This window comes from Otolemur garnettii, unplaced genomic scaffold (genome assembly GCF_000181295.1).
Source record: "Otolemur garnettii isolate 467f Iridium unplaced genomic scaffold, OtoGar3 scaffold00001, whole genome shotgun sequence".
NCBI lineage: Eukaryota > Metazoa > Chordata > Mammalia > Primates > Galagidae > Otolemur > Otolemur garnettii.
In genome coordinates, this window is record NW_003852396.1 from 73,314,428 (window position 1) to 73,386,516 (window position 72,089).

The 72,089-nt window shown below is 41.3% G+C and overlaps 5 protein-coding genes across 5 annotated transcripts; 3 read left to right on the forward strand and 2 right to left on the reverse strand.

The window, feature by feature from the left end:
* The first annotated feature begins 13,719 nt into the window (after positions 1–13,719).
* LOC100944124 (olfactory receptor 4X2-like) lies at positions 13,720–14,731 on the forward strand. The gene has a single exon (XM_003781311.3). The coding sequence runs from the start codon at positions 13,744–13,746 to the stop codon at positions 14,671–14,673; it is 930 nt and encodes a 309-aa protein (XP_003781359.1). The 5' UTR covers positions 13,720–13,743; the 3' UTR covers positions 14,674–14,731.
* Positions 14,732–26,136: 11,405 nt separating this feature from the next.
* LOC100944438 (olfactory receptor 4S1) lies at positions 26,137–27,066 on the forward strand. The gene has a single exon (XM_003781312.1). The coding sequence runs from the start codon at positions 26,137–26,139 to the stop codon at positions 27,064–27,066; it is 930 nt and encodes a 309-aa protein (XP_003781360.1).
* Positions 27,067–39,349: 12,283 nt separating this feature from the next.
* LOC100940761 (olfactory receptor 4C3) lies at positions 39,350–40,339 on the forward strand. The gene has a single exon (XM_012813232.1). It carries the CDS (start codon positions 39,398–39,400, stop codon positions 40,337–40,339), a length of 942 nt encoding a protein of 313 aa, XP_012668686.1. The 5' UTR covers positions 39,350–39,397.
* A 9,624-nt stretch (positions 40,340–49,963) lies between these two features.
* On the reverse strand, positions 49,964–50,884 carry LOC100944761 (olfactory receptor 4C45). The gene has a single exon (XM_003781313.2). It carries the CDS (start codon positions 50,882–50,884, stop codon positions 49,964–49,966), a length of 921 nt encoding a protein of 306 aa, XP_003781361.2.
* A 7,568-nt stretch (positions 50,885–58,452) lies between these two features.
* LOC100945082 (olfactory receptor 4C5-like) lies at positions 58,453–59,391 on the reverse strand. Its single transcript, XM_003781314.1, has one exon. The coding sequence runs from the start codon at positions 59,389–59,391 to the stop codon at positions 58,453–58,455; it is 939 nt and encodes a 312-aa protein (XP_003781362.1).
* Positions 59,392–72,089: the final 12,698 nt, after the last annotated feature.

The window sequence follows — 72,089 nt, forward strand, 5'->3', positions numbered from 1 at the left end:
TCAGCTGTGCCCTGGCAAAGCTAACCACCATCCTGGCTGCTAACCCCAAAGTTAGTTTTGTTTCTATTTTTGTCTTTGCTCCTTATCAGTCAACTTGATTGTGATCTATTTTTCAAGCTAATTTCTTACACTTGCTGCATCATGAACTTTTTTCTGTTAGGTTTTCATCTTGTTCTCCACTTTAATGGCGACATGACTTCCTGGAGTGTGGCTAGTGCTGGTATCTTGTAAACTGCTCCTTTATTGAAGGACATTAGATTACTTGAGGATGTGCATCTATTGCACTAGCCAGGTCTTTAATTAATTAATTAATTCACAATTAATTTCTTGGTAAGTTTTCTGCAGTTGAAGTTAGTGAATTAAAGTGTATATAAAAAGTTAGGGCTTTAGATGAAATTCTGCTAAAATTTTTCCCTCCATAGCAATTTTATGCTCATCATGGTATGTGAGAATGCCTTTCTCTTTACATCTTCATTAACAAGGAATATCAAACTCTCCCCTCCCATTTTTATGACTTTAACAGGCAAATTAAAAAGAAACAAAGTGAAAATCTCTGAAACATGGAGTTGGGGCCCAGCATCCTTATTTGAAAAATTAAGAGGGGCTCTGCCTTCTCCACCAAACACAGTGGTCAGCATTAAGTGAAAAGATAGTGCCTGGAATATAGTCAGTGATAAATAAATATTTGCTCCTGTTTTTAAAAAAAGATCCTAAGTAGCTCCATCGCAGCCTTTGGAACGCAGAATTGTAACTGTGGCTTCACCTTCCTCTGTGGGGTGTTCATACTAACAACCCGAGACCAGCACAGGGTCTGGCATGTGGTCGGTGCACAGTGTGTTTGCTGAATGAGAGAAAGCGTGAGTGGGTAGATGAAGCAGGTTTCTAACCTCTCCGTTATCACACGGTTAGAGGATGCCAGGAAGAGCCTCCCACCCACACACGGTTGCGTGGAATCTCATCCTTCCAGGAGGAGGCTGAGCTGACATCCTGGAGTGCCCACTGTGGTGGGGCCTGGCCCTGCCACACATTGGGCATTTTCTGTTAAATCTGGGGAGACAGGTGTGCTGAGGGGCCCAAAATGGGCACTGCAGCCCTGCTGGGCAAACACAGAGTAGCTGTCCTGGTTGTCTAGAGTCCATCTCACCTTGCTTTTGAAGAGACCACAGTGACACCATTTTGTAGATAAACTTTCTCCTGAGAAAAAGGGAACAAAGGACTGAGGAAGGGAAGGAGGGAGGGGGGTGGGGACCACAAGAAATTCCACAGCAGGCACAAGCCCAGAACCAGGTAAACAGCTCAAGTGACAACAACCAATCAGAGATTCACACATTACTCACCCCAGTGGAGACCCTGACCATGGAGGGACAGTCGACCTGTCAGAATCCCCAGGCCTCCCCAATGACCAATAGATGGTCACGTACAGACTTCTCCCCCAGCTACCTTCCCTAGCATTTTATTGCAACCCATAATACCTTGCAAAGAAATGTATAAAAACTTCCCTAGCCATTGTTTCCGGGCCACTCCCTTGCAACCACGCTGTTAGTGGGAGCGAACTGAGCATACGCCTGAAAAAACAAAAACACTCCTTGGTATTTCCATGTGTACATGGTGGTCTCTCAGCAGCGTTGCTTTAGGTTCCAACACTCTCAAGCTCATCGTGGTGGCAGAGGATCAAGGAGAGCACGAACTTGTCAGGTAGGCGTGATTCAGAATCTTCTGGTTCAAAGCAATTTCTTAGGTTACCTCGGCTTCTTTGGGTGAATGCTTTGCCTTGCCGGTTTTCTCCACTCTCCTCCTCCGTCTTCTTTCTGAGATGGAGACTGGTGTGTGTGTGGCCGTCCCTCCTCTTGGTGTGTGTTGGGTGGTGGTGGTGAAGGCGCTTCTGGTTGTCAGGCTGTCCTGTGGCCTCTGCTTCTTGTTGAAGTGTCCTGTCCTGCCCTCCTCCAGGCATCGCCTGTCGTCATGGCTGAATCCGACGGAGATGACGTTGGCGGGCGATGACATTGGTCCCCTTGGCTGTGGCACTTGCAGCTGGTGGCCGTGAACTCTGTCATTACCTTTGTCTGGGGGTCCACACGTTAGGCTGCCTCCTGTCCCACCCTCAGGTCTGGTGGTCTCTATGTCTCTTCTGCATGTTGTACCTCCAGGGATGGGGCATATGGAAAGTTCTGGATCTCCTGCACATCGCACGAATGTGGCTCTGCTGCTCCCATGCTGTGTTGGAAGTGGAGGTGACACCCCATCTGGATGTTCTCAGAATCTCTTCCTGCTGCATCTGGAGTCTCTACCTGACTTTTTATTGCCTTGAACCCCAGCCCTCTGCCCTTAGGTCTAGGGGTAAGAGGGCGGGATGCAGGGGTCCTCGGATGGTGTGTCCCTGGGGACTCTAGTCTTGTCCCCTCTGAATGTCTCTCTCCACTTCACCTTCAGCCACAGCCTGTTCACTTCCTCCCTGTGACGTATCCAGAGTTTTCTATCCCTGTGGTCATTGAACAACTGTGTGCTCAGATTCTGAGCTTTTCTCTCGATGAGTAAAGACAGCTTTTAGAATTCAAAGATCCCTGTTCTCCTTCCACAAAACTTGGCTTTACAGATTATTTTTACACAAGAGGATCAGGAAAGTCTATTATAACAGCCATAGCCAAACAAGAAATTTTTATAGCTAGAATCTGTCCTTCACATGAAATTGTAAAATCCATGGGTTTGGTGGGAGGGAAGCAGAAAGGGCCAAACATGGGTTGGTTTAGCAGCAAATTACCACAGTGATCCACCTCTCTCGGCCCCTGTGGGGTCCTCAACAGAACGGTGGAGATGAGTAGTGTCTTGCCAAAGCCACACAGCTAGTAAGGGGCAAGATGGGAAGTGAGTTCTTCTCTGGCCTGAAATTCAGGGCTCTGTCCTTGACTGCACCCCAGCTCTGCAGCAGAGAGTTGCTTCTTAGATACTGACGGTCTTGCCGGCTTAGTGTAAGTATCAGGTGCAGGAGATGCAGGGGCCATGGGAGTGAGGAGCTGGGATGTGGATAAAAGGATGCTGGGCCAGATGCTGTGGCTCATGCTTGTAACCCTAACACTTTGGGAACCCAAGGTGGGAGGATCACTTGAGCTCAGGCGTTCAAGACCAGCCTGAGCAAGAGCGAGATATCATCTCTTACAAAAAATTAAAAAATTGGTTAGGCACGGTGGTGCACACCTGTAGTACCAGCTACTCAGGAGGCTGAGGCAGGAGGATTGTTTGAGCCCAGGAGTTTGAGGTTACAGTGAGGTATGATAATGCCATTATACTCTAGCCTGGGTGACAAAAAGAGAGACCCTGTCTAAACAAACAAACAGACAAAGATGCTGGAAGGGGAAGAGGAAGGCTTTAGGAAAGGAGGGGGATGGGATGGGGAAGGGAAGTGCAAAAGCCACACGGTGGATTCCTGGGGCTGGAGGGGGTGGGGCGGTGATGGAGTCATGTGGACCTGGCTCACGGCTTGGCTGACCACCTGCTTGCAGGCTGTGATACTGGAGGCAAGTCAACCCACCTCTTTAAGCTTCTAGTTCTTCATCTGTAAGGAGTGCAAAATCCAAGGTGAATTGCTAGCTGCTTTGTATGGGCAGAGAGAACGTTTCCTTGGAGGAGATGACTTTGTTCTGAGACCCTAACTGAGTGCCCTGCTTAATGATGTGGATTCAGCGAGTATAGCTGCCCATTACATCTTTTCTGAGGCAGAGCAAAAAGTGCCTCTCCCCTGGTTTTTTGTTTTTTTTTTTTTTTGCACTTTTTGGCCAGGGCTGGGTTTGAACCCGCCACCTCTGGCATATCAGGCCGGCACCCTACTCCTTTGAGCCACAGGCACCACCCTGCCTCTCCCCTTGGCAAGCACAATCTTTATACAGAGCAAGGGGCTTTCAGGAAAGGAAGGGGATGAGACCCCTGACTCTTGGTCTTTGAGATTTGTAGCTAATGGAACCTATTTCTGGTGGTTCAGGGTGGTATTGAGTATGATGCACCCACAGAAAAGAATGTGAAAAGCCCCAAGAGGGTTCCCACCAAGAGGGAAAGGGGTACCTGGGGGGTAATGTACGTTCAGCACTGTGGTTTGTGTGGGAGGCTTGATTTGGGGGACCCTGTGCCTGGGCACACCATGCTGGGCCACTGTGTCTCATGCTGAGGGCATGAGAAGGAACAGAGAGAACAGTGACCTTAGAGCTCAAGTTGGAGGTCACCTCAGCACGGCAGGGGGCTGGGCCTGCTGCAGACACTTGCCCACCAGATGAGGTGGGGCCAGCTACACCGCCATGACCACAGAGTAATTTCCGCTCTTCTCACATTGCTTTGGAAGCAGGAGTGCTTCAGATTGAGTGTTCCTCAGAAGTTCTTTTACAATTTGGGGTGGAGATGATGTAAGGATCCCCCAGTTCCCCACTTCCTTCTGTGTCCGGACGAAAACTGGAGAGTGCCTGTGACCCAGCTGGGGCAGGTTTTTCCTGGAAGACTTGAACCCACAGCGTCAATACTCTCAGGCCCTGATACAAGCATCTAGGTAGTTGTGTGAAACCCTAAGAAACTAGCCCTGGTCCCAAGCGAAATTCCTTAAACCCTCACAGAAGCCCGGTATCCTGACCCCAGGTGGTGACATGCCCAGGTAGAACACACAGTTTCCCTTGCTGTCCCCACGAGGACTGCGGCAGCACCTGCAAGGAAGTTCCCCTAATAAATGCTTTGGGTGGGTCACTCTGGAATTGAGTGCTTCTTTCTCTGGATCCCAACCAGGTGCATCTTTGGATGGTTTGGAGCCCTGTCTTGGGGGATTCCCCTGCCATTGCTTTTGGGGTTATTCCAGTCTCAGGTTCAGCTGGACAGAACAGATGGGGTCAGGCATTACGTGAGAGATAATGGACTTCCTGCTAATAAGGCAGGTGAGGCCTTGAGCCATTAGTTGGGGAGATTTTAAAAAAGTGATTTAATTTGTATTTCCCAGATGGTGAAATAGATGGCATGATTTGGAGTATACCAACTGGTGTTGTAACAAACACCCATGATTTGATACCCTCCGGCACAGTTTCCTGTGGCTGGCAGCCATTCAAAATTCTAGATGGGTAGAATTTCTACAGCCTTTAACCGAGGCTCCACCAGGTCACCCAGCATGCTACCCAGCTGGTAGGTGAGGAAAAGGAAGCTGAAGGCAGCCTGTGGGAAGTTTTTATGGGTCAGATTTGGAAGTCACACACAACTGGCCCTTGACATTCCTGGGTTCTGCATCCATAGGTTCAATCAACCAGAGATCAAAAATGTCTGGGGAAAAATTAATAATGCATAACAATATATTAATGAAAAACAACAAGCCAAAAAACACAGTAAAACTATTTACATAACATTTATATTGTATTATGTAGTATAAGTAATCTAGATGATTTGAAGTATACAGGAGTCTAAAAGCTTATATGCAAATCTTATACAAGGGATTTGAGCATCTGTACATTTTTGTGTCCATGGGGGTCCTGGAAGCAATCCCCCCACGGATACTGAGGGACTCCACATTCCATCAGTAGCTGTATGCCCAGGAGGAAGAGAACTGTGGATGAGCGTTGACATTCTCTGCCACGTCAGTCGGGGCACTGCATACAGTGTTTAGCAGAGCACCAGGCACATCACGGGGACTCCACGAATGGCAGCATCCTCTGTTCCAGAGTGACCTGTCTGGGGAAGCAGTCGCTGGGAAAGACATAGTGTGGAACAGTAGGACAGCTGGGTCCTGCATGGCACGTGACCCAGCGGCTTCTAAAGGTTTATTGCGGACCTAACAGGAGTATCTGTAAGATGCTGTGCCTTGGTTTTAACCACAGTGTAGTTACAGGAGAAATCTGGACCCTTAAGTCCTAGTTCATCAGTGATTGCACATTTAGTGGGACTGTGCTCCCCTAGACTCCAATCATGCCTTTAATTATATACTTGAAGCTCCTGGGAATCTCAACAAGGTAAAAAAGTTTTCAGTCAGCTCTGAAGGACTCCCTCCCCCCAAGGGATGACATTAGTTTTCTTTGAAAACTTTTCATAACTAGCAGTTCCTTAGGGTGTAATTAGTTGCCAAAAGTTGTCATGATGCCATAAAGTCGGGTGCGGGCCCAGAAGGCAGAGGACTGCTTGATTGTTGAACTCACAGAGCACAGGACTAATTGGCCCTTTTCTCCCCCTTGGTGATCACGGTAGCGGGAGAGAACAGTTCCTACTTAATTCAAAGAGGCCAATATCTGAGTCACGAGGGTTGGTGGAAGTGATCGAACGTATATGGATTCGATCCACATGTATTTTATTTGCACACCTGTGGTTTTATACCACGCATACTGTTTTGCAACTTGCTTTTTCCCTTTTCTTGTTAACAATGTATTTTGGTGCTCTGTCACTGTATCTGTAGATGTGGCTATTCTTTTAACTCTTACACAGTATTTTATTTCATACAGGTCTCAAAATGTGTGTGTATCAAGATTGAGCTAATTATATTCTTCTAAATAGGCAATGTTCTATTGTGTTGAAGTGGAAATTTAGGGTGGGATACATTAAAAGCAATGCTACAATGTCTTTCTTTGTATGCGTCTCTCTTGCCCATTTGTGAGACTGCTTTAGGACGGGTAGCCGGAAAGATAATTGCTAGGTAACTGGGATGTACATATTATCTTTTAAAGAAGGCCAAATTGCCCTGCTAAAAAGTTAAACAATTAGTTCATTAATGTAGGTGAGGCCAATTCACAATTGCAAAGATGTGGAAACAACCCAAGTGCCCTTCACCCCATGAGTGGATTAATAAACTACAGTACATGTACATGTGTACCGTGGGATACTCTTCAGCCATAAAGAGATGGATCTTTTGTAACAACCTCGAAGGATTTGGGGAGTACTCTCCTAAGTATCACAAGAATGGAAAAACAAGCGTCACGTGTGCTCAACACCAAATTGAAACCAATAGATTAACAACCACATGCTCACCTGAGAGAAAAACTCAACTGAAGAAGGAAAGGAGAGGGTGACGGGGGAGAAGGGGAAGGGAGCTTCCCACTTCCCATACTGAGCATAAGTATGTGTACACGGCACACTCCTGGGTGAAGGTCACAGTTCCAACTTGGATTTTACATTACGAATGCAAATAATATAACCTAATTGTATGTACCCTCATTTTAATCCGAAATAAAAAATTTATGTAACTTTTCTGCAAGTCAGTTATTTATTTATTTATCTATTTGCAGTTTTTGGCTGGGGCTGGGTTTGAACCCGCCACCTCCGGCATATGGGGCCTGTGCCTTACTCCTTTGGGCCACAGGCGCTGCCCAAGTCAGTTATTTTTTACTATTTCAAAATAAAAAGTTAAAAAAAATGTTAGGGGAGGCCATTGTAGTGGATTGATTCCACTACACGGGCTTGACTCCTATCAGGTAACAGTTCTGGGTTGATGGCTGGCTCTTCCCTACACTGTCATTTGGGGACATCTACTAAAATCTCAGCATTACCTGCATCCGGGCAGTGGCAGAGGAAGGGCATGGAGCGTGTGCATGGGAGGCTTCTATGGTGAGACCTGAAGGTGGCTCACGTCACTTCTCACATTTTCTTGGAGAAACTTACCTGCAAACCTGACTGCATTAGTGGCCAGCAGTGTGGTGTAGCTGCTCACCTAAAGGAGGGAAGAGTGGGTCTTGGGGACAGTTAGTGGTTTCTGCCCAAGATACTCGGTTACTAACTTATATGCCCACCATGATACCAGGGTACCATTGTCCTATACTGTACCAACAATGGATATTCTTAACCTTTTACATTTTTTGTCAAACTGATAGTAAAAATTATTATTATTATTCTTTTTCCTTTTTTAAATTAAATCATCACTGTGTACATTAATGTAGTCATGGGGTACAATGTGCAGGTTTTATATACAATTTGAAATATTTTCATCAAACTGGTTAACATAGCCTTCATGGCATTTTCTTGTCTTTTTTTTAAATTAAATAGTAGCTGTGTACATTAATACTATCATGGGGTGCTGTTTCTACATACAATTTGAAATACTTTCATCCAACTGCTTAACATAGCCTTCATATCATTTTCTTAGTTATTGTGTTAAGACATTTATATTCTTATATAACATTTATATAACAGTGTGCTGTTTCTATATACAATTTGAAATACTTTTCATCCAACTGGTTAGCATAGCCTTCATATCATTTTCTTAGGTATTGTGTTAAGACATTTATATTCTACATTTAGTGAGTTTCACATGTACCCTTGTAAGATGCACCATAGGTGTGGTCCTACCAATTACCCTCCTTCCACCCATCCTCCCTTCTCCCCTCCCCTCCCTTTCCCCATATTCTTGGGCTATATTGGGCTATAGCTTTCATATGAAAGCTATAAATTAGTTTCATAGTAGGGCTGAGTACGTTGGATACTTTTTCTTCCATTCTTGAGATACTTTGCTAAGAAGAATATGTTCCAGCTCCATCCATGTAAACAAAGTCTCCATCTTTCTTTAAGGCTGCATAATATTCCATGGTGTACATAGACCACAATTTATTGATCCATTCGTGGGTCGATGGGCATTTGGGCTTCTTCCATGACTTAGCAATTATGAATTGGGCTGCATTCTGGTACAAATATCTTGGTTATAGTGTGATATTTGGTCTTCTGGTCTACTATATGCCTAGTAGAGGAATTATAGGATCGAAGAGACAAGGTTGTTGCTCAGGTAAAGTACAGTGGCATTATCATAGTTCACTGAAGCCTTGAACTCCTGGGCTCAAGCAATCCATTTTGCCTCAGCCTTGTGAGCAGCAATATCACCAGCTCTGGCTAATTAAACATTTTATTATTATTTTTTGTAGAGACAAGCCCAGGCCTGCCTCAGCCTCCCATCAGCCACTGTACCCAGCCAAAAATAGTATATTTTAAAGCAACTTATTTTCTCTTCCAGTGAGATGAGTGACAGATGGCAGGAATTCCATAGGTGCTGAGTGGGAAAGACATCAAAGTGATGTCAACATTATATATTTTTATCATTTGGGAAGGGTTTGAGCCGGAAGTGAGATTGCTTGGAGCAGCCAGGGAAAACATTTCTTTTAAATTACTTTTATATAAGATATAGCAGTGGTGTTAATATAGTATCTTGAAATGAAAAAAAAAACACCTTTACAAACTACATGGAAATACCTGAAAGCCATGTTTGAATTTATTATAGAGTAATTGATATACCGCATATCTGCATAATACTTATGCGGGTGTCAAAGCCCTGTCACATCCATTGCTTCACTAGAGTCTCAGGAATCCTGTGAAGTCAATGAAGTATGAATTAATTACTCCTACTGTACAGTTTTAGAGATTGAAACATCATTTAGATTAAGTCTTACCTACAGGGAACAGAATTTAAACCAAGGTAGAAGTCAGAAAGTTAATAGTTTGGGGTAGAAAGTTTCTCTTTCTATCATGTTTTTCAAGCCCTTAGAGCTTCTATTCCCAAGGTCACTGCATAGCCCAAAAGGGCTACTGGAGCTCCGGTCATAATAACGGCATTCCTGGCATCAGGAAGGAGGAAGGACAAAAATAAGTGCCTGTCCCTGTCCTTGAAGTTGCAAAAGAGTCTGGACAATGTAATTTTTATTAAGGCATGTTCTCCATGTACCTCAATAAAAATTCAGGGGTTCTAATACTATAGAAGGAAGAAGGAAAAAATAAATGCTGGGGTAACTGGCAATCTCGGCTCCAGAAGTCAAGTACAAAGCCTGGGCACAAGTTCAAGTTTTCTGACTCCACGATCCGATGCTTCACCCGCTGTTGTCCCCGATCCCAGTTGGGCTTTACTTTTTAAAAATAATTTTATTTTATTTTTGGGCGGTGCCTGTGGCTCAAAGGTGTAAGGCACCGACCCCATATGCCAGAGGTGGCGGGTTCAAACCCAGCCTCAGGCAAAGACTGCAAAAAAATTTTTTTTTATTTTATTTTTTAAGATTGACAGATAAAATTGTATTTTGCACACACAATGTATTTTGAAATATATACACGTTGTATATATGTAAATGGCTAAATCTAGCTAATTAACAAATGTACCACTTCACAAAGTGATCATTTTTGTGGTGAGAACATTACAATCTGGTTTCTCAGCAATTAGGGTACAATTTACATTCAGTGAAATGTACAGACAGTCCAGTCCAGTGAGTTTGGACAATTTTATGTCTGCACAGCCAACATCCCAACCGAGATGTAGACTGTTTCTATCACTCTAGAAGCTTCTCATGATTGCTTTCAGGCAACACCCACCCCCCCACAGGCGACCGCTCATCTAATTTCTAGTTTTGTCTGTTTGTAAACTCGTATAAATGGAATCATAAATCATGTAATCATTTGCATCTGGCTTCTTTCTCTCAACCTAATGTTTTTGAAATTCATCCACACTGTGAGTTGCGATAGTTGGCTCTTTTTATTTACTACGAATGTTCTACAGTTTAAACACACACAGTCTCTGGTTGCTGGCTGTTGGTTGATTTCAGTTTTTGGCTGTTATGAATAAAAGCTGCTGGAAATTTTGCAGATATGCCCCTTTACATGAGAGGAGCAGCTGCTCCCTGTGCTCGGAAGAGAAATGTGTAAATGTGACTGGAAGCTCGGCACGATTCCCTGAGGCTGCATCAGAAGAAGAGGGACAAGCGGTTTGAGGATTGGAAAGAGAAGTTTATTAGTTTTCTGGCAGACGATGGTCTCAAAAATCCAAATAGTAGATTTCACAGCATCCCTGCCCCTCCCCACTAGAGCCCAGGTTTCCAGCTATTGCCAGCTGTCCTCAGGATAGCAAAATTGCCGCTGGTGGAGAACTATGGATCTATACTACGTCCACAGCAGTGGCGAGGAGATGAGCCATTTCGGTTTCCCGACATTTGTGACACCTGTCCCTTGGACCCACCCTTTCGAACAGTGTCATTTTATGTGAAGCCACATGATGGAGTTCATGACAAGCAGGAGCATCTTTCATTGACCTCTGAAGAGCCCCATGAAGAGTAAGAGCTCTGAGGACATTGGGCGAGGTTAACTTGTGCCCATTTCCTACTGATTTCTGAGTTGTTTCCTACAAGAAAGTTTGAGCTTTTCCTACAGGTTCTGGTTGTTTTGCGCAAGCTGTTTCCTGGGAGGAGTTTGAGGTCCTGCTTCCCTCTAGGAAGTCTGCTTGATTAGGAAGCAGAAAGGGTATGGCCCTCGGGGGACCAAGCCTCTTCTGATCACCTGCCTTCTCCCTGGTGTCCCTTAAGTTAGGGGAACTCAAGACTGAGCTGCCAGGGTCCTTAGTTCTCTGTGGAGTATCTGGGAGGCAAGTCTACTTTACTCTTGTTTTAAATTCCCAAGCCTGAGGCTGCAGGAAGCAGATCCTCACCTGGGGACCCCTGCGAGGCAGGAGCTCTGTTTTGTAGCCGGCCATTGGTAATGTTTCTTGAGTGGCTAACTGGGAATCGCGCATGAGCCAGAGTAGGTCTCAGGGTGTTATTTCCATCTCCATGGTCAGAACAGAAAGGGTAACTGTGCTGAGAACAACAGAGCCACAGAGACACCTGGGTGAGTTTTGTTTTGTGACCGTGGACTTCTTTTCCATGTGATGACTGATTCTACTTAGAAAGAAAAGGAGAGGGTGGCAGGAGCACATGACACTTTACAAAGTGCTCTTGAGTTGTCTGACTTTGAGGCAAGCACAAGTGGGATTCAGGGATGGAGAAGACGTGGCCTCTGTCCTTGGGGACCTTTGTTCTTTCAATATTTACTGAACACCTACACTAACCAAACACTGTGCAGAGAAGGTTAGGGAAGACTTTCATCCGCGGATCATTCATTCTGTTTGTGGGCACTGCAGGCTCTTTCCTGGCAGGCCCTTCACTAAGCCCAGGAGACTGAGTGGGGAGCAAGCTCTAACCTCTGCCATCGGGGAGCTCACACTCCAGTGGGGGGCACATGGTCACGTAAAGTAATCACAATTTGGTGTGTCAAATGCTGTGATTCCAGAATGTTCTGAGATGACGGGGCCACTGGCCATGCAGAGCTGCAGACTGGGGAGATGGATTTCCAATCTCTGAGGGAAATCCAAGGCAGCCCATGGGCCTGGCACTTAACTGATCCTGGGCTGGGGCTGGGAGTGAATTCATGGCATCTGCCTGTGAGGTAGGTCTTACCTGCATGTTGATGGTTAAAAAGCTTTCTACATATTTCATGGATACTACCTGAAAAAACCTGAATGTGAACCTGGGAGTCCAGAATGCTAATAGTACTTTCATCTGTGAACAGCCTCTTGGTAGGATTCCCCAGCTGATCTGACAGTCTAGAGCTGGTCCCTGCCCTTTTAACAATTCCTGTAACTGTTTGTTCTATTGTGATTTCCTTCTGGCTCTGGGTGGTCTAATCCCCTGAGCCTGGTCCAGTCACTGGAAGCTTTGTGGTGTGAGTGGAAGTCATCTGGCTCCTCAGCTCGGCTGTCCTGCAGTCTGCCCGTATGAGGGGCCATGTTGACACACACAGACCTCAGCCACATGGATAAAGTCCAATATGGACTAGGGCGGGCTGCCAACCAGTCAATGAGCAGTCCTGGTGGTGCCCTGAGTGCTGGAAGCCTGAGCTGTGGAGACATAAGTGTCAGAACGTGAGTTGGGACTGGGAGGGGGCAGTGTGGACCTTTCTGATTACCAGGAGTCATAGGATTGGAGAAAATGAAGGTACCAGTAAAGGGGAGAATTGGGCATGGATTGAGCTGGACCTGTGGAAAGGAACAAGGTCACCGAGTGACCAAGAATAGAAAGAGAATTAGGAGAAACAGAAATAAAAGGGTGCTGAGTGTCAAGGGAGGTTCCCAGTGACTTCTCTTCTGAATATCGAAATGGGATGTGGAAAGGTTGATGACCCTGTTCTGCAAGGCAAGGATAGAAAAGGAACAAGGAGAAGTGGGACGAAGGATAATTAAACACATTGCAAGGCAAGCTCGGTGCCCGTAGCTCAGTGAGTAGGGCGCTGGCCACGTACACCAAGGCTGGCGGGTTCAAGCCCAGCCTGGGCCTGCTAAACAACAATGACAACTGCAACAACACCAACAACAAAAATAGCTGTGCATTGTGGCAGGTGCCTGTAGTCCCAGCTACTGGGGAGGCTGAGGCAACAGAGTCACTTAAGCCCAAGAGTTTGAGGTTGCTGTGAGCTGTGACATCACAGCACTCTACCGAGGGTGACATAGTAAAACTCTGTATCAACAAACAAACAAAAAAATTGCAAAGCAATAGCATGCGGAGACAGTAACCCTACTGTGGCTGTCCATACTGTCCAGTGAAGGGACTTACTAACTTCCTAACAGGTCCTCCCCTCTGGCCTGTTTCCACTAGTCCACCATCTACATACAAAGTGAGTTCATCTTCTTCTAGTTGATGAATGTTCTTCGTGATTGCCCATTGCCTGCAGGATCAACCCCAGAGTCCCTAACACTCCTTCACAAGCTGCTGCTAGTCTCTTTACAGCCTTCGTGTTTGCTCTTCTCCCCTTCCTTCCAGCCACACACCATGCATTTGGACCTGCTCTCTTTCTTCCTCGAAGGCTCTTCCCTTCTGCACACAACTAGCTCCTACTTGCCTTTCAATATCCAGCTCACAAGCTTCTCAGCTATGCAAGGGCTTTTATGTAATTCACCCACTTGAAAAAGAAGTCTTGTGCTCTGTATCATTTCAGATCACGTCACCCAAACTGCTGCCTCTTGGTGGAGACCTCATGGATCACATAAACAATGTGACCGAATTCATTTTTCTGGGCCTTTCTCCCCACCCGGGGGTGCAGAGAGTTTGTGTTGTGATATTTCTGCTCTTGTACATGGCAATTGTGCTGGGGAATCTTCTCATCGTGCTCACGGTCATGACCAGCAGAAGTCTTGGTTCCCCCATGTACTTCTTCCTCAGCTACTTGTCCTTTGTGGAAATCTGCTACTCCTCCACGACGGCCCCCAAACTCATCTCGGATCTGCTGGCTGAAAGAAAAACCATATCTCTGTGGGGCTGCATGACGCAGCTCTTTTTCATCCATTTCTTCGGTGGCACTGAGATTTTCCTGCTCACCGTAATGGCCTATGACCGCTATGTGGCCATCTGCAAGCCCCTCAACTATACCACCATCATGAACAGGCAGGTGTGTGCTGTTCTCGTGGGACTAGCGTGGGTGGGAGGCTTCGTGCACTCCTTTGCCCAAGTCCTTGTCATCCTCCACTTGCCATTCTGTGGCCCCAATGTGATTGACCACTACTTCTGTGACCTGCTTCCGCTTCTCAAACTTGTCTGTTCTGACACCTTCCTCTTTGGCCTGCTGATTGTTGCCAATGGTGGGACTCTGTCTGTGATCAGCTGTGTGGTCCTCTTAGGATCCTATGTGGTCATCTTGTTCCATCTCAGGATCCGGAGCTCGGAGGGGCGGCGTAAAGCCCTCTCCACCTGTGGGTCCCATGTCACTGTGGTTATTTTGTTCTTTGGGCCCTGCATCTTCATCTACCTGAGGCCTTCTGCCACTCTGGCTGTGGACAAGATGGTGGCCGTGTTCTACACAGTGGTAACCCTGCTCCTCAACCCTTTCATCTACTCCCTGAGGAATGCTGAAGTGAAGAAGGCCATGAAGAGGCTGTGGATCAGGACAATGAAACTAGATGAGAAATAGAGGTCAAGTCTTGGCTTTGATTCTTGGGTTTGGAATGATGCTGAGTCCAAACTGAAGGAACAGAATGGGTTGAAGAAACTTCACGGGACTTGTTAGTACTGGTGTTATTCTACCTGGTGTTCAACTTCAAAAATTTCATAGTAATCATCTGTAAAGTATTTTCTCTTTTGGACTTACTATTTTTTGACACCATAAATAATATTGTGGTAAATATTCTTGAATAAAAATCCTTAATTATAATTCTGATTTTCTTTTGGAATTACTTCCTATAGTGAATTTGCTGTGTTAGAGTATAAAAACCTTTGATGTTCAGGGTTAAACTGAAATCACCTACTTTGTAAAATTATTCTTAACGTAATTTAACGCTGTCATGAAAAAATTTTTGATAAGAAATAAGATTTCACATTGTCTCCAAGTATCTCCCCACAAGATACTAATTAATTGCAAAAGGGATAAAAATGCAACTTCACAGCTCCCCTTTAAACAATCGCCCAAAGTTAACATCCCCAGGATGAGACAAATTGATGCTGTGTGCTTTGTGTTATGGTGAACTAAAGAGACACAAGCTTTGCTGTGGTGTCAAAATACATAACCTGAGTCTAATCATGAAAAAACATAAGGGAAACCCAAATTCAAAAACATTCTGTAGGCTGGGCAGGATGGCTCACATGCCTGTAATCCTAGTACTCTGGAAGGCTGAGGCAGGTGGATTGCTTAAGCTCAGGAGTTTGAGACCAGCCTGAGCAAGAGCAAAACTCCACCTCTATCAAAAATAGAAAACATTATCCACTAGTATGGTGGGTCCTGTAGTCTTAGCTACACAGGAGGCTGAGGTAGGAGGATAGCTTGAGCCCAGGAGTTTGAGGTTGCTTCGAGGTACGATGACACCGTGGCATTCTATCCAGGGTGACAGACTGAGCCTCTGTCTCAAAAACCAAACCAAACCAAAATAAAACCAAAAAAACCATTCAGCAAAATTATTGTCCTTCACTCTTCAAAAGTATGAAGACAAGGAAAGATTAAAGAACTGTTTCAGATTACAGAGAGATGACAAGTAAGATGTGATCTTCGATTAGATCCTATGCTAGATAAAGGGCATTAGTGGGCAAAACTCTATAAATGAGATAACCAAATTATATGGGCATTATTTTCTTGAGTTTGATGATTGTGTTGTTTCTATCTCAGAGAAAGTCCTTAGATTTAGGAATTACTCTCCAAGATATCTAAAGTCAGAAAAATGATCATTTTTATCACACGCGTCTAAGGTGAACCACAAACTGTTTTGGTGTCACATACACTACACAGTGAAATGACGAGCACAGGCAGGCGAATGGACAGAACTTCCATATGGTTAGATTTTTCTTTGTGCTAAGAGTCCCTAAAATCTACTCTCTGAGCCAATTTCCAATCTGTTACACAATGTTATTAATTGTAGTTCTCATGCTGTACATCAGGTCTCTAGACTTAATCATCCTACGTAACTACAAGTTGGTATCTTTGGATCCACTTCTCCCTATTTCCATTGTGACAGCAAAAATTCTATCCATTTGTTTATGTATCTATTTATTTATTGAGAGAATGAAGGACAAAGAGAATGTGGCAAAAATCATGTGGGGAATCTGGATTAAGGGAAAACAGAAATTCTTTATACTATTATTGCAGCTTTCTTGTAAGTCGCATTATTTTACAATAAAAAGTAAAAAAGTTTTTCAAATTAGGTAGACATCTTATTGTTGTTTAGTTTACATTTTCTTGATATTTTGTGAGGATGGATGTTTTCATGTTTCATTGGCTTTGAGTCTTACTTGCAAAGTTTTCAGTGTTTAGAAGCTTTCTTTACATTTGTATATAGTAAAACTTATCAGTTTTTTAAAATTTTTATTCATTTATTTTTTATTTTTTTTGAGACAAAGTCTCACTATGTTGCCTCAGTAGAGTGATATGGCTTCATAGCTCACAGCAGCCTCTAACTCTTGGGCTTAAGCGATTCTCTTGCCTCAGCCTCCCAAGTAGCTGGGACTACAGGCACCCACCACAATGCCTGGCTATTTTTTTGTTGCGGTTGTTTAGCTGGCCAGGGCCGGTTCAAACCCACCACCGCTGGTGTATGTGGCTGGCACTGTAACCACTGTACTACAGGCGCTGAGCCTGGTTTTTATTTTTATTTATTTTATTTTTTTTGAGACAGAGCCTCAAGCTGTCACCCTGGGTAGAGTGCTGTGGCATCACAGCTCACAGCAACCTCCAACTCCAGGGCTCAAGCGATTCTCCTGCCTCCACCTCCCAAGTAGCTGGGACTACAGGCGCCCGCCACAACACCCGGCTGTTTTTTTTGGTTGCAGCTGTCATTGTTGTTTGGCAGGCCCAGGCTGGATCTGAACCTGCCAGCTCAGGTGTATGTGGCTGGCGCCTTAGTGGCTTGAGCCACAGGTGCTGAGCTGAGCCTGGTTTTTAAAATTTAATCTTTTTCCTTTTTACTTGACAGGTAATAATTGTACATCTTTGTGGAATACAGTGATATTTTGATATGTATATTTAATGGCTAATGATCAACTCAGGGTAATTAGTTTTCTTCTATTAATTTATTCATTGTTTTTGTGTTTATTTTATTTTTAGAGACAGAGTCTCACTTTATTGGCCTCAGTAGAGTGCTGTGGTGTCACAGCTCACAGCAATCTCTAGCTCTTGGGCTTAGGTGATTCTCTTGCTTCAGCCTCCTGAGTTGTTGGGACTACAGGTGCCTGCCACAACGCCCAGCTGTTTTTTTTTGTTGTTGTTGTTGCAGTTTGGCCAGGGTTGGGTTTGAACCCACCACCCTTGGTATAGGGGGCCGGTGCCCTACTCACTGAGCCACAGGTGGCACCCTGTTTTTGTGTTTAGATTATCTTATGCCACGAAATACATATTTTCTTTGAAAAACTATGTAAATTAAAAAAAAATAGCCAGGCTTCATTGTGGTGGGTGCCTGTAGTCCCAGACAATTGGGAGACTGAGACAAGAGAATCACTTAAGCCCAAGAGTTTGAGGGTGCTGTGAGCTGTGATGCCACAGCATTTGACCTAGGGCGACATAGTGAAATTCTGTCTCAAAAAAAGAAAAAAAGTACAGTCTTTTATTCGTAATGAGTTAATTTTTGTGAGTGATGAGAGATGTGGATCCTGTTTCAGTCTTCACATGTGGCTATCGGTGGGGTGTCTGGTGGACTCTGACCTGGAACAGTGGTCAGTCAACAAAGGAGTGGGTGCTGGGGAAATCATGAAACTTACACCAAACTTAGTGCATAAAACTGGAAGCCTGTAAGGGCACACACTGTTTCATGTGCCTGGTGGCAGCCTGAGAACAATGCAGCAACCTGTCCTGCTTCTCAGGAATCTTTTTATTGGGTACATAACAGAGCATACATGCAAGAACGCACAGCAGTTAGTAGTTGGCAGTCAGTGATAAGAATGAAAGGGCGGGGGAGATTACAGCCCTCTGGAAGGCTGGGTAAAGAGTGAACAGGGGAATAGGTTAATGGAGCATCTGAAGAGGCCAGATAATGGTGCAAGCAGTAGAGAGGAGAGAGGGCAAGTCTCATCTCCTCAGACAGACATCTCAGCTTCTCCAGCCTAAGCTACTAGTCGATGGTCTCAGCTGCCTGCACTGCTAATTTCCCCATGCAGGGAGAGTCACGCAGACATTCCCCTGACTGGGCACTTTACCCTGGATTGGAAGGCCTGTGAGGAATTCAGCCTGCCTGCCTCCCACATCTATCCAGTTCTCCAGCACCGTTTATGAACAGAGATTCTTTCCCCCAGTGCTTTCATCAAAAAACAGATAAATCAATGGAGTGATAAGACAACATAAGGAATGGGAGACAATATTTGTAAACTATGTATCTGTCAAGGGGCTAACCTCTAAAATATGTAAAAAACCCATACAACTCAATAGCAAAATAACTAATAGCCCTATTTAAAAATAGGGTAAGAATTTAAATAGACATTTCTCCAGGGAAGACATAGTAAGTGGGCAACCATTCTATGAAAAAGTGCTCAGCATCACTAAACATCGGGGGAGTGTGTGTTTCTTGTAATTTGATAGATAAGGCCAATTGCTCTTCATAGTGCTTGTACACTTTTACCAGTAATTTTTTCTCTCCTGCAAAATGTATTGTTAAATTTTGGGATTTTGCTAATCTGACAGATGAAAAATGGAGCTCAACATCCTTTTAATGTACATATCTCTTTAACAATGCTAAATATCTTTTGATATATTTTGCAGCTATTTACATTTTATGTAAACTGTTCCTACACCTATCCATATTTAGGTTGTCATTCTTTTTATTCTATTTATATATGAAAATTAGTCCTTTCCAATATGAGGGGTTGGGGTGCTCTCACGGAATGGGCAGGGGGGGTTTGACACACCTTTTTTGTGTGGGACATAACCACAAGAGGGACTCTACCTAACAAAATCAAATGTTTTGACCTGGTCGTTTGTACCCCCCTATTAACCTGACAGTTCAGTTTTTGACTGGTTTCTTTGCTTCCTGAAGGGACATTAGCTGCTGGTCACATATGCCAAGTGGGCAGGTCCTGGAATATCTAATCATTTGATCCAACTGGGCAGTTTATTAGTGTTACAGATTTGAACTGTATTTTTATCTTTTAATTTTTTCTTTCTAAATTTTATGTTTTCAATTTTACAACTTCATTCAAATGAACCATATTTTTTAAAGCTTTCTGAGTCCTAGTTCCCTAATCTGTCAGATGGATATACTAGTTACTCTAGTTAATCTGTCAGATGGATATACTAGTTACTCTAGTAGAGTGTTACTTTGACTATGTATATTAGAAAAGTTGTGAGAGGATAATGTGTAGCTTAGGAAACCATGTCTAGCAGTTAGGGAACTCTGGTCTTTCTAACTCCCCTCCCACTGCATGTGAAACCATGTGCTAGGAATTTGTGGCAAAATGCTTAGAACTTTAATGTCAGGGTCCCCACTTATCAGGGCCTGGGACTGGTTGGTCTCCAGCCCTGGCTTAACTAGGTTCTGGATGCAGACCGCTATGCTGTTATCTTGCTCAGGAACAATTGCTCTTAGGTGCCTGAGGGCTATTTCCTTTAGCAGAAGGGAGAGAGAGAGAGGGATAGTCTTTGAGAGACTAAAGGTCTTCTTAGAAAGTCAGACCTTAGTCTTTAGCAGAGCTTAGTGATCTTCAGCAGAGACGCTGTGCTGGTGTTCTGCAGGCAGCAGAAGCGACAGAGTCAGAGTAAGCGAGTCCATGATAGAATGAGATCCCTCCCAACTGCCTTCTCCTCTAGCCTAATATAAGGCTGAGCTCGTGCCTTTCAACACCACAGGTGTAGAGACTGCCGATTCACCAATGCTCTCATCTCGCGAGCTCTCAGGCTTGTTAGGAGAGCTAAATCCCTCCCCATGCCCTTTTCACCAAGGTGTTCCATTATTGAGCTATACAGGTGTTTCTTATAACTCTCACTCCTCCTAGCCATTGGCTATATGGGCTGCAATACTTTTAGAATGAACAGCTGGAAGTTGCTGATGCTAGGAGTTAAGAGAGAGCTGGTTTAGCTAATTTAAAATAATTGTTCCTCTTTGGCTGTTTTCTCATCGTTAAAGTGAGTGAGCTGGACAAGATGAACTTGAAGGCCATCCCGTGTGTTAGCATTCTGAAATTTGGTGACATATCTGAAGTGTGTGTGCAGAGTGGTCCAGGTCCACATGGTTCAGGTCTTCTTGGAACTCCCATCACTGGTCCAATGAGGTGTGAAGGCAAGAAGAGGCCTCCAGGAGCCTCCTTGGGATGTCTGGTGGGGAGGGGGATGTGATGTTGGATTCTCCCGTGCCGCTTACTTGAGAATGGAGAGGGAAACCCACGGGGGTCAAAGCAATGGGGTAAATCTCAGGGGGGCAGGTAGAAGGCCCAGCTTTATAATTGTATTAATTAGAGGTAGGTTCCTCAACCTTTCAATGAAACAATTGGGAAATTGACTTTTGCTCTTCTCAGAAACTCCCCAGACAGAGAATGCAAGAAAAGTTCAGGGAATTCAAGTCCCTGATTTTAATTTTCCATTTCCCTACACACTACATGCTTCAAGCTCCTCAGTCCAGCAATTACTTCCCTCAATTTCTCATTCTACTGGGTGTTAGCGTAGACTGACCCTGTTCTATGTCCCTGTGACTTGCATAGTGAGAAAGCAATGATGGGCTGGCGTTGGCATCACAGCCCCTGGTGAGTCAGGAGGAGACGGCCAGCATTTAGGAGGGCCTCTTGGGGTAGAAAGCTTCCGAATCAGTTACATTCACTGAGCCCTGGCCATAGATGTGCATACTCCTAGTTGGGTCTCACACACGTGGGCGCCTTTCACTGGTGATACTTTTGCGTCCACAGTTGGGAGCCTTTCTTTTCATCCACTCTTTCAGCAGGTGGGGCAGTTCTTAGACATCATCCTCTTAAAGCCTCACCTGTCTAGTTAAAGAACAGGGTGAGAAACACTATAGGTTGGCTTATGACAGATGTTACAGTCAGTCTCGCTGGAGCCATGGGCAACATGCAAAAAATTAAAAAAATTCCAATTTCTGGCATAAATGGGTTAACACCTTTATACCAATGTTTATTTCTCCCCATTAGTCTGTGATTCTTTGGGAATATGGCCCGAATCTTACACATCTTTGTATTTTGCCTCTAACTAGCTTATTGTAAAACAATAAATCCAACATAAGGTCTATCTTAATATAATGTGTCCTTGAAAAGAATGTGCGGTCTTCAGTTTTAGGGTGTACATTTTGCAAATGTCATTTAGGTTATAGTGGTTTATATGTTATTCTGGTCTGTGTTTCTACAGATGTTTTGATCTAATCACACTACCATTTCCTAGGGCAGTGAAATTAGTTTCCCCAACTACACTGTGGAATTGTTTATTGATTTCTTTCAATCTAAGAAAAAGCTGCAGATGAGCAAGTGGCATCCTTCATTACGAAATTAAGCCACTTTTCAGAGTTATATACCTACTAGTGGGAGAGTCAGCCTTTACACAAGGAAGCTTGACTCCTTCATCCATGCTGTAACGAACCCTGTTATGCTACCTCGTGTCTGTCTTACCTAACTCACAGGGCAAAAACAGTTTCTTTTAAAAATTTATTTCAGATCAATATGAGGGTACAAATGATTAGGCTGTGTTATTTGTGATTGTTAGGTCAAGTTCAAGTTATAATTGAGCTCTTTACTCGGGGGGTGTGCTGTGTCCCCTTACACTGTGCCCATTAGGTGAGAGTTTACCAGTCTTTCTCTTTCCCCTCTTCCCTTTCCCTCCTCCCCCCTTTCCCTCACTCAAATTTAATTGTGTTTTTCTCTTGTGTGGGTGTGTAGTTGCTTATCTATGGATTTCATATTAGTATTGAGTACATTGGATACCTGCTTTTCCATTCTGCTGATACTTCAATTCCACCCAGGTTAATACAAAAGATGTAAAGTCTCCATCTTTTTTGTGGCTGAATAGCATTCTGTGGTATACAGATATCACAGTTTATTAATCCACTCATATATTGATGACCACTTGAGTTGATTCCATATCTTGGCGATTGAGAATTGAGCTGCAATGAACATTCTAGTGCAAATGTTCTTATGGTAAAATGATTTTTTGTGAAAACATTTTTCAAAGTTCTGTGTTAACATAAGGTGGTGGTCAAGGGGCTAGTTTAGTTCGAACTTGTCCCTGCTTCTTAGGAAAAAAGAAAAATAGGTCCCTTCATATTTAACACCAGCTTATTTCCCCACATAGATGGTATAAAACCACATGCTGAATGAAAGAGTTTGAGATGACTCAGTACAGAAGTCTAAAACAAGGAATAAAAAAAAGTGTCTTTCTTAGCCTCTAAAGTTAGTCTGAATCACAAAGTTCACGCAACAAGGAGGTAAGGTGTCTCCATGGCCCACTCCCCTAATTGGGGTGCAGTGCCCCTGGGGTCTCATTATCAAGCCTCAAGGTGTTTTGCTAAAAACAGAAGTGCTATGACTTCCAAAGCAGAGGCGCCCAGGTCTGCTGATGGTCTTGGCTGAGGTGACACCTTGCACACAGCTTCCCTGAAGTCTCTGTGCTTAAAAGTTCACAGCAACCTTCCCGGTCTCTGGCTAGACTTCTCGGCAGTTCACCTGAGGAGGGTGGAGCTCACCGAGGTTAGTTCTCCTGTAGGCTGGACTTTTGGGACAATTTGTTTAAAATAAACCTGGACCAACAAAGGGCCCTTGTAGAAAACAGATGTCGTCACTTGCTTTGCTGTCTCTCTGTTCTGTTTCCAGAGCCAGGATGGAGGTCCTACCACAGTACCAGGCTATTTCTCAGGCTCTCGCCCTCAGGTGCATCAAATGGGAATTTTACATCTGATTTTTTTTTTCAGAATCCTATGACATGCTGAAATTCTTCTCCTTAACCATTTTCTTGCTTACTCTTCAGCTGCTGAAGACATGGCCTCTTGGGGAGATCAGATACTCCCACTTCTTTGACCAGAAATGCTGCCTAGTGACTAAGAGGATAGCTTCTGTTAATGAAAAGAATGCAAGCTTGGGAAAATAATTTAAAGAGGTTTATTCTGAGCTGAATATGTGTGATCCTGGCTAGGAGTATAGTCTCCAGAGGGCCTGAGAAAATGTACCTGAGGCAACCAGTTATGGTTTGGTTTTACATATTCATGGAGACAGGAATCACAGGTAAAATCATGAATCAGTACATGGAAGGTATACATTTGTTTAGCCCCCAAAGTTGGGATATCTTAAAGTTGGAGTGGGGGGAGTTATAGGTGGGTTCAAGGATTCTTTGATTTGTAATTGGTTAAAGAAATAAAGCTTTATCTAAAGGGTTTGAAAGTCTATTAGAGACAGTGGAACATACTGACTCAATAAACTGCCTCGAGTGATCTGTTTAGTAAATTGATGGCCTGCAGGTATGATTTAGGCCTTAGTTCTTGCTAGTAATTTGGTATTGTATTGTCACACAAAGTCTCTTCTGTCAGCCTTAGATCTGTTGTAACATTAATGCTGTCAATGTTTTTTTTTCTTTTTGTGAGACAGAGCCTCAAGCTGTCGCCCTGGGTAGAGTGCCATGGCATCACAGCTCACAGCAACTTCCAACTTGGGCTTAAGTGATTCTCTTGCCCCAGCCTCCCGAGTAGCTGGGAATACAGGTGCCTACCACACCACCCGGCTATATTTTAGTTGTAGTTATCATTACTGTTTGGCAGGCCCCGAGCTGGATTCGAACCTGCCAGCTCTGGTGTATGTATGTGACTGGTGCCTTGGCTGCTTGAGCTACAGGTGCCAAGCTTGTCAATTGTATCTAAACTCCAACCTCCTTCCCCTTCATGGCCAAGAACTCAGTTTTAAGGATTTTCTGGGATCCCCTTGTCTGAGAGGGGGTCTGTTCAGTTTGCAGGGGGCCCTAGGATTTTACTTTTAGTTTACCCTTTAAAACCCTGCACACTGGATGGCATTTTCAACTCTAATCCTCACTGTTGCATGTACTTGGCCTCATCCGTTCATGCTGATCCTCATTTTCCTCTTTTGAAAAATAGAAACAATCACAGTAGCTTTCTCAAAGCAATATTAAGTGGACTGAGTGAAATGAGGTGTTTAAAAGCTTCTGCACAAGACTGGTAAACAGCGAGTGCTTAATAAATGCCAGCAAATGTTATATTGCTATGGTTACTGTTCCCTCCACTTGTGGAGATGCTAAAGTTCAGAGAGTACTTTCACATATTAGATGAATGCCTGGACCATGGTGGGGGCTGCTAGCAGGGAAGGCTGTACACTTAGAGTGGAGATGTCAGACTTTACAGAACAAAGGATGGGCTGCCCTGGGATGTGATCCCTGATGCCATGTTAACTTTTTGGAAATAAGAGCCATCCCGAGTGTATTTTCACTGAAGTAGTGTTGAAACACTTTCCACCAAGTTCTTACCCACCTGGCAAGGTGCTCTTTCATGTAAATAAATATTTTAATGTTTTATTTTTATTTATTTTAATTATTTATTAAATCATAACTGTGTACATCAGTGCATTTATGGAGTACAAGGTGCTGATTTGCTATACAATGTGGAATGCTTACATCTGACTGATTAACATAACCATCTCCTTGCTTACTTGTTCCAAAAACACTCATACTCTATTCTTAATAGTATAGAAACGTATCACTGCATTATGCACACTAGGTTGGATCCCCCCAAACCCTCCCTCCTCCCGACATACCCCCACCCCTCCCCTTCCTCTCCTCTTCCCTCCTTCTTTTTGGACATAGTTATGTTTTACCATTCCTGTGAATGTGTAGGTGACTACTTACCTATTTTATAGTGGTATTGAATACATTGGATACTTTCCCCCCGTTCTTGAGATACTTTACTAAGAAGAATATGTTCCAGCTCCATCCAGGTAAACATAAAAGATGTGAATCTCCATCTTTTTTTATAGCTGCTAAGTATTTCATGGTATACATATACCACAATTTGTTAATCTTAATGTTTTAAATTTTTTAATTTCAGGTTATTGTGAAGGTACAAACAACCAAGTCACCATTTCTGAATTTGTTAGGTAGAGTTCCTCTTGTAGTTATATCCCATACCCCAAAGGTGTGCTATACACCTCTCCCCTGTGCCCTTTAAGTGGGAGCACACTCATGTAAATATAGCTTTTGAATACCTGAAGCTTAAAAGACTCTCAGGAGATTTTTTACACTTTAATATATTAAGGTAGAAATTTTTCTAAATTGCATGACAAATTTCCTTTCTTCTTCAAGACAGAGAATGTCTCTGAAAACTGGTGAGAGATCAAATTCATCGGAATGTGACATCCCATTTCCCACCCGTTTCTAGGCCAATCAGTAAAGATGTAAAGGTACTTACTTGTTTTGGCAACCCAAAATAAGTGACTGAGGCAAAGACCTCAATCAATGGAGGTTTATTAAGCCAAAGTTTGAGGATACACCTGGCTAAGGCTTTCAGTACAAAGTTGAAAGCAGATGAACAGCATCCCTTCTTGGGTTTAGGGCCCCCTGGTGGGAATGGCTGGGCGGTTTTCTCAGTGACAAAAGAAACCAATGCCCTCAGCAGAGCAGGCTTCTGGGGACCATGGTGGTTCCCACCATGTAGCTGACACCAGTTGCCTCCACTTTTCTCCATCCCTAGCCATCCCCTGGCATCTCAACACACCAGTCTCACTGGCAATCTTTCCTGTGTGGTTAGTCTCTACATTTTTGCTCCACTGTGTTGCTGTAGATTCTCTAATGGATCCTTGAGCCCTCTCAGGGATATTTTGGTTTGCGGATTGCTGGCTATGTTATTTTTTCGTGGGGGGATAAGTCTAATATCTTTTCTATTCCACTATCTCAGTGATGTCTCAAGAAACTTTCTTATGTCATATAATTTGTGTCTTTGCAGAGTCAGCCCTGTGTCGGGGCTTGGGGTGGAGAGAATCCATGGGTGCCAGGCACAACGTGACTGAGTTCGTTTTATCCGGCCTTTTCCAGAGCAGGGAGCTGCAGCACGCCTGCTTCGTGCTGTTCTCCCTCTTTCACGTGCTCACTGTCCTGGGGAACCTCCTGGTCATTGTCACCATCAATGTGAGCCAGACCCTGAATGCTCCCATGTACTTCTTTCTCAGCCACTTGTCTTTTGCTGACATGTGTTATCCCTCTGCTACAACGCCCAAGATGATCGCCGACACGTTTGTGGAGCACAAGACTATCTCCTTCAATGGCTGCATGACCCAGCTCTTTTCTGCCCACTTCTTTGGTGGCACTGAGATCTTCCTCCTCACAGCCATGGCCTATGACCGCTATGTGGCCATCTGTAGGCCCCTGCACTACACAACCATCATGGATCGGCAAAAGTGTGGCCTGCTGGCAGGGGCCTCCTGGATCGCTGGCTTCGTGCATTCCATCCTGCAGACCCTCCTCATGGTCCAGCTGCCCTTTTGTGGGCCCAATGAGATAGACAACTTCTTCTGTGATGTTCATCCCCTCCTGAAGTTGGCCTGTGCAGACACCTATGTGGTGGGGCTCATCGTGGTGGCCAACAGTGGCATGATCTCATTAGTCTCCTTCCTAGTCCTCATCCTCTCCTACATGGTCATCTTACTGAACTTGAGAAGCCGGTCAGCGGAGGGCAGGCGCAAGGCTCTCTCCACGTGCGGCTCCCACATCATCACTGTCCTTTTGGTCCTCGTGCCCCCTATGTTCATGTACATTCGTCCATCTACCACCCTGGCCGCTGACAAGCTTGTCATCCTCTTCAACATTGTAATGCCGCCTTTGCTGAACCCTCTGATCTACACGCTAAGGAACAATGAGGTGAAAAATGCCATGAGAAAACTGTTTAGGGTGAAGAGGGGATTAGGAGAGAAGTGACTCCACAGGCAGTTGGGGACCTTCCTGTCTTGTTCCATCTCACACAGGTTTTGTATTCCCAGTTCCATGCTTGTAATGACAATCTATTTCTAGCTGTTTTTGTTATGATAACCCCAGGTGTTCTTTCAATCCTTCGGTCACTGAATATTTATTGAGTGTTTATCAAGAGTGAGGCAGTCTTTACCCCCAAGGAGATTATACTCCAGGAGACTCTTAGTGTGGTATTTAAGAACTCATTTAATAAATCCGTGAGAGTCTATGAATGAGGGAGTCTCCTGCAAGTCCAGGAATCTCATCTAGACATAAATAACAGCATAATTCCTTTGTGTTGGCTAACACAGCGTTCAGTGAGATTCACTTTCTTCTCTCTTAGGATATTCAAACCACTTTACTCTTATCCCTTCCCATGCTCAGCAGGCAGGTGAATAAATGAATAAATGTGGAGGGATTCACACAAAGTCACACAATAAACCCAGAGCAGGGTGGGGACTAGAACTTGGGACCCGACATCTGCTTTCAGGGCTTTTCCCATCTCAGGATGCCTTGATAAAGAATGAGCAAATGGACACCCAGCAGGGATGACCAGGAACTTCTGAAGGACCGTGGATGGATGATGAATTAGAACAATGGAGGGAAGAGCCAAGGAAAACAGTGCCAGCACTTCTGATGGTTATTATCTCTCTCTAGCACAGCGGGGACTGCTACCCCTGTGGAAGCCTTTGCTTTGATCTATTTTGTTGCTGGCAGGGGCCAAGTTTGCATAGGGTGCAATTAGAAGAGCAGGATTAGATGTCTCACTTCATGGGTCATTTAACTGCTTGGGGTCTCAATTTCCATGTTTACAAAAGGAGACATGAACACTATAGCTTCACAAGGTTGAGTGAGGATCTGTAGGACTTTAATAAGTCCTCTAAGTCTGTTGCTTAATAGTGTTTCTTGGTAATGTCTTCTTTTCCCTTTTCTCTTTCTAGTCACCCTCCATCCCTGTCCTTTCCTCCAAAGCCCTTGTGACTACCAGATTCACTTATTTATGCCACAAATATTTGTTGAACACTCAGCGTGCAGTAGGTACTAATCTTGGGCCTAAAGGTACAGCAAAAAAAGAAAATAGACAAAACTCCTTACACTCATGGAACTTACCTATATTTTAGTGTATGACAAAAGCTGACTCATTAACTTCCTCCAATATGCAGACACTGTTCTAAGTGTTTTGATTGTATGAACTCCTTTAGTGCCTTCAACGACTTCATGAAGCAAGCATACTCACCAGGAGGACTGTGATGCAGGTTGCGTGAGGGTGGTAGAAATACTCTGTAGTTCCATCTGGGGCCTAACAATTACAAATGCAAATGTTGATCTGGACTGTAAGAACAATAGCAATAAAATACAGTTTACATCTTTTTTTTTTTTTCAGTTTACATCTTGAACGCACAATATTCTCAGAATTTTTCATACATCACCTTCCTTTGTATTGAATACATAATATCTTTATAAAACTCTTTGTAAGAATTTAAGAATATGCATGGTTGTTCAGGTTTAAAGCTGGTACAGACAGGCTACACTAGGAACATAAGGTCACACACAAGGACTTCTGATGGCTGGTCTAGTGTTCTTTCTACTACTGCCTTCACAAAGTATTTTAAGCTAAAGTGATAGTGGTGTCATGTCTTACATGTGTGTGCCTGCATGAATGCATGTATGTTGATGTATATAAGGGCATATATGTGAATGTATAAATTCATACATTTAAATATGTGTATCTATAGTTAGTGGAGATGTTCTAGTATACTAGATAAAATTTTAAAGTTTAGGTACTCAGTTTTGTGTAATAGTGAGCTGTCACGGCATCTGGAAATTCTAATCTTTTCTTTGAAGAAATCAAAGAACTCACATCATGGAATTGTCAGAGCAAAGGTGATTAGAATGTGGTTACTCATGAATCCCATGATCTGCCTTAATTCCTATTTATAGGTGCTGAGGACAATTTTAGGGTATAGAATCATAAGTATGCTTTGAATGACAGGTGGCTCTTCTTGCTTCCTGATGGTGTGAGGGAAAAGGGAGAAATTCTGGTTGGAGGGAGTTGATCATATACTGCAGTGGATAAAAGCCTATCTGAGTTTCAGTTGTGGGTGGGGAGCCTGGGTGAGTACTGAGAGGTACTGTGTGAGGTCTGAGAACTTGGCTTTTAGAAAAGAGACTGCCATGTGAGGAGGTGGAAATGGCACTAGGCAGAAAGTAATGAAACAGAGTTCTAGTTTTAGGGCCTTCCCTTCCTCCATCCAAGTTGTCAGGGCTTCCATTCCCTGATGTAGACAAATAAGGACAAATCCCTAAGCACCTTCAGCTCAGATAGCCTATGCCTCTATTTTATTCAGGAATACAGGCTATGAACTAAAACCAGGTCTATCTTATTTGTTCTCACTTTTTTCACATATTTCCTTCGTCTCATTTTTGGGGTGATTTGTAAGAAAGATAATACTGTATATAGTTTTCACAGATTTATGGCCTTTATACAATTATCACAAGAGAAACAAAACACTGAATTACAAAGATTTGTGTTTCCCATTAAGCCTCTTCCCTGAGAGCCAACCTTGTTTTAACGTTCCTACTACAGATGTTGTGAAAGTTCCTCCAGATGGACTTTGTTGACTGCACATTTGAGGTCACTCACTCTCTTTATTTAAACTACACTCAACAGCCTTTATTTTCTCAACTGTCTTTGATCTCCCAGTGCTGAGTTTATCTGGAGGACTTCTCAATTATAAATACTAAGAAGATGTATTTTTATTGTAAATTTGTTTAGCATGCTGTGGTTGGGGAGAGACCTAAGAAGGGATGTGGCAGGTATGGCACTGAGGAAGGGACTGTGAACTCCTTCTTGGAGTTCACCAAATTTCCCCCTCTAGATATCATTGCACTGGGTGTTAGGATTTCAACATATGAATTTTGAGAAGGGGCACAAATATTCAGTCTCTACCACCCTCTTCAGCATGTGATTGCCTGATTATTAATGAAGTTGAGCACATTTCCAGGTTTCTTTTCATATGTGCTTCCTTTTTTGTAAACTGACTACCTTTTCCCATTATTCTATTAATTGTTTGAATTAAAAAATAGATTTCTAAGAGTTTTGTGTATAGTTGGACTAATGCTTTGTCAGTTATATTTCAGTTATAAGATTAACTCCAAGTCATGACACCCAGTTTCCTTTCTTACCTGATGTTTTCCTGTCAGAACACCATGGGTGTTAATATTGTTGTTTGGGTATTAATATTCTATACTTAGTAGATTTGACATGTACCCATGTAAAATGCAAGACATTGCAGTGAAGTCTATTTTTTTTTCAGAATCTTACTTTGTCACCCTCAGTTGAGTGCTGTGGCATAATAGCTCACAGCAACTTTCAGCTCTTGGGCTTATGCGATTTTCTTGCTTCAACCTCATGAGTAGCTGGGACTACAGACACCTGCTACAACGCCTGGCTATTTTTTTGTTGCAGTTTGGCCGGGGCTGGGTTTGAACCCACCACCCTTGGTATATGGGGCCAGCACCCTACTCACTGAGCTATAGGCGCTGCCCTGGTGAAGGCTATGTTATCCAGTTTGATGTAAGTATTTCAAATTGTATATAAAACCAGCACAATGTACCCCATAAGTACATAAATGTACACAGCTATGAAATAATAAAATAATAATAAAAAAAAGAATACCATGGGTGGTTACTTGGCTTGAGTTGGAAGCAGTTTGTCTTTACACCTGTAAACTTTTTTAACCCTTTAATTTATGTAAGGTTTTGGTATACAATTCTCAATTCTTTAAGGATGACAAATTTTGGTTTCCTACTGTTAAGTGAAAACATTAGACCCCAGCAACACGGTCATCATGTAAGAAAAATAAAGTGCAACACAAACAAAGATTAACTTGTGACTTATCCTTTCACTTTGTGCTGTTTTAAACATTTTTTATTTTCAATGAAGTTAACAGTTTTACATTTTCTGTTATTGTTAGTGCTTTTTGAGCTTAAGAAATATCTGTTAAGTCAGGGTCAGGACTTGATATTTTATTCCAAAAAGCTAAAGTTGTACTTTTTCATTATGTTCTGATACTACTTAAAATTGATCATTGGGAATTGTGTGAGGAAAGGATTCAGTTTTATCGCCCTCCATGGATAACCAAATGTTCCATCATCATTTCTTTTTTTCTTTTTTTTTGACAGAGTCTCACTATGTCAGTCTTGGTAGAGTGCTGTGGCATTGCAGCTCACAACAACCTCAAACTCTTGGGCTTAAACAATTCTCTTGCCTCAGCCTCCCAAGCAGCTGGGACTACAGGTCCCCGACTCAATGCCTGGCTATTTTGTTGTTGTTGTTGTCATTGTTGTTTGGCAGGCCTGGGCCGGGTTCATACCCACCAGCCCTAGTGTATGTGGCCGGTGCTCTACCCACTGAGCTACGGGTGCCGAGCCCCATCATGATTTCTTAAATGATCCTTCTTTTCTCTATTAGTCTTCAGTATCACTTCTCTCATATATCAAATATCTGTATTTAGACTCTGATTCTGAGTGCACCCTACACTGTCTTAATTACTCTAATAGTTTTATAATGTCTTGATATCTGGGAGGACAAGGTTCTCTAACTTGAATCTTAGCATCTGAATCCTATCATCTTTTAGACAATTAAAAAACCGATTTTTAAAATTTAATACAATAACCGATTGAAGATTTTGTTAGACATTGTAGTGTACATTATCTACGGATCAATTTGGAAAGAACTTGCATTTTATGAAATTGAGTCATTCATGAGTATGGGATAACTCTGATTTGGTGAGGTGTTGCCAGGCAATAAAGCCTTTTGAAAAACTGAAAAGTGTAGATTTCTTTGCAAGTGATTGTTAAGGAATTGTTCCCGGGGTAAACTGGAAGGGGAGTAGGGAAGCAAGACAGGGAAGTGAAGAAATCTAAACAAGGGTGTTGTTTTATGTAAATCCAGCAGAGGGTCACTTCAGCCCTATCCTGCTCTGGGGTATGAGTCATTCCAAGAGTAGTTTCGATGTGAGGCCAAGGAGTGAAGCTATTATACTCCCACGCCACTCGGACATTATTTAAGGGCTTTCCTGAGGCAAGTGTGGGGCATAAAGTTCAAGACACTTTTGTCTGGCCATCAACATATGGAAAATGGACTCCTGTGGCTCAGGTGTAAGTGCTGGCTGTTGGAAGGTGCCATGATTTGGATGTTCCTTCCAAAACTCACTGAAGTGTAGTTGCTTTTATAACTACAGTATTAAAAGGTGGTACCTGTAAGAGGTGATTAGGTAATTAGGTTCACTTAAGAATAGATCAATGCCATTATTACCAGAGTGGGTTATTTATTACTGGTGTGGTCTCCTGATAAAAAAGAGGAGTTTGGCCCAGTTTTCCCTCCCGGCCTGTGTGCTTCCTCACCACGTGATGCCTTCCGTCAGGGGATGGCAGATGCTGGTGCCGTGCTCTTGTACGTCCAGTCCTCCAGAACTGTGAGTCAAATCAGCTTCTGCTGTTTATAAATTATCCAATCTTTGATATGGATAAAAACAGGAGTAGAAGGGACTATCCATGGGAGGTTTGGTCAGACCCTGCCCTTCTCTGCCATACTGTCCTTTTGTTTTAACCTTCCTTTGGGGACACCAATGGACGCGCCTCCCACTGAGTCCTGGGTGGGCAAGATGACTCTCGGATTAGAAGTGGGGTCACAGGCTGCCTGAAGGTCCACAGCCAGGACAGAAAATAGCAGGGCTGTTACCCAAGTCGTGGGCAGATGTGGCTCCTCCTGGGTTGTTTGGTTGATGGTGCTGGTGTCGGGTTCAAGGCCAAATGGAGTTATAGCTGAGTCCACAGAGGAACGGTCCTGTTTTAGGTCTGCAGTCAGGACCACAGCTTGTGAGCCCGCCTTCTGGGTGTGGGCATGCTGTCTCAACTCCTCAGGCTTTGGATCTGTTAGTGCTTCACAAGCTGCTACCTGAATCCCAAAGCCTCCACAAAGGCACTTTTGTCTCTGGATGAACACCAAATTATTGTTGCTATGGGGGGATATGAATGGGGAACCTCATGTTCTGCCATTTTGCTGATGTCCTTTCTTTATTTATTTTTATTTCAGGTTTAGACAAGGATACAAATGATTAGGTTATAACTTTGTATTTGTTAGGTATGGTCCCTGTCGTAGTTGTGTCTGGCACCCAAGTGGTGTGCCATGTACCCTTACATTCCTGGAGTTCTTTAATGTTTTAAATTGAATTGATAAATTTCTAGATTGAGCTCTTCCGATTAGATTTATTCTTAGAAATCTTATGATTTTATTGCTATTGTAAACAGTATCTTTACAAGTTATGTATTCTAAGTAGTGCCTATAGGAACACAATACTTTTTAACGTGTTAGTCATATACCCATCTGTGTTATTGAACTCTTATTACTGCCAATATTTTTTCTATAAATACTTTTGGGTTTTCTAGTAAATAGTCATATCATCTATGAATATTATTGGTTTCGCATCTTCCTCTCTTTTTATAGCTTTGGGTAGGAATTCTAACAGGATGTCAAATGTAAGCGGTGACAATAGAATTCTTGTCTTCTCTTGATTTTTAAATGAAATGTTTTAAATTTTCCCCATTAGGAATGTTGTTTGATGTAGGTTTTGGGTGGATATATTCTCTGAGATTAGGAAAGTTCTTTCTCTTCTTAATTAACTAATCGTTTTTTTTTTTTTTTAAATTGAGACAGAGTCTCACTTTGTTGTCCTAGATAGAGGGCTGTGCAGTGATAGCTCATAGCAACCTCCAACTTTTGGGCTCAAGTGATTCTCTTGCCTCGGCCTCCCAAGTAGCGGGGACTACAGGCATCTGCCAATGCCCGGCTATTTATTTATTTATTTATTTATTTTTTGTTTAGCAGTTCTGGGTTGGGTTCAAACCCACCAGCCCCAGAACATGTGGCTGGCGCTGAGCTGCAGATGCCCTCCTTACTAATAGTTCTTAAGAAGGATGAGTGCTATTATTATTTCCTGGAGAAAAAAAATACCTAAACCAACGGTTTTAGGAGAATATTTGTATGAGATTGCTAGTCTTTCCATCTCGTCCCTTTGCGATCACACCTCTTATCTTTCTTCCAAAAGATCAACACTAATATGAATTTTATGATAAAACGTCTTTGCTTTTATTTATACTTGTACACATTTATCACCTAAGTGTACATTCTTAGTTTTTCTCACTTTTGAATCTTAGTTAAAGCAATCATACAGCCTGTGTAATCTTTTGTGTCTGGATTCTTTGGCTCAACATTGTGACAATTCATTCATATTGTTATTTGTGGATATTGTTCATTTATCTTCACTTTGTTATATTAGCTCATTATATCAATATGCCATAATTTTAAAGTCCATTCTATTGTTATGGGCATTTGGGTTGTTACCAGTTTCGTATTATTACAAATAATGCTTTATTAACTCAATGACGTGTCTTACAGTGCATAAGTACACCCATTTCTCTTAGATTTATACCCAGGAATAGAGTTTCTGGTTCATAGTTTATGTATATATTCAGGATTAACAAATAATCTCCAGTAGTTTTCCAATATACACTTGGAAGCCCAACACACATTTCTAGCATCGGGGTATGAGATACCACTTCTCTACACTGAGAACACACACTGGGTATTGGGAGTCTCTGGATGTAGTCAGTCAGAGGGAGAACTGTGATGGTATTTTATTGTGGTTACACATTATATTATCATATTTTTTAGATAACTAAAGGAGTGAGCCATCCCTAACTTTCTCATGTGTTATAGTGACCATCTTTTTAGAAATGCTTATTCAAGTCTCACTTGGTTGTCTATCATTATCTTATTTATTTGTCAGTCCTCCTAGAAGCAGATCTAAGATATATATGTGAGAGGTTTGTTGGGAAAAAAAATTGTGAGGGAAGATGGGAAGAGCCATTAGCAGTAAAGCAGGTCTAACTCCTATGAAGGGAAGAGGGAGGAAAGAAGGGAAGGCAGGTTCCTGATTACACATAGGTTAAGACAGTTTTACTGACGCTGACAGAGAGTCTTTGAATTAAAGGTGAAGAGTAGAGCTTGGAGGTCCGGGAAAGGAATTTCGAAGAACATGAAGAAAGTTGTACATAGTCCTTGGGGAGAGTAGGGAATAGGTATTGATTAAAGAAATATAGTTGGATTTCTGGGTAATGTTGATAAGCCTATTTAAGTTTGTGGCACAAATTTGCGGCAGACTAAATATTCCCTATTTTATTACTTTTCCTAGATAATTTTAGGAAAACAGTTTTGGAGAAGACTTAGAATAGATTCCTTCTAGGGAATGTTGGATGCATATAGCAACACAGGCAAGAATATTGGAAATGTGAATGTTTTCACATTTTATGAAAGAAGGCTTACTGCATATTATCAATATTATCAAGTATTAAACATGTCTATCCCTCTTACTCAGGAGTTCCATCGTAGATACATGTGGAATTTTATCTGCTGGATTTATTCCTAAAAGTGGGATTGCTGGGCTCAAGTGGGAAGGTAAGCTGGTGCAGTGTTTTTGGATAGAAATTTGTCAATATTTATCAGCATTAAGAATATTTATAATATCTGTGCAACAACTCTATATATTTGATTTTGTAATTATTCAACCTGTTTTTTTTTTTCTTCCTGCTTTGCTTTGGAAGCAGCTACCACCTCCGTTAGAATATAAGCTCCGTGCTGCTAGGAACGAGGTCTGTCTTGTTCATCATAATATTCCTGGCCTTTAGGAAAGTGTTATCTTTTATTAGCGAGGGCCTGAGTACTACTGAGTTATTGAAGTTGTGGAAGAGTAATTCCAATTCAGGTTGTCCTGACTCTAATTCCTCTGGTTTCTCCTTAGGGCGTCACACAGTAGAGGGGTGGGTATGGGACCGAGGTTCTTCTCTCTGGGCTTTGTAGGGTGAAGATGAGAGAGATGACATATGTGGGAGAGACTAGGACAGGGGCCGAGGACACAGGAGATGTGCAATAGGTCCTGCTAATTTTATCGTTGTTCAATGATTTCCTTAAATACTCTGACCCTACTGAATAACCTGATTTCTATTTCTTCCTGGTAATTTGTGGACTCTCTCTAGAGACTAGAAGGACACTGGGTACTTTTAGGAGGCAGAATAGAAGTTACCTCCTTGTGAGACCAAAACTGTATTCATAGGGACTAATTAAATATGGCACCAACATTGTCCTTATCTGCGAACAGGGCAGAAGCTCATTCCAATGCTGCTTCAGCCAGTGATCCTGTGAAGAGGGACTTAGTCTCCCTCTGAGAGGCAGACAGCAGATAGCTGGAATAGTCCCTATGTTCTCATTATACCTTATAGATAAAGGAGAAAGATTTCCTGAGACTGCTGATGAATCTTCTTAGCAGAGAGCAGAGCTAACAAGCCGGCCATCCCTTCTGTGAGGCTTTTCTCTCTATTAGCAGCTGTGCTGTTTGATTTATCAAAGGAGAAGGAAGTGGACGGTGGAAGGTGGTGGTTACACTGGGAAGGGCACAGAGTGACAAGCCACGCGGATTCCAGCCACACTCCAGCCACAGATCACTTCGGATCAACTGCACCTAACCGTCCTGAACCTCAAGTCCACCATTAAAATAGAGGCAATTGAAAAAGATGATTTTAAATGTCATAAGATTCTTCAGCAAACAAAAGGGAAACGGATGAAAGAATGAGTTCCTAGCTCCTTATAAATGAATGACCCCCCCCACCCCCTCTTGGGTTTTCACCGAGTACTAGTCTAAGAGATTTTCAGCTTAGGTGAGTTTCCATAATTGATAGCATCTAAGCTTTGTCTCAATTTAACAGCCTATTTGAATTTCACCTAGCAGTTTAAAAACATGAAATGATGAAATTTGAAAGTGTATGCTTAAAGTCGGGCTAGGTGACCCTTTAGGAACGCCTTTAGGGACACGATTCCATGACTGGAAATACATTCTGGAGAACTGTAGGTATCCTCATCTCTAGTCAGTGTGTGTTGTCTATAATGTATTTTAAAAATTAAGTAAAGGAAAAATTCACCCCAGATAAAAATGCAGTGGGATAATTTTACTAAAATTCACAGTATTTTCTGCAAAATAATTTTATTTCTCATGGGCAACTTGAACAGGAGACTACCTTTCTTTATGAGTTTTTAAGAAGAACTGTACTTTATATTGGATGCCCACAAATTTGTATCACAGAGATGAATCAGCTTATCATTTTATTTTTGGGCAAATACATTCATTATCTGGCTGGATGGTATACTATTCATGCTATTTATTACATTTCTCTACTCCATTGTGTTCCGTATAAGGATTGGTATTGGGGCATTTTTCATATTTATGATGAAATTATACCCACACCGCTACCTGCTTATCCTGAATGCACACATTTAGGTCCTTGTCTCTTAAAGACACATGAAGAATGTGTTGCCCATGGCGCTGACTATGGTGATGATCAGAAATGCCATTTATGGAATACTTATCTGCATTAACCTTTGACATACACAGTTTTCATGCCCTCTCCGCCACCTCTGGGTGTTGCAGTACTCTTATCTTCATTTCATAGATAAGAACACTGAGACTTTGAGAACTTGTGTGTGGCTACATAGCCAATCAAGAGGCAGAGGAAGAGTGACAGCCCAGATGTGTTTAAGTGACAGTATAGTAGTGGAGCCCACAGACCTCGTGGTAAGACTGCCTGGGTGGAAGCCCCGGTTCTGCCTCTTATTAGCTGTGTGTGTACTACCTCTGAAAAATGGGGATGAAAAGAGAATCTACCTGGTGGGGATGATGGGAAGATTAAAAGCATGAGCTGAGTGCTTGACAGGGACTAACTAATATATAATCGTTTGCTCCTGTTACTGCTGCCTGTGCTTTTGGCTATAATGTTCTACTTTGAAAAGGTCCTGGGCAGACTTGCAGAGGCTGAATTTGCCTTCTTGCAATGATGCGTGAAGAGACAAAAAGGGCTCAGTTTCCTGATCAGCTCAGGACTTTCTCACCAATATTTCCTGAATCTGGGTTTCTCTACTAATACCCTGGGTAGTTCTCTTTTTAAGTCTTATCATACTGAGCATTAAATCTTCAGCAAGCTGGAAGGTTCAGCAACTTTAAGAAGACATGATATTCCAGCACAGACAGTTATAACTTGTAGTGGGTTAAGTTAGGGCATCTGTTCTCTCTGCTTCTGTAGCTTCTCTGATGTAGTCAATGGGCAGATAATCATTTAATAGAATCTTTCATCAATTCTCACAAATTTTATTATTATTATTATCTTGTACTTTGAGTCCTCCCTGTAGACTACAGAAAGACTAGCAGCTATGGCTTGGCGCCCATGGCTCAAGTGGCTAAGGCACCAGCCACATATACCTGAGGTGGTTTTTTCAAATCCAGTCCAGGCCCACCAAACAATAATGATGGCTGCAAACAAACAAACACCGGGCATTGTGGTGGGTGCCTGTGGTCCCAGCTACTTGGGAGGCGGAGGCAGGAGACTCGCTTGAGCCCAGGAGTTGGAGGTTGCTGTGAGCTGTGATGTCACGGCACTCTGCCCAGGGGGACAGCTTGAGGCTCTGTCTCAAAAAAAAAGACTAGCAGCTACTAGCTAGAAGGATTTTGCTAAGGCCAGAGAAAGCAAAATCAATGGTCTGTAGAATCTATGAAGCAAGGGGAAAGAGAAAGTTAAATTGGTCTCCTAGGTCAAGCTTTCCACAGCACAGGTGTGGGGAGCAGTAACTGAAAGGAGAGAAGCGAGGAGGTTGGACCAGCTGCAGCCACGTAAGGTTTTCCCAGTCCTGCTTCCATTTCTTGCATGTCAATTTATGTGACCACTGGAAAAATGGACAGAAAGTGTAACAAACCTCATGGCAAAGCCAAGAAGAAAGCTTTAATTCAAAGAGTGTGGACCATACATGCAGAGATTTCAGGAGATCCTAACTTTTCATGGTTTTCTCACGTGCTACTTTATCTGGGCTGAAAATAGTCACAGATGTGCTCCAGTTAGAATTAGAAAATCAGTCTCTGTCAAATGTTCAATTTCAGCAGCAACCCCCACAAATTTAGATCATTATTATTTTTACCTAACAACTAAGATAATCAAATGTTCAGTAATGCTGAAGGACGTACTCTCATGTTTTGTGGTTAACAGAATCAATTGGCATAAGAATTTCGGAACAAAAGAGGGTTAAGATGGACAAAGGGAGGTTGGTGGGACATGGAGGGGGCACGACATTCCTCCCTGGCCGCAATATTACTTATGTTCCATTTTTGATTTTGTAGGTAATACTGTGCCTGCATTTACAATGTCGTTGGAATCTATGGAAATATCACAAAATATCACAGAATTTTTCATGCTTGGACTCTCACAGAACCCAGAGGCACAGAGAGTTCTCTTTGTGGTCTTTTTGATGATCTATGTGGTCACAATTTGTGACAACATGCTCATTGTGGTCACTGTCACCTCCAGCCCCGCTCTGGCTGCCCCTATGTATTTTTTCCTGGCCAACCTGTCCTTTATTGATATCTGTTATTCCTCCACGATGGCCCCTAAACTCATCGCTGACTCCTTGTATGAGGGGAGAGCAATCTCTTATGAGGGCTGCTTGGCTCAGCTCTTTGGAGCCCATTTTTTGGGAGGTGTTGAGATCCTCCTGCTCACGGTGATGGCCTATGATCGCTACGTGGCCATCTGCAAGCCCCTGTACTACACGACCATCATGACCAGGCGTCTCTGCGCCATGCTGGTGGGGGCGGCTTGGCTTGGGGGCTTCCTGCATTCACTGGTTCAGCTCCTTCTGGTTCTCCAGTTACCCTTCTGTGGGCCCAATGTGATCGATCACTTTGTCTGTGACATGTACCCTTTGCTGGAACTTGCCTGCACGGATACGTTTGTCATTGGTCTGCTGGTGGTCGCCAACAGTGGTGTGCTCTGCCTGTTAAACTTCCTCATACTGGTTACTTCCTACGTTGTCATCTTGGTGTCCTTGAGGTCCCACAGTGCAAAGGGGAGACGCAAAGCCCTCTCCACCTGTGGCTCCCATTTCACTGTGGTTGCCTTGTTCTTCGTGCCCTGTATATTTACATATATGAATCCGTTTTCTACTTTATCTTTAGAAAAAAACATGGCAGTATTTTATGGTATCCTGACACCTATGCTGAATCCATTCATTTATACCCTGAGAAATGAAGAGGTAAAAAGGGCCATGAGAAGGCTCTTCACACAGCAAGATGATACGTGTGGATGATGGGAAATAAAGCAAGAAATAAAAAATGACTTTCCATAAGTGGAGCAAATCTTGTTTTTTCTTGCCATCTATCATCTATCTTATCCATCCTTTCATCTTCATAGGCTTTTATCATCATTTAGTTTTTCATTCAAATTGCATAATTTGATAATAAAACAACTGTATGTAATATATATGTCATGAATGATAATTACTTCTATTTCATAAATGAGGAAACTCTGTCTCCTGATGTGGTTAGCTGATTAATCAAATTTATCTAGTTTCTAAGTGCTTAAACCAAAGCTGCTATTTTTGATCCATCATTCGGATCATTAAATGGCAACTATGTTGCTATCACTCGAGTCTGTGTGATAACTGAGTTGTAGAAACGTGAGGCAAAATATTAGTTAAGGCTTAGCCATAGACAGCAGCCTGGTGCACATCCAGGCCTGGCTTCCGTTCCTTCTCATCGTCCTTTATGACGGCAGCAGTGTAGCTGCTACATTAGAGCAGAGAGGTGAAGAGTTTGGTTCTGCAGACGGTTCACCCTGAGTTTGAATCTTATTGCCTGTGCTTACTAGTGGCATGACCGTGAGTGAGTGATGAAAACTCTATAATTTTCTTATATCTATTTTTAAAATATAAGTAAAGACATTTTAGATTTCACGTCTAAGTGAGATCATGCAGTATTTGTCTTTTCTGTGTCTGGCTTACTTCCCTTAGTGTAATGTCCTTCCCAGCCAGTCACCTGCTGCAAATGACAGGATTGCCTTCTTTTGAAAGGTGTCATCCCAATAAAGCTGGGAGAAAAAGGCAAAGATAATACATGTCACAAAGTGTTATTGTAAGAATTAAATTAGCTAATCCATGCAAAGCTCTTTGTTAAACATTTCAGAATATTACAGGAATACACAAGTTTTGGTGACAGAATTTGCGTTGTACAGAGTGAGTCAAAATTATAAGGGTGCCCCTCACCTGCATTGTGTGCTTTGTACCTAGTAGTTGTGAATTTACCCCTCCCCCCCACCTGTTTTATTTTCCTTGAGTTTTACTTCTATACATGCATGTTCAGTGTTCATCAAGTAGTTCCAACTTAGCATTGAGAGCACGTGGTGGTGGTTTTTCCATTCTTGCGGCCGTGTAAAGTTCAAACTCCCAGCATGTTCGTTCGATATTATTATGTCTACCTCAAACCTTTCCCAACCTTCCCTAAAGAGGTTGCTTAGCTTTTCTTTTTCTACTAGGTTTGAAGTATTATGCTGCCTGTAGGTTAGCTTTTTTTTGTCAAGTAATGCAAAATGGTGTTAGTTTTCCTGACTCTGTTTCAAACTTCAAAGAATTCTGGTGTTCTAACATCTGAAATGTGTGTCCGTGCTCATCCTGCCTTTTCCTGCTTTCATAAATGCTCACCATATCCCTTCCAAAGCTTCGCCCTTTTCAGGGTCTAGGCTCCCCCGGTTTATAAACTTATCTTTCATTTCACAAATGACGCGACCTTCACCGTGTTGCAATATTCTTATTTTTTATGTTAAGAAGAAAACAAGCTAGAAACTAATACAAAAAGAAATTTCTCTAAGAAGAAATATTTAAAATTAATCCTGAAAATATTAGTCTCCAATGAATTGGGAAGATTATCCATAAATTGGTCTTGTTTTACCACCCCCATGCCTCTGTGTCTAATAAAAACAACAGACACAGCCTTTTTAGGTCGATGAAATATAGCTTTCTCCACTTTATCACATTTTAATAAGCTAATTAATAATAGCTAGGCATAATTGAGACCTTTAATTATGCACCCATTCATTTCTTCTGTGAGATGATAAATCCTATTTGCTAATCAACTCAAGAAATGTGAAATCATGGTCAGCCTGACGAAAAGATAGTCTTTTTGCCAGCTAGTTATAATTTTATCTCAAGAAGCTTTCTAGAAAAGCACACTTATTTTAGTTGGCATTTGAAAGGTACCCTGATTTTCAGGATAGTTAAAATATCAAATAGCCTAAGGAACTGATCCTAGTGTACCTTCATTTTTATTGATGATTATTGAGTCATTTTTACTGATTTTACTGAATCATTTTTATTGATGATTAACGACATCGCACTTAGGAACGGTTCTTCTTTTTGAAAAATTTCAACCTTCTGGACTAAATACATAGGTAAATACTAGAAGTTTTTCTTTTTTTTTTTTTTTTTTGAGACAGAGCCTCAGGCTATCCCCCTGGGTAGAGTGCTGTAGCATCACAGCTCACAGCAACCTCCAACTCCTGGGCTCAAGCGAGTCTCCTGCCTCCGCCTCCCAAGTAGCTGGGACCACAGGCGCCCGCCACAACGCCCGGCTATTTTTTTGGTTGCAGCCGTCATTGTTGTTTGGCGGGTCCGGGCTGGATTCGAACCCGCCACCTTAGGTGTATGTGGCTGGAGCCTTAGCCACTTGAGCCACAGGCGCCGAGCCAGAAGTTTTTCTAAAGAACTAAAAAATTATTACTAGTCTTGTTTACAAAAGTAGTTGTATATCATTTTAGACACCATGTAAGATATCTTTCCCCATGACACGTATTTTAGAAAATTTAGGAAACGAGAAAATAAAGATGGTCAGTGTCCACACGCACATCTTGCACACACAAGTGTATGTAAATCCAGTACCTGTAAGCCCATTACCCAGAGAGAATCACTATCAACATTCTGATAGACGTTCTCCTAGTCATCATCGTCTTCTTTTCCTCCTCTTCGCGATATTCTTCCTCCTCGTTCCCTTTCTCCTCTTCCTCTCTCTTTTTATAGACAGTCTATCATATGTACACATTTCATATGTGTGTGACATAAGGATATGATCTATGAAAAACCTGTACTATCTCTATACTTGTTTAATCTGATTTTCCTGCTAAAAATCATGTCTGACATTGATATCCACAATGCGATATCACTCTGGCTGTTTGGTGTTTATTGTATAGACTTACTAAATTTATTAATTGAACCCCTGTTGGTGAATTTTAGATTGGTTCTAGTTTTTGCTTTTATATTTAAGACCGAGACAAATGTCCTTTTAGTCAAATATTTATATACATCTAAGATTGTGTCCTTAGGAAAAAAAAAAGACCTAGTAGATGAGTCAGAGTTAGCCAGGAGCTGGGGCAGAAGAAAAGATTCTTAAAGAATAAGGTCATTCTTCATTTAGAGGCAGAAAAAAGCAGAGCAGTCATCCTAAGGGGCATTTCAGAGTCAGGGGTCAGGGCTCAGCGTGCAAATAAATGATTTCACAGTGTGATCAGTGAGACAATAGTGTGTGAACTGGGTGTCATCACGAGGTAAGCAAGAGCACTGCATGTAGGAGGCTATGTGTTTACTTACATTTTAAAATATGAGTAAAAGAAATGCAACACATCAACTAGAAACTCGAAGGGGAAGTGAATTCAAGTCATGGGGATCCCATGTGCTTTCTGAACACAGTGCATGGTTTGGTGCGGCTGGTTTGGTACGTAGGACTGGGAAAGGAGATGTCTGGATTCCTCAGTGCTGTAAGAATATGTGGAGGCTTCTGAGGGGTTTAAAATAAAATTAGGTTTCCCTTTTGCAGGACTAAGAAAATAAATTCCAGATGGGAAAAAAGTCCTAAACTCAAAAACTCCTCTTTAAAAAATTATTAGAAGGCTCGGCACCTGTAGCTCAGGTGCCAGCCACATACACTGGGGCTGACAGGTTCGAACAAGGGCGGCGCCTGTAGCTCAAAAGGGTAGGGCACCAGCCGGCCCCATATGCTGGAGGTAGCGGATTCAAACCCAGCCCTGGCCAAAAAAACAAAAACAAAAACACCCCAAATAATTTGGTTCACTTAAAGGCATTTATTTATAGAAACCTTCACTGTAGGATTGCTTGTAATGAAACAGAAACAATAAAGTGGGGAAACACTGAAACACCTATGTCTTATACGATGGATACTGCACAGCAGCTAAAAGAAGTGACCTAATATTTAGCAACAGAACTTGGTCTGGAAAACGTAATGCTGAGTGAAAAAGTAAGTTGAAGAATGATGCATTTAGTATGATAACATTAGTAGAAACCACTAAAACCAATATTTTCTCTCTGGGTACGTGTGCGTGTGTGAGTGTATTTGTGTATGGGAGGGCAGATGCTAGTTTTCAAAAAGGATGGGGAGAATACCGCCAGATTCATAATAGTTTTTTTGTCATGAGAAGTAAAAGAACAGAGGAGTCTTTCACTTTTATTTTTTATATCCTCATTTATTTATTTGTTTATTATTATTTTTTTTTTGTTTGAGACAGGGTCTGGCTCTGTTGCCCAGACGAGAGTGCAGTGGTGTCATCACAGCCCACTGCAACCTCAAACTCCTGGCCGTAAGCCACCCTCCAGTTTCAACCTCCCAAACAGCTAGGACTACATACAGGCTGGCTACTTTTTCTATTTTTTGTAGAGAGAAGGTCTCACTATGTTGCCCAAGCTTGTCTCAAACTCCAGACCTCAAACAATCTTCTCACTGTGGCACTCTACAGTCTGGCAGTAGAGGTGTGAGCCACCACACCCACCCTATGTCCTAATTTCCTAAGTACAATATATTTGTACATGATTTTATGTAATTAAAAACAAAAAAAGCTCACAAAACCAGATATGGTAAACTTAACAATAGGTGCTTATTGGTGGTAAAAATGGTATGTTTTCCTTTTGTTTGTATTTTATGTATTTTTTACATTTAAAAGTCAGTCAATGTGTTTTTTATTTTTTAATATGCAGGCAAAACAAAGACCTCCTGAGGATGGCCCTGCCTGGTGCCAGGAAGTCCCTGTACCCTTGCTGACAACGCTGCTTTTTTTTTTCTTTTTTTTGTTTGATTTTCTTTCCAATCTGCTCTGGTCAGTTTTTTTTTTTTTTTAAATCATAACTGTGTACATTAATGCGATGATGGGGTACAATGTGCTGGTTTTTATACAATTTGAAATATTTTCATCCAGCTGGTTAACATAGCCTTCATGGCATTTTCATTGTTATTGTGTTAAGACATTTATATTCTACATTTAGTAAGTTTCACATGTACCCTAGTAAGATGCACCATAGGTGTGGTCCCACCAATTACCCTCCGTCCACCCATCCTCCCTTCTCCCCTCCCCTTCCTTCTGCCCATATTCTTGAGCTATAATTGGGTTAGAGCTTTAATATGAAAGCTATAAATTAGTTTCATAGTAGGACTGAGTACATTGGATACTTTTACTTCCATTCTTGAGATACTTTGCTAAGAATATGTTCCAGTTCCATCCATGTAAACATGAAAGAGGTAAAGTCTCCATATTTTTTAAGGCTGCATAATATTCCATGGTGTACATATACCACAATTTATTGATCCATTCATGGGTCAATGGGCACTTGGGCTTCTTCCATGACTTAGCAATTATGAATTGGGCTTCAATAGACATTCTGGTGCAAATATCTTTGTTGTAATGTGATTTTTGATCTTATGGGTATATACCTAGTAGAGGAATTGTACGATCGAGTGGCAAGTCTATTTTTAGTTCTCCAAGTGTTCTCCAAACATCTTTCCAAAAGGAACATATTAGTTTGCATTCCCACCAGCAGTGTAGAAGTGTTCCCTTTTCTCTACATCCATGCCAGCATCTCTGGTTTGGGGATTTTGTGATATGGGCTAATCTTACTGGAGTTAGATGATATCTCAAAGTAGTTTTAATTTGCATTTCTCTGATGATTAAGGATGATGAGCATTTTTTTCATATGTCTGTAGGCCATGTGCCTGTCTTCTTCAGAGAAGTTTCTCTTCAAGTTTCTTGCCCATTTTCTATTACATGGAATCAAAACTACCAACAAGTCACTAACTTGTATTTGCTGACATAGCAATTTTAGCCTGGCCTGTCTGTGCAAACAAGCCCACCTGTAAAAGTTAAAAAAAGATCTACACAATAACATTTATTAACAAAATGAAGGCCGAAGAATTTCAAGAACATAATTCCAAAGAAAATGCAAGAAATGTAAGACAAATGTAAGAATTTGACATGTTTATTTGTATCAAAAGGAAGTAGAATAGCATTTGGCAAAGCAGAATGCATTTTGGTTGAACAGGTTCAGACTTAACATTCTGTCTAATCTAAGTTTTGGCTCAGTAATCTTGAACAATACAATTAACCTCTTCATCCCTTGATTTCCTAATCTATGAAATGGGAATATCAATATTATTGGGCATATAGGGCTGTAGTGAGAATTAAATATCAAAGAGAATATAAAGCACCTCCCACACAGTAAACACTCAAATAAATTAGAAAGAGATATCCCAATTATAAATACTGTCATCGTTTTACTGATGCTCACACTGTCCTATGAGTAGGGTCACCACTATGTTCAAATAGCACAATGTTTTAGACAGAGGTCAGTTCCACAGTTGGAGGCTTAAAAAAATTGAAGACAGAAATAATAAAGTGAGAAATTTGCTGCCTCCGAGATGTTGGTCAAAGGATACAAAATTGAGTTAGATATGAGAAATATGTTCAAGAGATCTATTGTACATGGTGATGGTAGTTAATGATATATCACATTTAAAAAAATGCTTAAAGAGAAAATTTTCAGTACTTTCACCATAAAAAGGATAACCATGTGAGGTAATGCATATGTTAATAAGCTTAATTTAGCCATTCTGTGATGCAGACACATTTTAAAACATCATGTTGTGTACAATAGATACAAGAATTTTTTTTTTTTTTTTGAGACAGAGTCTTACTCTGTTGCCCTGGGTAGTGCCATGGAGTCATAGCTCATAGCCACCTCAAACTCTTGGGCTTGAGCAATTTTCTTGCCTCAGCCTCTGGAATAGCTGAGACTATAGGTGTGTGCCACTACGTCTGGTTAGTTTTTCTGTGTTTCGTAGAGATGGGGGTCTTGCTTTTGCTCCGGATGGTCTCTAACTCCTAGGCTCAAGTAATCCACCCGCCTCACCCTCTCAGAGTGCTAGGATTATAGGGATGTGGCACCACGCTTGGCCTTACCATAATTTCTTTTATCTTTTTTTTTTAGACTGGGTCTCACTCTGTCACCCTGGGTAGAGTGCTATGCCATCATCATAGCTCACAGCAACCTCAAATTCTTGGGCTTGAGCAATCCCCTTGTCTCAGCCTCGCAACTAGGACTTGGGACTACAGACATGTGCCACTACACCCAGCCAGATTTTCTATTTTAGTATAGATGGGGTCTTGCTCTTCCTCAGGCTGGTCTCCAACTCCTGAGCTCAAGCAATCCACCCGCCTTGGCCTCCCAGAGTGTTGGGATTACAATCATGAGTCACTGCGCCTGGCCTACAATTTTATTTGTTAATTTAAACAGAATAAAACATTAAAAAAAAAAAGAAATTCACTTCCTCCAAGACATATAAAACATATAATGTGAGTGCTTAGGTCAGGACTTTATTCACAGAGGGTACTCTGTATACATTAGCTGTCATCACCGTCATCACTATCACCATTTTTATTTTTGTAAGATCCTGTTTCTCATTGTTTTTCTTAGGAACTTCAAATAGTTTTTTAAAAGATAAAGCTGATTTCTTAAAAACATACTGTTCCTTGTAGGTGTTAATAAAACAGACACTCATAGGAAATGATGGCAATTTCCTCCCCCCCCCCTTTTTTTTTTTTAAGAAAAGATGCATGTGAGATCTGTCCTGATGTAGAGTCCAAGAACAAAGGAAATGTCAAGCCTCAGGTGACGTTGGAATCCGTGGGTTAGAAATGTCTTCGCAGCATGTTTCTGAGCTCTCCCACAGAAAGCAGAAGCCCAGCACAAAGGAAGATCAAATGGTCCCTGGCTCTGATCTCTCCTTTCTCTTCTTTCTTCCAGAGGACAGGAATGGGATGGGACCCTTCATTTGTGAGAGATTTTAAACTTGGTTGTGCTCAGGCGTTTCAGAGTGGCTTCCACCAGCCCTCTCATTTATAACTGCAGAGATTCTTAAAGGTATTTTATTCCAGAATAGGATTAACTTCCAAGAGCTGGTCACTGGCTCTAGGACACGTTTGTACTGTCTATACTGGTTAATTGTTAGCACTTATGACCTCTTTTGAAGTGTGGTGAGGCTGAGACAGACATCTACGCTGCTGTGACCTTGGCTATTGAACAATAGTAGCAACGTTCTTGATCTCTGTCAGGAACTGTCAGGACTACAGTTTAGAGTCTGGTGACATCCTTGAAGGGTGTTCACTGTTTGCGCAAATTTCACTGTTTTTCAGCTGACTCTTTTAACTTAAATCATTTAATTATCACAATTCAGAGAAGCATGTAATATTACTTTCCTTTTACTGCTGAAGAAACAGGCAGAGAGGAGTAACTTGCTTACGTTCATAAGGCTCATTAGTGCTGGAGACAAGATGAGAAATCAGGTCTGTTTAACCCTGAGAAATCAGGTCTGTTTAACCCCGAACTTCAAAGCGTCTGACTAGTTCTGAATCTTTAGTGTTTCATTATATTCATGGTATGGATTCTTTACTATGATCCATGTTTTTGATAATCGTCTCATTCATGACACAAACTTTTTTTTACATTACTGGTAATTTCCTATTACAGCTGTTTTGTTTTGATCCTTCTTTTCCTTTGTTGATATCTCAAACTAGACTTTGACATATGGATAATTTCTGCCTTAACTCCACAGACTTTATCAATTACAGTTCTTTTGCTCCAGCCAATTCTGTTTTCAATTGTAAATAATTGTATGCTAGAGGGAATAGTGGAGAGGAGATTTGTTTTAAAAGTAAGTTTTCATGAACATGTGCTCTTTTTTGGGGATTGTGGTATACAAAATATTTTCTTTTTTTTTTTCAGATTTGGCCAGGGCTAGGTTTGAACCTGCCACCTCCGGCATATGGGACTGGTGCCCTACCCTTTTGAGCCACAGACACCACCCAGGAAATATTTTCTATTGTTGCTATAGGAGAACATTTATAAACCTCTCAAACTTAGGAAGATAAAAAAGAGTATTTTGATGAAAGTATTTCTTTTTCTTTTCTTTCTTTCTTTCTTTTTTTTTTTTTTTTGCAGTTTTTGGCCAGGGTTGGGTTTGAACCCACCACCTCCAGTATATGGGGCCAGCGCCCTACTCACTGAACCACAGGCACCACCCATGAAAGTACTTCTTGAAGACTCTTTCCATACTGTTTATAGTCTTTTCATATGTTATTGTTTTTCCTCTTTTAAAAGAAAACTTTATTCTGGCTGGAGTGCTGGGTATGAAAGGTGGGAAGAATATTGCTGATGATCTGTTTCATACACACAATCAGAACAGCAGCATTCCTCTGGGGCCCTTGTTACTTTTGCCCTCTTTGGAACCTTTCCTACTCAAAATATTAAAAATTATATTTGGTACATTAGCATAAAGATAATATAATGCAAGTTAGACATAGCTTCCATTTATTTTTACTTTCATATTTAAAGAAATTAAGCATTTCAGGGGCTCCTAAAAGTATCATGGGCCCTCGGCACTTCCTATGTATCTTAATGTGTATGTCAGCCCAGCCCACTGTGTGTGTTCCTAATGAAAATCAGTGAAGACAGGATAATTTATTGTCCCAAGTTTAATCCGTCAAAAGGAGGATGACTCTTTATAAACTATCACTAGGCGTTCTTGCCTAAATACTCAAATCCCAAGATTTATTTATCATCAGTTTTTGTTCTTCGCCTCCAGAGTTTCTTCATGACACTTTTCACTTCTTCGTTTCTAAGGGTATAGATTAAAGGGTTCAACATAGGCGTCACTAAGGTGCAAAACACAGTCACTGCTTTGTCAGGGGGAAAGGAGGTCACGGGCCTTAGGTAAAGGTATGAACAAGGTATGAAGAATAAGATGACAACAGTGATGTGAGAGCCGCAAGTAGACAGGGCTTTGCGCCGGCCTTTAGAGCTGTGAGTCCTCAGGGAGCGCAGGATGATGACATAGGAAGCCACCAGCATGGAAAAAGTGAGCAAACACAGCGACCCACTGTTGGCAGCAATTAGGGGGCCCAGAGTGTGAGTGTCTGTGCAGACCAGCTCCAGCAGAGGCATTAAATCACACATAAAGTGATCAATGACATTGGGGCCGCAGAACGGTAACTGGGCCATGAACAAAATCTGAATCCCTCCATGAACAAACCCTAAAATCCCCGCCATCCCCACTAAGAATCCACACACAGGTCGCCTCATGATGGTCGTGTAGTACAAGGGCTTACAGATGGCTACGTAGCGGTCATAGGCCATGGCAATTAACAAGATGATCTCAGCTGCAGCAAAGAAATGCTCAGCAAAGAGCTGAGTCATGCAGCCGTTGAAGGATATGGTGCTCTTCTCAGAGACCAAGTCGAAGATCATTTTGGGTGCTATGGAAGAAGAGTAAAAGCCATCTATAATGGACAAATAGGACAGAAAGAAGTACATGGGCGAGCCCAGGGCTGGGCTGATAAAGATAGTGACTGAGATGACCAGGTTGCCCAACAGTGTGATCAAGTAGGTGATTAAAAACACAACAAACAAGAATTTCTGCAGTTGGGAATTGTGAGTCAGGCCCAGCAGGATGAATTCTGTTACGTTGTTCATCCTTTCCATTGATTTAGCTTGGGTTGTGTGCATATGGTTCATCTGAAAAAAACAAAAACAAAAACAGTATTTCTGAATGGTGATTAAAAAAAATTTGATAGTAAAATATTTCATCACTTTTCTAGTCCTGGCCTTTGGGACTGATGGAGCTACACTTCCACCCACTTCTGGTGTTTTACAGAGTTCTAAAGAAGAACAGAAAGAAATTAGAATCTCTTTAATTTGTATTAATGGAATAGTGACAATCCTTTACAAATACCACAATTAAAGCAAAGGGTTGTTATTAAGCTACATGCTTATATAAGGTGACTTCTAAACTTTCTTTCTGGCTCTTAAAGTCTCACAGATGGCTTTATTTCAGTTTGGGGACAAATTTCATCAACAAACAATTATGTTGAAGTTATACTTGTCCATCGTTATGGTTATTTATAGGTATATGAACACAATAGTCTATTATAAAGTCAACTATGGATCCCATCCTAATGTGCCTTACTAAATCTCGGCCAGCTGTATTCTGTGTTCTGTTATTCCTCTCTAGTGTATGAATGCAGATGTACACAGAGATAGAGGCTGAGCTGCAGACAGAGTTGCTTTTTTTCCTAAATGCCAAGGAACTATAACAGCTCATTGAACATAATTCATTCAATAGCCTTGGAGGGTGTGTCTGTCACTATATGACCCTTTCTTTCATGCCTCTTTGAACGTGGATATGTAAATGGTGCAAAGTTCCCCTATAAGTTCACAATATTTCACAAATTTTCCTTGTAGTTGGACTCTGGTCACATATAGAATTATACCGTGGACTAGATGTATTTCCCCACTCACATTTTACAAATGGAATTAAATGAGTCAGTATGCTTTCCTTGAGTTTTCCATTGACAAAGCAAAGATGTTAGGGTCATCTGAGATAATAAAATTTTCCCTTTGGAGATAAATTTTATCAATTTATTTTATTTTTTTTGAGACAGAGTCTCGCTTTACCACCCTGGGTAGAGTAATGTGGCATCACAGCTCACAGCAACCTCAAACTCTTGGGCTTAAGCGATTCTCTTGCTTCAGCCTCCCAAGTAGCTGGGACTACAGGTGCCCACCACAATGCCTGGCTATTTTTTCACTGAAGTTGTCACTGTTGGTTAGCTGGCTCGGGCCAGGTTCGAACCCGCCAGCCATGATGTATATGGCTGGTGCTGTAACCACTGTGCTGTGGGCATCGGCCCCAATCAATTACTTTATTACTAACTGGTAAGTAACTGAAACTTTTCATTGCTAACTGGAAATATTGAATATAAAGAATATATATATTTGAATGATCTGAATGTGAATTTTCCAGAGCGAGTATATGTTGTTAAGAAAAGAGCATAAAATATTCCTCCTCTTTTTCTCCTTTTCCCAATTCCAACTGAAAAATATAACCACATATTTTCCCTCAAACATTCCTGGACACAATTCGTCATCATCATGACCTCTCAATTTCAGTAAAGGTGAGGAAATATACGTTTGATTTTGAGGAAAGCTCAGTCACTGAGTTATTTCCTCTCTATCCACGGCTCCTGTAGATGGTGAGTATGTGGTTAATTATTCTTAATTGATATAAATCACAGATAGTAACATCGGTGTGGCACCAAGTCATGACAACAGGGAAGAAATTTCTGGGTGGCACCTGTGGCTCAAAGGAGCAAGGCACCGGCCCCATATGCCAGAGGTGGTGTGTTCAAACCACAAACAAACAAGAGGGAGGAAATTTCAACCCACTACAGAATCAGTGCATTTAGTGAGAAATAAATGTTAATTGTGATGTTTTAAAAGCACTTGTAGTACTTGACACCACCTGTTCTGGCAACATTACAGACAATGTTTTCTATGATATTTTTATGGCATTGTGTCCAGATTTACTTTCAGGGCAAAATATGAAACTTCAAGGAAAATAAATATAAAAATTACTTCAGTGAAAACAAATGGGATAAATCAAGTTAATCTGCTTAAAATTTGGGAAAAAAGATTGAGTTTTCACTGACCTGGGTCTACAGGGTGAGGGATTCTTCACTTTCACTTTACTTTCTTCTTTTCCAGCCACAGGAAACACAACCACAAAAGACTCTGAGCTGACATGTGGGACACTGGAACTCTTCCCTCGCTGGACAACTCTCCCAATTTGGACATTTTAGTTTATTTTGGTTTCCATTGTCAGTTTGAAAATGAGCTGTTTCCGTCAGGCAGTGTTGATATTTCTAGGACTTCATTTCCGCTCACTTTCTTGATTTCCTATGAAAGTATGAGCCAATAATATGCATATGTGTGTGCAGGGGTGTGTATTTTCGAATGTCTTAGAACTATATTCAATCCAAATGAACAACAATGGGAATAATGCAAAATTCTTCAAATCTTAAAAAGCTAGTCTATGCAACTGAATAAGTGAATCACGTCCTCTGGATTAGACTTTTGCTGAATCTTTGTTTCTTACGAGTTGAGTAACAACATAGAGAGAAAGTCCTTTTACTCCTGATTCAAGTCTTCCTTTGTATCCCGTTTCCCTAGAAACCCACAACACTCAAGCATAGCATCTCTCAAACAAGTCTTCATCTTGCTGGTGCACAGCTCTGCTGTTTCACTTTCTCACAGGCCCTTTCTTGTAACTCTTTCTTCCTGGGCTCTAGAGAAATGTTTAAATAGACTTTCACGGAGTGCAGGGTTTGGCAAGGCATTGACCTCTCTAGTACCCAGAGAATTAGTAATTGGCCCTTTTGGAATCTTTACCAAAGCAACAGTCAAGGTCTTTTACTTCCTCCCGTTTGATGCTCACAAGAATCACTAGTGGCTAGTTTTAGAAATGCAGGCGTGTGTGGGTTAAAGATTGGTCTATGGTTATAGTTTAGGTTAAGACTTAGGTCATATTATTTGGAAGATTTCATTCATTGTAGGACTGTTTTTCTAATTGTGATATTGTTGAGCATGGCCTGAATTTAGGCAAAGACCAGAGTTCAGAGACTTGAATTTATTTCTCTCTGAAAATGTGAAGTCTCCATCTTTTCTTATGGCTGACCAGTACTCCATGGTATATATACACACCAAAGTTTGTTAATGTATTCACGGGTGGATGGGCACTTGGGTTGCTTCCACACTTTAACAATTGTGTATTGAACTGCAGTAAACATTCTGGTGCAATGTCCTTGTGGTAAAATGATTTTTGTTCTTCTGGTTAGATACCTCCTAATGGGATTGCAGGATCAAATGGACGGTTGACTTTTAGTGCCTTGAGAATTCCTCATACTTCTTTTCATAGAGGTTGTCTTAGTTTGCAATCCCACCAGTAGTGCAAAAGTGTTCCCTTCTCTCCACATCCACGCCAGCATCTGCAGATTCAGGACGTTGCGGTGTGGTATAATCTCCCTGGAGTTAGTTAATATCTCAGAGTGGTTTGAATGCATTTGTCTGATGATTAGGGATGATGAACATTTTTTTCATGTGTTTGTTAGCTATTTGTCTCTCATCTTCAGAGTGGTTTCTGTTCAAGACTTTTGCCCACTTAAAAAAGGCATTATTTGTCCTTTTCTTGTTGATGAATTTGAGTTTCCTATAGATTCTAGTTATCAGTTTTTTGTCAGATTCATAGCATGCAAATGTCTTCTCCCATTCTGTAGGCTGGCTGTTTGCTTTAGTTGTGGCACCCTGAGCTGTTGATTTGCAGTTTCTTTATGGAAACTGAGGCTAGTGGGACTTGTCTGGTGCTGAGTAAACCCCGAGCCTGAGCCTAAGAACTTTACCTGGAATCTGGGTCCGTGGGTGCTGGCCTTATGACTAAGGCTGCAGGGGCCAGCTTCACATTGGGGTGGGCATTGGGGTGGGCATTGGGGTGGGCCTAAAGCCAGGCACTGCTGGGGTCTGCCTGGCAGTGTTGTGGGGCCAGAGACCACATCTACTGTGCAGTCCTGGAGCTTGGGACCATGGGGGGCATGTCCCAGCATGAGGTTTACTGGAGCATCAGTGTTGGAGTCAAAGTCGAAGTCCAGAGTGCACTTTCCTCCCCTTCCTCTGTGTAGAGCTCTCTCTCCACACTCTCCTGCCTGGGGTTGGGGTTGTGCGACAGTGTCCCTCCTGCCCACTTCAGTATGTCTTTTCTTAGTTCTGTGCTACACTCAGGTGCTATAATATCTCACCTGGTTACCTTAGCTCTTGTAAACATGTTTTCATGCATGGGTAACTGTTCAAATTGATGTTTCTGTGGGCGACAGGAGTTGGAAAATCTGATTCTACTATCTTGCTGTAGTCTGGTAAGAGACTGGATATAATTATTAAAGGAGCTTAAGGCTGAGAGATTGATTCTGTGTTAGTTTCTATTTTCCTGACAAGTAGAAAGCATAATCTTCTTTTGAGATTCAAGGAAAATATTTAGAATGTAGGTTAGAGTGAATTGATGGAAAGTTGGAGAAGAACATAGGAGGATGGACCTGTCTATAGCAGCCAGGACATTTGCTTAGGAAGCAATCTGAAGACTAGTTCCCAGTAGAGTTCATAATTTTTGTTGGCATCCCTTCATGTACAATTGTATAATTTTCCTCAGCATTGCCTTACCTATTAGGTAAAAGGAAAAAGAAGATAGTGTATAAATTGAGGATTTAAACACATCAGTTAGTATAGTGTGCTACACCAAAGCAGAAAAAAGTTCTATTGAGACTTGATTTTTCAAGGATTGCTAGTTACCCATTCTACATTATTCGCACCTGAAGAAAATTTCTGAGTTATGTTCACGTGGTCTCTCCTCAATACTTCTGTCTTTGATAAGGTTAGTTATTAGGATAAGCTGCATTTTTCTGTGGTAACAAATAAATTTTGAACTCTCAGGGGTTTAACAGTGGTCCCCAGCCTTTTTTGGCACTGGGGATTGGTTTCATGGAAGACAATTTTCCACAGATAGAGGGTGAGGGATGTGGTTTCAGATGATTCAAGAGCATGACACTTATTGTGCACTTTATCTCTATTAATTACATTGTAATATATAATTACATTATTCAATTCACCATAATGCAGAATCAGTGGGAACCCTGAGCTAGATCCCTCATATGCAGAACTCATAGTAGGGCTCACGCTCCCATGAGAAGCTAACACTGCCACTGATCTGTCAGGAGATTGAACTCAGGCGGCCATGTGAGCCAGGGGAGCAGCTGTAAATACAGATGAAGCTTTGCTTGCTCATCTGTGACTCACCTCCCACTGTGCTGTCTGGTTCCTAATAGGCCGCAGTCTGGTACTGGTCTGCAGCGTAGGGGCTGGGGACTGCAGGTTTAACACATGTAATTTTATTTCCTGTTCAGACAAAAGCCCCTGAGTATTGGGTTATCTTCGGGGGCATCTGTTTTCTAAGCAGTTACTCAGTAATCCAGATTGGTTCCTCTGTGTGGCCCTCCCATCCCAACATGTGTCCTCCAGGCAGGGAAAAAAGAAAGCTGGGGAGTAGCACACTGGCTCCTAAATAGTTATGACTAAATGTGACACATGTCACTTCTGCAAACTTGGTCTTAAATAAGTGGGTTGGAAATTATGGTGGGGGGCACATAGATTTTAGTGATCAGCAGATGGGTTGATCACAACTGAGGAAAACTGACCTCTCATTTGGAATAATTGTTTATTAAACTGTTAAATATTAAATTACATATGTATGTAATACAGGGTGGCCATCAAGTTTGTGGGTAATTTAAAATAGTGTGCATTTAAAAATGGCACATGAACTTCATGGCCACCTGTGTGTATTTAACAAAAGATATGGGCATGAGTGTGGAGTCATTTAGGTTAATTCAGTTCTTATAAAGGCGGAAATGATGTTACTGAGATTTGTAGGATCCCTGTTTGGCCCTGATCTAGATCTTCTTTTTTAATTTGAGTTCTTTTTCTTAGAATTGCACTGTCTACATCTCAAATTACTCCCATCTCATTGATCTGTACTGGGTCGCAGTTCTCTACTCGAATTTGAATGTGCAAAATTTCAGCCGTGACTACTCAGGCATCAATTGTCTTTTGTGTCAGCTACTTTTGTTCCTATTAGCTAAGGCAACAAATCCATCTCATAAAAACCATTTTGGAGGTGAAATGATGTATAGGATGTTTTTGACAGAAAGAAAGTGCTCTACAAAATATCTCCTGAGAAATTAGGTCCAAGCTTGTTTGTGGCTGTACCAGGAAGAATTTTATATCTCTTTTTGGCTTTCAGCAGAGAAAATAATTAGTTCTGGGATGAGTTAAGATTATGATGTAAAATGAGTATAATTGTGATGGATGTGTTACTTAGTTCAATGTAAGCATTTCACATCGTATATTGAAGCAGTACCCTGAACCCCATAAAAGCATCAATGTACAAAATTATGATTTAATAAAAAATAATTAATAAAAAAATTATAATGTAAATGATGCCCCCTGGAGTTGTGCAACATAGCAACATTACTTTTGGTTGAATTTTGCTGTAATCACTCCTATTCCTCAAACCCATACATTTTCTGGTTCATCTCTGTCTCTCATAATAATAGATCCATCTTGATCTCATTAGTTGGGATTAAAACTATATCTTTTCAACAAAATACTTAGCTATTAGGACTTTTTGTTTAAATATTTTAATTATGGCTCAGCGCCTGTGGTTCAAACAGCTAAAGCACCAGCCACATACACCTGAGCTGGCGGGTTTGAATCCAGCCCTGGCCCGCCAAACAACAATGATGGCTGCAACCAAAAAATAGCTGGGTGTTGGTGGGCACCTGTAGTCCTAGCTACTTGGGAGGTGGAGGCAGGAGACTTGCTTGAACCCAGGAGTTGGAGGTTGCTGTGAGCTGTGATGCCACAGCACTTTACCCAGGGCAACAGCTTGAGGCTCTGTCTCAAAAAAAAAAAAAATATATATATATATATATATTTTAATTATGTGATCTGTTAGTTATGTAATCTATACCCAAAACTTTGCAGAGAATTGTTCCATCAAATATATATACTCAAGGATTTTTCATAAATTGTGACATTTTCGTGTTGCCTAGTAATGTCTCTTTGATCAATAATTTGTGAAAGCCAGGCAATTTCTAATTGGAAGATACTTTAGGCATTATTTAATTAAATATTGATTTTTTTTTTAATGAAAGAGGAATTACTGAAGATTCTAGAAAACAAGGGGAGGCCGGGTGCAGTGGCTCACACCTGTAATCCTAGCATTCTGGGAGGCCAAGATAGGTGGATTGCTTGAGTTTAGTAGTTTAAGACCAGCCAGTTTAAGACCCCCATCTATATTAAAAAAAAGAAATAGAAAAACTAGCTGGGTGGGGCAGTGAGTGGCTATAGTCCGAGCTACTTGGGAGGCTGAGACAAAAGGATTGCTTAAGTCTAAGAGCCTGAGGTTGCTGTGAGCTATGATGACACAGCACTCTACCCAGGGCAACAGAGTAAGACTCTGTCTCAAAGAAAAAAAAAAAAAGAAAAGAAAACAAGAGGAACAAAATATACTTAACCTCCCATATTCTGACTTCAAGATCAGGATTATTTCTTTCCATTAGTTACACATGTTGTTCAAATATAAATAGATTTTGTTTTTATATTCTCTATTCACACAGATTGTTACCTAAGATTATTCTCTGGGACCACAACTTCCTCATGGCATTTTTCACCTCTGCGTTTCTGAGGGTATAGATTAAGGGGTTTAACATGGGTGTGACCATGGTATAAAACACAGCCACAGCTTTATCAATGGGGAAGGTGATCATGGGCCGAAGGTACACGAATATACAGGGTACAAAGAATAGGACGACTACAGTGATATGGGAGGCACAGGTGGAGAAAGCCTTCCGTTGCCCTTCAGGGCTGTGGGTCCTTAGTGAGCAAAGGATGAGGACATAGGAGGCGATAAGAATAGAAAAAATGAGCATGCACATCAGTCCACTGTTGGCAGCAACAAAGAGTCCAAAGAAGTGTGTGTCAGCGCAGGAGAGTTTCAGAAGAGGAAAGAGGTCACAGATGAAATGGTCAATGACATTGGGCCCACAGAAAGGCAACCAGGCCATGAAAAGAATTTGAATCCCAGCGTGGAGAAGTCCTCCGACCCAGGCCGTGGCCACCAGGAGGCCACACACCTGCCTGTTCATTGTGATCATGTAGTGCAGAGGTTTGCAGATGGCCACATAGCGGTCATAGGCCATCACCACCAGCAGGATGATCTCCACTCCCCCAAAGAAGTGTTCTGCAAAGAGCTGAGTCATGCACCCACGGAAGGAGATAGTTTTCTTTTCAGCGAGTAAGTCGAAGATCATTTTGGGGGCCATGGTAGAAGAGCAGCAGCCATCTATGAAGGACAAAAAAGACAGAAAAAAATACATGGGGGAACCCAGGGCTGGGCTGGTGGTGATTGTGACCACAATGAGGAGGTTGCCTGTCAGGGTGAGGAAGTAGATGACTGTGAACACGGCGAACAAGAGTTTCTGCACATCTGGGTTCTGCGTCAGGCCGAGCAGGATGAATTCTGTCACATTATTCACTTGCTCCATGAATCCAGTGAGGTGTTTAATTGATTTACCTGAAAATAGGACAAGGAAGGTCTATAATTGTGGCACATACATCATGAACAAGAAAATAACTTCAGTCAGGATTATTTTCTGTACCACTGATGGAATTCGCAAGCAGATAAACCCCAAACTTCAACTGGGGTCATATTATTAGTGCATGATGACACTTGTCCCTCTTTTCCTTCTGGTACAGACACAGCCCAGAGACATCTGTTCATCCAGATATACAAACACGGTCCCTGATGTTGATGGGTTAGGCACCTTTCTCACTCACCCCCATAGTATTTTTCTTTCTCATAACAAACAGGAATGAAAAGAGGACCACACAGAGTGGCAGGGGCTTGGATTCAAGAGTCTCCTTCTCCGTGTTTTTCTCTAGCCACGTGTGCTGATGAGGCTACAGCGCGGTTTGTTATTGGTGTTACACTTGTTTCAGGCTAACTATAAAATGTCAGGTGAGTTTAATTTGAAATTAGGGATGCTGTTGTCACATTTCAGAATCAAATGAACAGAATGAATGTTTGGGGCTGCAGTAAGATGCCTCCTGGCAGGTAGATTAGTGAGTTTGTGCTACATCTGGACAGAATTGTCTAAGAACATCACCAGACGCCCCTGGAAGAGGCACGACCTGCAGAGGATAAGACAGCACGATGCAGAGTGACATTCCCCACGTTTATTTGAAACTTCAGAATTTACTATCTGGAGAGCTTCTGTCATGTTTTGATTTCAGAGGCATTTTCAAAGCCCAGTGGAAGGAAGACTATGAAAAATAATCTGGATCTGTTTAGAAAACAGATACTTTTAATATGAGGCAACAAAAGCACCACAATTTATGGGACAGAGTGTGCTCTCCAGAATTAGATAGATTATTTTTATATTCCATTTTCACTGATTCTTAGCCACGTGATGTTGTGTATAAATCTCAGTCTATCTCACTATTAGAGTGCCTAAATTTTTCATATATAAAGGGAAAAATAAATGGCCCAGAGGTATTGAAGAATATCGGTATTACAGATAATAGAGTTTGTACCTTGAAGGTAAATCAAAAGAACAAAATGAAAAGATCCCACGTATCATACTCTTATCCTTGAAATATTTGATTGTTGTAATATTAAGAGAAAATAAATGAACTATTAATAAGTACTCAACTCAAGAAGTGAAAAACTCAAAAAAAAAGGTGGAATACAGAAATCAATACATCAGGAAATAGAAAAATACTAGACTTAAAAAGTAAACCCAAAAGCTTTTGGATATTTAAAAAATACAAGTAAGGCCAGATGAGGTGGCTTATGCCTGTATTCCTAGCACTCTGGGAGGCCAAGGCAGGTGGATTGCCTGAATTCAAGAGTTGGAGACCATCCTAAGCCAGAGCAAGACACTGTCTCTAAAAATAGCCCAGCTTATGGCAGGCACCTGTAGTTCTAGCTACTTGGAAGGCTGAGGTGAGAGGATCGCTTAAACCTAAGAGTTTTAGGTTGCTGTGAGCTATGATGCTGTGGCATTCTACCGAGGGTGACAAAATGAGACTCTGTCTCAAGAAATAAGAACAAAAACAAAACCCAACCAAATAAAACTGATGAATACAAGTAATCTCAATAAAAGCAAGTATGGCCAAATTCCAAAAGGACATTATTTGTGAAGAATATTTAAAAAGATTTTTGTGTATAACTCATAAAAGATTTTTAAAATACCTGAATAAGGGGGTGGTGCCTGTGGCTTAAAGGAGTATGGCACCAGCCCCATATACCAGAGGTGGTGGGTTCAAACCCAGCCCTGGCCAAAAACTGCAAAAAAACAAAAAACCAACCAAACAAACAAAAAAAAAAATCGAGTAGGCATTTCCCAAAACAAAGTAAAATTTCACTTCATGCCATTACCAAAAAATGAAAAAGAGAAAAAAATGAGAAAAAAATGAATAGCATGTATTAAAGACTTGAAATAAGACATAGATCTATTAAAAAACAAGAAAACAATGAGATTAGTTTATCTCTAATCTCTGGGTAAGGAAAGAAATTTTTAAACAAAAACACAATGATACAAACTACAGGATAAAACTGATGAATTCATCTACATAAATATATAGAACACAGGGGAGGAATATTAGCAACAAGTGTGACAATTGTGATTATAGGAATAATTTTAAATAAATTAAAAGTTCACTCACCAGATTACCAAAATAGGGGCAAAACTAGTAAAAAACAATTCTTAGAGAAAACATTAGGCATCTAAAAATTTCATAAGTCACATGCAAATTAAAAACAATGAAAAGCTAACTGGCAAACTGGTGAAGATTTAGGACAGTTATATTATTCAGTGCTGGTGAGTGTGTTGATATAAAACTTTCTAGAAAGAAGTTTGAACCCATATAATAATTTGTGGTCACATCTCTTGTTACAGTGTTCCTTGTTTTTATACATCTATGCTTAATAAAAATGATGTCTACAGGTTGTGTTTCATAATATTTTTATACTAATGAAAAAGTAAAAGCAATCTAAATTGCTACATACAGAGAAAAGTCAAGTGAATTATAGTGATGATATGTTAAGTAGACATGAGTTATTTGCAAGAAAAAATTAATGATTTGGAAAGATTCTTTCAATATAATACTGAGAGGAAAACACAAGACAGCTTATGTATATTATGATCTAAATTGTCTAAAATGTCCTATTTCCATAGAAAATCAACTGAAAAAAGTATGTGAAAGACTAATCACATTTATCTGAATTTGAAATTCAAGGCAATTTTTGTGTTCTTTTAAAAAATTTCTTCTTTTTAAAAAATTTTTTTTTTAGAGACAGTGTTTCACTTTGTCACCCTTGGTAGAGTGCTGTGGTGTCACAGCTCACAGCAACCTCTAGCTCTTAGGCTTAGGTGATTCTCTTGCTTCAGATTCCCACGTAGCTGGGACTACAGGCACCCACCACAACGCCCGGTTATTTTTTTGTTGCAGTTTGGCTGGGGCCGGGTTTGAACCCACCATCCTTGGCATATGGGACCAGTGCCCTACTCATTGAGCCACAGGTGCCACCCTAAAAAATTTCTGATCTGAATTTTCCACAAAAGGACTATATTGCCTTTATGCCAGTAAAACAATTTAATAAAATAAATTTTATTTTCTTATCAGACCTGGGTCTCTAATATCCTGAGTGACTGTTTTTTCTTAGTAGACTGGGTATACTAGTTATTACTCATAAAAATATGTGGCAGTAGAAAAATATATTTAAATCCAACTCACCTGTAAATTGATAACTCTAGTATCGCCATTATTAAAAAATGACTAATAAGGAAAATAAGTAATAGGTTCATTCCAAACAAGCCATCTTATTTGTAGAGTTTGCCTGGAGTTTGCATTCACTGACCCATGGCAAACCTCTGCTTTATAGATTCACCTATTTTTAACTTAAGTATAATGTATCCTTTCCTCAGTGAGTGACTTAAAAATGGTTGCTAGGAGAGACTTCCTAAATAAAGTTGAGTTCATGAGCTGAGTTTATTTTGCTCTATAGCAGTGGTTTTCAACCTTTTTTAAACCTCACGGCACACTTGAATCTATAGTTAAACTTCCACAGCACATTTAAATTATTTTGATCAAAAAAAAAAAGAGTAGAAAAAGGATATACTTACTGTGCTTTGAACTTCTTTTGAAAATAATTTAATTATCTTTAAAAATTTTCCTGGCACACCTAAGATCCTCTCACAGCACATGGGTTGAAAATCACTGCTCTGTATGGTCATACCACTATGGAGAGGGTGTCAGCAATCCAGCTCAGGAAATGAATTTCTTTAGGTAGCTTCCATAGCTTTACTTAGGCTCCCATTAGTCTTCAAAAGGAATTGAAGGGGGGCAAAACCCCTCTAACCATCAAAGCACAACTTTCTCCGAGTTTCCTTACAACACATTTTCTAGTCTTTCTTGATGACCAGGTGAAGTGTGTTATAAAAATGATTGCAAGCACCACGAAATCAGCAGCAAATTAAAGGTGCCTTGGAATAGCAGGTCCCCAAAGTCATCTATTTTAAGCCTTTTTCTTAGTAAGCTTGTGTGCTGATTGCTCCTTTGGTCCCTGGAAGTCTGGATCCAAATGAGTGGGAAACAGAACCAAAGAGTATTTGTGATTTGTAGTTGATTATGCTTATGTGGTCTTCCTGGGTCAGCAATCGTCAGAGTCCTATCTTTATAAACACTTTCACATGTAGATTCAGGGAAATATTTTATGGATATTACTCAAGTATGAGAAGTTAGGGGTGCTCTAACCTTTCAGCTCCCAGAGGATTAAAATCAGCAGCTTCAGCCAAGATGACAGCCAAACCAATTTATCCTTGTTCTCTTTCTCTCTCTTTCTCTTGTGAGCATGACATCTGTGTCCAAAGAGTGAGGAGAGAGCCAAACTAGCCTGGCTTAACAGCCTCTCTTGGGAGGTTAGGCAGTGCTGTTAGAGCCCAAGAAACTAGGCACAGAAGGTCCTGTTCATGGAAATTTAGTTGCATGAACCGTGAGCCTGTCCCACAGAGTTAGGTATTCTATGGGTATATTGGGTGGGTAGACCTTTGTTAGTTTCCTGCAGAGGAGATATTTTCTGTTTCTTCCTTTCACATAGAACTCCATTTTGTTCTCGTGTCAGGTGGCCATGTGTTTAGGGCAAAGTGGGGTCTGTTCAGGCCAGAGGTATGAATTCAGATCAGCCAAGACCAATTATAGGGAGGAATGAGCGAGATAATGTGTGAAAATGTCTGAGTCAGTGCAAAACCGCTATTATTAATGCCCAAGGATAGACACGTGTAAACTAGAGAAATTGCTTTTTTTTTTTTTAAATTAAATCATAGCTGTGTACATTAATGCAATTATGGGGTACACTGTGCTGGTTTTATATACAATTTGAAATACTTTCATCAGACTGGTTAACGTAACCTTCACTGTATTTTCTTAGTTATTGTGTTAAGATATTTATATTCTACCCTTAGTGGATTTAACATGTGCCCTTATAAAATGCACTGTAGGTGTGGTCCCACCAATTACCCTCTCTTCCCCCATCTTCTCCCCTCCCCTCCCTCTCCTCTTTCCCCTTCATCTTGGGCTATAGTTGGGTTTAGCTTTCACATGGAAGTGTGGGTGCTTATAAAAACTGCTCTTTAATATTAAATAACTGAGGCATGCTGGGGAGCGAGAGCTTCACTGGCTCTCCTACTTACTAACTGCCTTGGTTCTTCAGCCTCTTTATACTTGAGTTTCCACATCTGTAAGGAAGGGGTGGTGATGGTACCTACCTTCTCAGACTGTTTTGAGGATTATAGGAGATGATGCATGTAAAGTAATTAGAATAGTGGTTGGCAAAGTGTAAACGCTCACGGTTATCTGCTGTCACTCTGTGTAGGAAATCAGGGCTCACGCGTGACGGATTCAGGTTTCTTAGAAGAATTGTCTCAACTCATACGTAGTAGCTTGGCTTCCTTGCTCTTATGGTTGGGAGGATCCAGGAAGTTCCAGAAATTATGAGAGAAGAAAGGCCAATGTTTTAGGTATTGAATACTCAGTCATAAATTACAATTATGAAATATTTCTATGAGAGTCTGACTTTCCCTCCACTAACAAATCTGATAGTGGAGTAAGATTCCCTGAAATGGTTGTAGATGGAGATGAAGGAAATGTGGATACGATGGGAAGTAACAAATAATCAGCACTTTTCCACCAGCCACTTTGCTAAGTGTGGTATCTCATCTAATTCACACAGAATCCCCATAAGGAAGATATTAATGCATGAGGAAATTGATGCTCACTCTGAAAAAGTATCATTTAATCAAGGTCAACAAGCTAATTATTGGCAGGTTTTGAATTTAAATTCAGGTTGATTCAGGCTCTAACTCTTATGATACTATACTTGACTAGACACTGATTCTGTGATGTGTCTCATCTGTTGGGTGTGGTGGGCGAGGAGGTGCTGACACAGACCAGCTGTGAATTCTTTAGCAGCTTTGGTTGAACCAGTAGTGGCAAGCAGCACATATTCCTCAGCCAGATCCCATGTGCTGCAACTGTCCATAAAAGAGAAGCATGGTGAAAAGAGAAGATCTTTCATCTTCCCTTTCTACCTGTGGCCTGTATCCTGGGGAACTGCCTGAGCTCCAACTTCGAAGGTTTTTTTTGAGACAGTCTCACCTTGTTGCCCAGGTTAGATTTTTTTCCTATTTTTAGTAGGGATGGGGGTCTGCTCTTGCTCAGGCTGGTCTCAAACTCCTGACCTCAAGTCATCCTCTCACCTTGACCTCTCAGAGTGCTAGGATTACAGGCATGAGTCACCAAGCCTGGCCTCTATCTTGAAAATTTTGATTCTGGAAATTTCCTGATGCCTGTGGAATGGAAAGGAAGACCAAGCAGAAATTCAGACGTAGGGCAAGAAACATCCTCTATGTGAATGGGATGTGGTAGGGTCTTAAAGAAATAATACACAGTAGACAGAACCTGGATATGATTTTCAATCTTCTATTTACTGTAGGGCTCTATGCTTGTCAGTTAACATACTTGAGCCTATAAAACAGCCTTAAATTAGGGTTATCAAAGATAGTATGTAAAATACAGCTAGTACATTGTACATAGAAAACATTTGGAAAATATTTTCTGGATTAAATTGAGAGGAATGTTTGCATTTTCCATTGCCACTATACTGTTGGCTATCTTTATTGAATCCTGACCAAGCTGTGTAATTTTGGGCAAGTTACTCAACTTTTCTGAACCCCCGGTTCACAAGAATGGAAAAACAGGGATCCAATGTACTCAATAATAGTATAAACCCAATAAAATCAACAACTACACTCCCATATGAGAGAAAAACACAAGTATAGTCTACTAAGGGCGAGCGGAGAGGAGGGAGAAGGGAAAGGGAAGAGGGAGGGTGATTGACAGGCTCTCAACTAATGTGTACAACGTGAGGGTGTTCAGCATGCCCCCTGGGTGAATGCTGCTCAACTTGAATTTTTACTTTAGAAATGAAAACAATGTAACCTAAACAATTGTACTCTCATATTAATCTGAAATTAAAAAAAAATAGGTTAAAGGGGGAACTCATTGCAGCCATAGGTAAGAGGCTGCTTTGCCTTTGAGCTCTCTGTTTCATGTCAAGGTATCTAACCTCATAACTGCATGAGTCCTATGATCAGTTATTAGAAGATGCCTAACACGCAGCATAAGAGGCATCTCTTGATGAGGGTGGCTCCAGAGTGGAGACCATCACTCAGCATGGAAACCAGCAACAGAGAACAGTTGAATGGAGAGGGAAAAGGTCAGCCCACTTATGGGCAGAACTGTGAGTGGTGTTCTTCATGGCATATCACAGGAAGGCAGTATGGTCTGTGAAATGGGCCTTATATATCTGATGGTAAACGAAACCCTGGGTTGTATCAGATGAAGGGTCTGGGTGAAAATTAGTTCAAATGGCAAAAAAGGAGAAGTAATTGCTGCTAATATGAGAAGGAAAAAATGAGTAATACAGGGTAGCACCTGTGTCTCAAAAGAGTAGGGCGCTGGCTTCATACACTGGAGGTGGTGGGTTCAAAGCTGGCCCTGGCCAAAAACTGCAAAAAGCCCCCCCCCCCAAAAGGAGTAATACAAAAAAGTAAAATTTACTATTACCTTAGTGCCACGTAAGAGGGTAGGAGCAACAGAGAAATATTATATATTAGTTATATTTATGGAAAGTCATAAAAGTGAAGTTGTTCATTCATAGAAACCACATTCTTCATTTGGTGGTGGAGATCAAATGCCACCCCCCAATCTGGATTCAAAATGCATTCTAGCCATGAATTTAAGAAGTCGCCTATGTGATACATCTTGGTGACACTAAAAACACCTTGTGAGTGCACATTTGGAATTCTTCTGAGGTTGTTTGGTCTTTGGGTTCTTTTTTTTTTTTTTTTGAGACAGAGCCTCAGGCTATCCCCCTGGGTAGAGTGCTATAGCATCACAGCTCACAGTAACCTCCGACTCCTAGGCTCAAGTGAGTCTCCTGCCTCTGCCTCCCAAGTAGCTGGGACCACAGGCGCCCTCCACAATGCCCGGCTATTTTTTGGTTGCAGCCATCATTGTTGTTTGGCGGGCCTGGGCTGGATTTGAACCTGCCACCTTAGGTGTATGTGGCTGGTGCCTTAGCCACTTGAACCACAGGTGCCGAGCCTGTCTTTGGGTTCTTATTTGACAGAACAAGTGTGAGAAATAACATTCAGAAATTGCTGTCTCCCAGGTGCACACAATCACAGCCATGTATCACTGTGATTGATAACCTATGTATCTGTTTAATTTGTGGTGAGTCACCACTCCAGTCACCGAGTAAGTGTGGTATATGGGAAAACATTGTTTCTCTTTGGACAAGAAGAGACTAATACTTTAATTTTACCTGACATGTGGTGTGTGAAACATTAATTTTCCTGATGTGGCTTCATGGTTAAATGAAGAGTTTGGAAATTCACTGATGAGAAAATGCTTTAGGGTAATGATCTGAAGCCCTGAATTATTTTTTTGTTTTTGTTTTTGTTTTTTAGCAAACCAAAAGGTCCACAAAATTTTAATCCCTGAGTTATTGGTCAAGCAAAAAGAGAAAACAGAATAAATTATATTAACAGTAAAAATAAAATTATCACAACAGATTCTACAGATATTGAGAAGATAAGAATATTATGAAAAACTTTATTATCAATTGGCAACTTAAATAAACCTTCCTTTAAAGATATAATTTACCAAAACTTTCACAAAATTAAACAAAAAAAACTGGAAAGCCCTATACCTATTTTATTTTATTTTTTTATTAAATCATAGCTGTGTACCTTAATGCAGTCATGGGGTATATTGTGCTGGTTTTATATACAATTTGAAATATTTTCACCAAACTGGTTAACATAGCCTTCATGGCATTTTCTTAGTTATTGTGTTAGGACATTTATATTCTACATTTAGAAAGATTCACATGTACCTCACCATCCCTCCCCCTACCCTCCCCCCTTCCCTCCCTTCCTTCTCCCTCTTCCCCATATTTTTGGGCTATAATTGGGCTATAGCTTTCATACAAAAGCTATAAATTTGTTTCATAGTAGGGCTGAGTACATTGGACACTTTTTCTTCCATTCTTGAGATACTTTGCTAAGAAGAATATATTCTAGCTCCATCCATGTAAACATGTAGGAGGTAAAGTCTCCATCTTTAAGGCTGCATAATATTCCATGGTATACATAAATGACAATTTATTGATTCATTTGTGGATCGATGGACACTTGGGCTTCTTCCATGATTTAGCAATTATGAATTGGGCTGCAATGAACATTCTGATACAAATATCTTTATTGTAGTGTGATTTTTGGTCTTCTGGATATATACCCAGTAGAGGAATTGTAGGATCAAATGGCAGGTCTATTTTTAGTTCTCTAAGTGTTTTCCAAACATCTTTCCAAAAGGGACATATTAGTTTACATTCCCACCAGCAGTGTATAAGTGTTCCCTTTTCTCCACATCCATGCCAGCATCTCTGGTTTTAGGATCTTCTGATGTGGGCTAATCTTACTAATGTTAGATGATATCTCAAAGTAGTTTTGGTTTGCATTTCTCTGATGATTAATGATGATGAGCATTTTTTCATATGTCTGTAGTGAAGCCCTTAATTATTGTAATATCTTTGGAATCAGACTGACCAAAAATTAGGTGAATCTGGTTTTAGCAAAATGAAAACTGTAATACCTCTGTTAACATTTGATAACATTTTAGATGACTATGGATGATGCATAGAAAGATTAATCAAGTTATAAGAAAAGTAAAAATAATTGTTTAGGGATATGGTCACTGTTTCATGTTCTTTTTAAACCTTTTTTTATTCAGATGACAGGTTCACTGTGTCCTAGGTGTGGGGTGAGAAACCTGGTTGACCTCTGGCCCACCAATGTGAAACCCGGGTGACTGAGAGATCCCCTGCCTGGGTGACTGGGCACCAGCAGTCCACACTGGTGGAACAGCCCCCTATGTGGGTGGCTTTGCCTCTGAAATCTCCAGAGCCAACTCTGAAGCACACTTGTGCCCAGGTCCAAGGCTTTGCCCCTGTAGCTCTAGGGCCCTCACTAGTCTGCAACTATAGTGCTGAGAATCCAGAGTGGTGCCTGGACCCCAAGACCTCAAAACTGAATCCCCACCACTACTGTTGGGCTGGCAGAACCTCTCTGAGGCCTAACATTTCCCTCAGGACCCTCAACCCTAACTAGCTGTCACTCTAAGACTTGGTTCAAGAGAATCCCCAGCAAAAGGAACAGGTCCCCTGCATAGCTATAAACCCAGAGCTGAGAAAAGAGAAGCCAGATGAGAAGAAACCAGCCAAAGACCTCAGCAACATCAACAAACAAAATAGTTCAACATCACCAGGAGAACACAATGGAGTTACAGTAGTGGACTCCACCCACAAGGAAGTTGTCAAGATGACAGGAATGGAATTCAGAATATAGACGGCAAATACAATGACTAGAATGGAAGAGAAAATTGAAAACCAACAAAAAGAAGCAAAAAAATTCCAGAAAATCAACGAAAAAATTGAAAAAGACCCTAGAGAGTTAGACAACATAAGAAAGGATATAATAAAATGTAAAGAAAAGAGTCATTCAAGGAATTTCAAAATGAAGTTGAAAGCTTTAACAACAGAAGCTCAATCATGGAGAAGAAAGAATCTTAGGGCTTAAAGTCAAGGCTGTAAAGATAACATTGTCATTCAAAGAAGCAAAGCCCAGTATAAAAATATCTGAGCAATCATGAAGAAAGATAGGGGACTATGTGAAAAAACTATCATTCAAATTACAGGTATCCTGGAGGGTGAAGAAAAAAGACCTAACATGGAAAATCTATCTGAGAATTTTATTGAGGAAAAGTTCCCGGACATTGCCAGAAATTTAGACATGCAGATATAAGATGGACATTGACCAACAGAAAGATTCATAGCAAGTAGGTCATCTCCAAGACACATAGCAACCAACCTGGCCAAAGTCAAAATGAAGAAGAAAATTCTGCAAACAGAATTCCTCTGGATGGAATAGGAGCTGACGTGTTTCTAGTACAGTTGAGAGATTGATTCAGTATCTGAACCTCCTCTATGGCCTCAGTGAGGAAATTTCCTTAGGGACACGCAACTTGAATGAAACTCCACGTTACTATTCACATAGCATTTGGGGTCCTTCATGTTCCAGTTCATGATACCGAAATGATTTATTGCATAATATTTTAGACCAGGAATATAGGATATTAATAGATCAGTTTAAAGTGCAGGGGCAAAAAACCCCTATCAGGTGAATATGTATTGTTTATAGACGAAGATTCCCAAATTACCTGTTTCTAAGAGAAAATGTTTAAAAAACAAAGATAATTAATTCCTGGGAGGGCAAAACCTTAGCTATAAGGACAGGCGCTTGAATGTTACCAGTATCACTATGATTCAGGAAGCAGCTGTTTTCTCATTTTAAGGACAGAATAAGAGAGGGGCATTAAGTGTTAGCATAATTGTATCTCTTGTTTCCTGACATAGATATAGGTGCTGGGGAAGATCAGAAGATTCTCTGTAGTACCTGAGGACTTTGGATTTCAAAGGCAGAATAGAATCTTCTTATCCTTTTCCTTGAATTTCAAAGGCATTGTAGTTTTGGAAATGCTTGCTGAATCCATTTGGAAAAATTTGTACTATTTTGACATTCCCTGATTTTTGTAATATTGTCTCATCAGGGAGGCCTTGGGAAATATACATGACCTACCATATTATTTGGACAGCTACATATAATGGTTAATTCTCATTTCTGAATACATTGGGCCTTCCCCTAAACTGCAGAGGCAACCACAGTAAGTTATCTTGAATTGCTGATCTTTAATAGAGGTTCTTACATTGGCTCTTTCTCCTAGGGGATTTATCATTCAAACAGGGCATTGCTTTTGATATTTGATGATGGACCACTTCTAGATAGTTTAAAATGTTTTTCAAAAATATTTTTCTCCTCACTGTATATGGGTATATTGTCAATCTATCAGGAAAAGTTTAGATTTTATGGAGCCCTGAGTTAATTCTAGGCTTCTGAGTGTGGAGAGTGTGGTAGCTGGATGGGTCTGTGGAGGTTTCCACCAAGGGGAGGGTGTGTGATATGATGGATTGGACAGTCAGAGATGAGCTTATACACAGATACTCCTTTTCTTAACAGAATGCTCTGGCTTTGAAAATTTCCAGGGATGAAAGAAAGGGAAAAAAATCTCATTTTGTCCTAATACAAGGTGATACGAGAGGTAACTGAGATTAAAGAAAGGCAGAGTGGAGGCAGAGCTGAGACAGGGCGTGTGACCACCCCCGAGGTCAGGACAGCTCAGCATGGGAGGAGGGGAGGACAGGACGTGGATTCTGTTTTTCAAGGGAAACTTTTGGCTCTAAAACAGAGATCCAAAAAGTAATTTTATTAAAACATAGAATCTGCAAGGAAAGAGTTTACCCTCTGCTGTGGTTGGGAATCTATACTGAACTCCATGCTTGGAGACACTTTTTGTTTTGAGTCTATTCAAATTCTCAAATATTGATCTAAGCAGGTGGGACTTTGTTTATGCTACAGTAGATGTGGTCCCAGAAATATGGCTGAATTTACATATCCCTGTACCCCTCCTTCTTAGTTAGAGAATCAAGACAGTTATTACTAAA

Bases quoted from the DNA above. Each gene is read 5' to 3' on its own strand.
- LOC100944761 (XM_003781313.2), bottom strand. From the start codon at position 50,884: ATGAACAACGTAACAGAATTCATCCTGCTGGGCCTGACTCACAATTCC.
- LOC100940761 (XM_012813232.1), top strand. From the start codon at position 39,398: ATGTCGTTGGAATCTATGGAAATATCACAAAATATCACAGAATTTTTC.
- LOC100944438 (XM_003781312.1), top strand. From the start codon at position 26,137: ATGGGTGCCAGGCACAACGTGACTGAGTTCGTTTTATCCGGCCTTTTC.
- LOC100944124 (XM_003781311.3), top strand. From the start codon at position 13,744: ATGGATCACATAAACAATGTGACCGAATTCATTTTTCTGGGCCTTTCT.
- LOC100945082 (XM_003781314.1), bottom strand. From the start codon at position 59,391: ATGGAGCAAGTGAATAATGTGACAGAATTCATCCTGCTCGGCCTGACG.